We start from the raw sequence: 72089 nt of genomic DNA, 5'->3' as shown, positions 1-72089 counted from the left end.
AACAGTCATCACAACCTATCTGATTCTTCTTTTCTCCAGCTTAAACATCTTCAGTTTCTTTCATGGAATCTCCTATGTCACAGTCCTTAGCATATTTGTTGAAGTCAGCTCTCTTTTCCAGCCTCAGCTCATACTACACTTTAGCAGCTACTAAAAAGTCCCAGAATAGGGAAATGAAAAGTATGTATAAAAGAGGATTTTATATTAGAGTCCTGGAAGCAATAGGAAGCCAGAGGAGGGGAGTGACATGGTTAGACTTGTGCTTCAAGAAAATCATTGGAGTTAGGAATAAAAAGGCAGGAAGACTAAACAGAAGGCTCTTGTAATAGTCCAGGTTTGAAGGAATGAGCACACCAGGCTTAGAAGGAGGTACTTTGTGAATATGCACACTAGAGAGAGGAGGGTCTTAACCTGGGATTCCTGGACAGATGTCAAAAGGACCATGAACATTGACAGGAAAAAATAGACATCGTTATTTTTGCTTCTAACTGAAATTTGCATTTCTTCTAATTATTTCAAAATACCATTCTAAGGAGATGTTTATAAGCTTTACCATACTGTGAAAATAATTCATAACACACTCAAAAAAGGGAACAAGAGAGTAAAAAGTGTTCGGGGATAAAAGTGGGTATTGGAGTCAAGTGTCATGATTGATAATTGGTTGGACAGTGGGGTACAGCCCATTGATTATCATGTTCTCCTTAAAATCAAGCTACAATACCCCAAGGTTCTTTAACCTAAGCTCTGGAGACCACTGTTGTAATAGAGAAGGTTCATACTACTTAACTCAAAATTATAGAATTTTTTTTTTCTCCAGTGGTGAGGAAACTAGGTATTCCAGTGCAGAATTCTGTACTTTTAGGCCAGAAGACTTAAGTTCAAATTCTGCTTCAAATACTTACTAGTTGCATGATCTTAAGCATATCGCCCTCCCTTTGCCTCAATTTATTCATCTTCGAATAATAAGAGCACCTTTCTCTCAAAGTTGTTGTGAGAATCAAATGAGATACTATATGTAAAGCACTTTGCAAACCTATAAAACTGGTATTTAATGTTAGCTATTGTTATAGAACAGCTAATTAGTGAAGTGAGCAGAGTACAGGACCTGGAATCAGGAAGATAAGTTCAAATTTTACCTCAGACACTTACTAGTTGTATGATCTGAGCAAGTCACTTGATTTCTATTTTCCTCAATTTCCTCAATTGTGAAATGGGAATTATAACAACTCCTACCTCATAGGGTACATAATGTATATGTACACATAGTAGTCTGGTATATAATGGGACACTATATAATTGTTTTTTTCCTTCCCTTCCCCTTCTCTTCCCTTCCCCACTTCATAACAAATGTTAGGATTATCCTTCATTCCTTCAAATTCTTTTTCTTCTTTGTTATCTATCTAAATTACTTCTTTTCATCAGTGATTCTGAAACTTCTTGTTCTCAAGACCCCTTTTACACTCTTAAAACTTATTGTGCATCACAAAGAGCTTTGGTCCATGTGGATTATATCTGTTGATATTTATCATGTCAGAAATTAAAACTGATAATTTACTAAAATATTAATTCATTAAAAATAATGATAATGAACTTTTACATGTTAACAGAAATGACATTTATTTAGGAAAAAAAAAACCTGTGTTTTCAAAAAAAATAGTGAAAAGAGAGGCATTTTGTTTTACATGTTTTGTCTGGCCTAATAGAAGATTGCTACATTCTCAACTGCTTCTGTATTCAATGTGTTGTAATATGTGGAGATTTGGTTGAAGTAAATTTTAAAAAATCTAGCCTTCCAAAGATATGTAGTTAGAAAACGGAGGAAGGAAACAAGCACCTACTAAGTGCCAGGCACCGCGAAAAGTGCTTTACAATTATTATCTGTTTTGATCTTTACCCTGAGAGGTAAGTACTATTATTACTCCCATTTTCTCACTTGATCCTCACAACAACCCTGGTAGGTAGGTACCATTGTTATCCCCATTTTACAGAGAGGGAAATGGATAGAGTGTTGTGCCTGGAATAGAAAGACTCATCTCTGTGAGTTCAAATCTGGGCTCATACACTTATTAGCTGTGTGGCCCTGGGCAAGTCACTTAACCCTATTTACCTCAGTTCCTCATCTAGAAAATGAGCTAGGGAAAGAAATGGCAAACTCCAGTATCTTTGCTAAGAAAACCTCAAATGGAGTCACAGAGAGTTACACACAGCTGAAATGACTCAATAACAACAAAACAGATAGGGAATTTTCAGCAGACAGAAGTTAAGTGACTTTCCCAGGGTCATAGCTGCTAAGTGTCTGATCCAGATTTGAGCTTGTGAGCTCAAATCTCCTGATTCCAGGTCCAGCATCACCTAGCTGCCTCTATCTGTATTTTAATAGTCAAATAACATCTTAGCATTATTAAAATGGTTGACATCAAGAACACTGTGAAAAAGTCCAGGATAGCCAGGGATCCAAGGACTCTTTGATATCAGCTGCTTTTGAACAACATTATATTGTCCCTGATAACCTGGAGAGTAGAATAGCATTTGTCTTGTGGTTTTGCTTCATTGAGAAAGGCCTCCCTTGTGTTACTTGACCCTTACAGAGACAAATTGTTTCTATATTTATTTATTATTGATTAATTGATTTTTTTTGGTTTTTGATTAATTTGGCTAATTAAGTCATTGGTTAATTAAGTACTTCAGATTGACTGAACCCTATCTGAGGCAATAGGGTATAATTGACAAAGTAGTGGACCTGATGTAAGGAGAGTCCTGAGTTTGAATTCTGCTGCTTCTACTTACTAGCTAACACTCTGAGTCAGTTTTCTCATCTATAAAATAGGGAGAATAATAAGGGGGAAGCAAGCACCAGGGTTGTTGTGAAAACCAAATGAGATAATATCTATGCAGACTTTGCAAACCTTGAAGTATATGTAAGTGCTATCATTAATGAGTTTCCCTTTTATTCTTTATTTCCTTCCTTCTTTCTTCCCTTCCTTATTTCTCCCTACTTCCCTTTGTTTCTTCTTCCCTTTCTCCCTTCCTTTTTCTTCTTTCCTACCTTCTCTCTTTTTTATTTTAAAAATTTTTTTTGTATTAATTTATTTTTAGTTTTTAACATTCACTTCCATAAGCTTTTTTTCTTCAGTATTTTTTGGGTCCCCTTCAGCAAGCTGTTGACTTGTCTTTCATGATTTTCTGCATCACTCTCATTTCTCTTCCCAGTTTTTCCTCTTCTTCTCCTACTTGCATCTCAAAATCCTTTTAGAGCTCTTCCATGGCCTGGGACTGATTCATATTTTTCTTGGAGGCTTTGGATGTAGGAGTTTTGACTTCGTTCTTTTTTTCTGGTTGTATGTTTTGATCTTTTTCACCAAAGAAAGATTGTATGGTCTGACTTTTTTTGCAGTTTGCTCACGCTTCCAGCGAATTACTTGAGTTTTAAACTCTGTGTTAAGGTAGGGGTCTGCTTCCAGTGTGGAGAATGTACTGTCCCAAGCTTTGAGGGTTTTCTGCAGCTGTTTTCAGAGATACTTCTAGGCACCCTTACATTTTCAGTTTTTCCAAGGTGGTCTGATCAAGGGCAAGGTATTTACTCCTTTCCTGGACTGTGCTTTGGAATATGAGTGACTACAACACTATTTTCTGCCTCGGGACTGTGAGGACGATCCCTTCTCCACTGCCACTACAAGTTCCACCATGCCAGCACTCCTCCTCACCCCAGTATCGTCACCCAGAACTGTGACCCAGATTCAAGCACTGGCAAAGCAAGAGAATCTTGCCTCAGTGCAAGCAAAGAGATACCTGCAATCCCTCTCCGATAAGCCACTTGATTCCCCCTCAGTCTGTGGACTAGAAGCTCCAGAAGCAGCCACCACCCAGGGGTTATGCTGAGACTGGGGCTGGGATGGAGCTTCTCTCTCCCCATGGTCATAGACTTTTCCTATTGACCTTCCAAGGTGTCTTAGGCATTTGTAGGTTAAGAACTCTGGAAACCACTACAACTGCCCGTGATTCAGTGCCCTCAGGCCTGCTTCTGGTTTGCTGAGGCCTTGTTTTTACCTGTGTGTCCATACTGAACTGCATTTCTATCCCAGCCTGGCATGATAGACTTTTCTAATCAAACAACCTGGATGTTTTAGGCTGGAAATTTGCTTCACTCTGTCTTATTGTGGATTCTGCCGCTCTAGAATTTGTTTAGAACCATTTATTACAGGTATTTGGAGGGGTTTGGGGGAGAGCTCAAGCAAGTCACTGTTTTTACTCCATCATCTTGACTACACCACCCCTAAATTTTCTTAAAACAGTGAAAATGCTCTTCTCATAAAGATTCAATTCCATTAACATTTATTAAGCACCTGCTATGTTCCAGGCACTATACTAAGTGCTGAGGATACAAATAAGGAAAAGAAAGACAGGCTTGCCCTGAGGATGATCACCTTAGATGAGTACCAATCTCCAAATCAATCAATCATAATAGCTGTGCAGAACTCTATGCCAGGTAATGGAAATTCAAAGACAAAATTGCAAATCACTGTTTTTGAGATGCTAGTCTATTTTGTCCCTTGATCCTTAAAAATATGCTAACCCTCCTAAGATAAAAATACTTGCATTTTCATGAGGACCTTCTGAAGATTGGACTTGAACCTATAAAAATAATAATAATAACACAATGGTGGCTGGTGAGGAAAACAGCTCCCCTCCAAGACTGCAAGGTTTTTGATGGTAAGAATCACATTTATTCACCTTGGCATATACTCCAAGGCTTAGTACAGCAACTTGTATGTAATAGTCACTTAATATATTTGCTAAATGTTGAAGAAATTAAGGGCATGGGAGGATGTATTTTAGTGCCCTTCCCATCTACCTCTTAGGTAGGTTTCTAGTCTGCCAAAAATCTGATACATCCCAGATACCAGCATCTGAAATATTAAATATTACTAGTTAGCATACTCAATCCATTTGTATATGTACCAATAAATGTACCAATTTGTGATGTCAAATTCAGAAGCCAAGAATAACTGTTTACTGGGTTCCTTTCCTTAACTATCTCTCTGGAATTTGTTTGTCTGTTAATAAACATGTTCTGGTCAATTCACTTTGACTAAAACCCTAATGCATCAATAGTGGCATATCAATAAACTCTGGTTCAAATTTTGTACCGGAGAAAACATCCTTGAAATTATTTTCAATGCTACCCAATTGTTCCAGTGCCCCTATCCTTTGTGCATTTGATTTTTTTGTGTCTACATAAATGTCATCTATTTTTGAAAAGGATAAGTCTTCAGGGTAGGACCTAGACTCTAATTTGATATACTTCCTTATACATTTCTCCAAGTACCTATCAGAGTGGTCTGAATCTTGTATATATTCAAATGATCTCAATCTTTTTTTTAAAAAAAAAGACAGAAATTTAAATAAATATCATTTTATTCCTAGGTTTTTTCTTATTGTCTGAATTGGGTCAGTATGGTGTTTGCTTCTCTCAAAGGATTGTGATCATATTGATTGTCCTAATACCCATTGTTCTTAACACCCCAGATGATTTTTGTATTATGTCAACTGAAGCCAGAGAGATGGGATTTCCCCTTATCAGGAGAAAAAGTTTCATTTGATTCTGGGTTGTTGAGATATGCAAATGACTCAGGCTTGCAAAAGCCACACTTCACTTAGAATAATTCTATGAGTTATGTTTTCTTTTAATAAAGTCTTTTAATAAACTTTTAATAAAATATTCAGTTGAGAATCATTTCCACTAGGTTTGCCAAATGGTAAACTTTTTCTTATTCTCTTCATAAAGTTCTTTAGGTAAGGGTGATTGCACTAATTCATTCATTCATTCTATCTATCTATCTATCTATCTATCTATCTATCTGTCTGTCTGTCTGTCTGTCTGTCTATCTATCTATGTAATATGTAGCTGGCATGTCTATGTGTAATCCCACATATGTATTTTGAAGTGCCAGTTTTTACATAGATAAAAATTGTTAGCACAATGCCTGGCACATAGTAGGCCTGGTGATTGAGTGAATGAATGAAGAATTTTTGTATTGTGACATTAAGAGAGAAATCAATCCTGCAACCAATGCCAAGGCCTCAGAAAAATGGGACTGAATTATAATATTAGACTTGTTATTGCCATAGATTGACATAGCAACTTTTATTGTGGCCTCACTTGGAGTACATGTGGCTTTGAATATTTTAATTTTAATCATATTATGCTGCATGGAAAAAAAGCAATACTTGCTTTCCCACTGTGTGTGAGGGTCTAAACACATATTCTGACTTTGATCAGCATGTTTGATATAGTATTATTTTGGAAAGAAGGAAATAACCACTTTATTTATTTATTTTTAATTTAATAAAATACAAAATGTCACCTAGATAATGAAATTGTGTTAATATAGTTCTGACCAAATTTGCTAAATCTGGTAAGGATCGTGATGTGCTCTGGATTGAAATATTATACTATAAATGACAAAGGTATTATTACCTGGAACCTTGCCCTAGTAATCAAAATAAGTGATCATTATAGCAAATCCACAGATATAGGAATTGATTCTACCAAAGCATATTGGCACCTTCTATTAAACTTACAATCTTAGACAGTTCCCTAGAGAACATAGCTTAGTATGGGTTGGCGGCAAGGTCTTTTTTTTCTCTGTGTCTTTGTCTGTGTCTTTATTTCAGTCTCTCTTTGTCTCTGTCTGTCTCTCTGTCTCCGTATCTCTCTGTCTCTCTGTTTTTCTCCCTTTTTCTTCTTTTGCATTACTTTGTCTCTTCCTCTCTCATACTCTTCTCTTTTGTCTCTGTTTCTCCTTTTGCAACTCACAGCCTTTCTACCTGGGTTTGAACAATTGAACAATTCTTCCGACCTGTACTTCTTGTGTGACTACTTAGCCCTAGTTCCTTCACATTTAAAACAGAAATATATCTTCCACTGATAGGAGAATCAAATGAAATAAAGCTAGCTTTGCTAGCTTTAAAAGTACTATGTAAATGTCAGTTAAATTAAAAAATAAAAACAGAACCTCAGTCAATTTGCAAACATTTATTAAGTGCCTACAATTATTTATCACAGTACAAAGAAAGGCAAGACAATCACTGCTCTCAATATGCTCACAGTCTACCAGAGGAGGCAACAAGCAATCAACTATGCACACTTAAAATACGTACAGGATAAATTGAGATTAGTCTCAGAGAGAAAGGACTTGAAATAGAATGGGAATTCCAAAAAAATTCAATCTTAGGTCATTACCATTCTATGTTGGTAGGATAAAAAGAAGTAATAAATCAGAAAAAAAATTCTTTTTTTTTTAATAATGGGGCTGATAAAATGTCTCACATGAAAGAGGAAAAAGAGCCCCACCCAAAAAGCCATGATGACATATAATAGAAGTCCCCTGCTCCCCAGTTAGAAGCATGTTCACACATTCCTGTTCTGGCCTACTAACCACATGATCAGAAGACAGACAATTGATTGGCTGCTTAAGAGAAACTGGAATAGATTTGAAAGGCAATAGTTAGCCTTACATGTGGTATGGCTTTTTTCCTACCAAACTGCATTTGAGTGATGTGCTACAAGGGGAGAAGAACTTGGTGGGATAAAGGCTAAGTAGGAACTGAATTAAGTCTGAGCCCACTCTCCTCAGGGACCAAAGTGGTAAAGGGCAGATTGTGCCCCAAGGGGACATGCCTGTGAGTTTATTGGCAAACATATTCAAGTGTATTTTATAGAAAATGTATATGTGTATACACAGACAGACATAGATGCTCTGATGTTTATTGAAGGTAGGTATGTTTAATATATTATATATTCATGTATATGTATCTATGTAAACAAATACATATCTGCATATGTGTATATGATGGATGGACAGAATAAGCATTTATGAAGTACCTACTATGTTCCAGGCACTGTGGTAAACAATTTATAAATATAATCTTATTTGATCCTCACAGCAGCCCTATAAGGTAGGTGTTATTATTATCTTCATTTTACAGTTGAAGAAACTGAAGCAAACAAGATTAAGTGACTTATCCAGGGTCACATAGTTATAAAGTGTCTGAGGTCAGATTTGAACTCAGGAAGTATTTCTGACTCTAGGCCTTGTGCTGTATCTACTGTGCCACCTATCCTCCACATGTATATGTACATGCATGATATGCGTATGTGTGCATGTATAAGTGATTTTATGTCTGTGTGTATGTGGATACATTGTGTTGTTTGTATATTTGTGTATGTATACACACACACATTCTCTCTCTTTTTCACCTACCTGTCAATAATTTGGGGGCCAATAAACTCTCAGTTACGTCTCATACATTTTATACATTCTTCACCTTTTTTATCTACTCTTCAATTTGCCATTTGTGGTCCATATATATATGGATATGTACATAAACATACTTTCTTCCTTTCTTTTCACCAATTCTTCAATTAACTTGGCTATGATCTGTATATATACATACATATGTGTATGTGTATGTATATATATATGCATACACATATACACACATACTCTCTCACATTCTTCCCTTTTTTTCACCTTTTCTTGTTGTTGTTGCTCAGTCATTTCAGTCAGATCTGACTCTCTGTGACCCCATTTAGGGTTTTCTTGGCAAAGATACTGTAATAATTTGCTGTTTCCTTCTCCAGCTCATTTTATACATAAGGAACTGAGAAAAATGGGGTTAAGTGACTTGCCTGAGATCACACTGCTAGTAAGTGTCTAAGGCCAGATTTGAACTTACAAAAATAAGTCTTCCTGACTCCAGGCCCAGCACCCTAACCACAGCACCACCTACCTATCAAGAAATCAATTTGTGGACATAACTGCAAGTTTATTAGACAAAACATGCTCGTGCATTTTCTAAAAAAAAACATTTATTTGCTGACTCAGAAAGACTGAAATAAATTATAAAATACAAAATAGTTAAAACGGCTAATTTTAAAAGTAATGTTGAAAAATTAATAGAAGCCTGTCTGCTCTCTCAAAAAAAACCCCAATAAGCCATGAAAGGATTAAAAATGTATTTGGAAGAATGCAACAATATTTTTTCCCTCTGCAATGTTCAAAGATCAATATTTATGGCAGGTTTTCCTTTTCCTCAGAAGTAATATTCTTTATTTGTTCTTGATAACCTGAAGATATAGGAATATAATATTGAAAAAACATTGCCAAAGAATCCACAATAGCTGTATTGAAATTGAAGCATTTAATATTAAAGGTCTTCAAAAATTGATCAATGATTTAGGATCAGAATTTCTATTCACACATCTATACTCCTTTCTGTACAACCCATCTGAGACTTAGCATCAATTCCTAACATGTGACTACTTGCAATAGTAAATATCTTCCATTTTCCTTTCCTATCACCAGTGGTAGATCCTTTTACTGACTGAAATTCCTAACCAAAACTAGTCCCTACCTTTTCCCTCCCCTCATTGCAAGCCCAGGATCATATCTATGGCTATAAAATTGGAGAAAGAAAAGGATGAACCCATTCCTCTGCTGCTGCTATTCCCACTACTTCCTTTCCATAGGAAAATAGAAGTTAGAGTTAAAAGGCCCTTAGTGTTAATCTGGATTAAGTGTGAATTGTTAGCTATGTCATTCTCTCTAGATGGGCAACAACAACACTCTTTGACACTAACAATCCTGATGCCTAAAATCACTGGAAGTAAGAATGGGCCCTCCATCCCTTTGCCTCCCTCCTCCCCAACAACCCTCATCCAAGGCTTTTAGAATAAATGCAGAAAAATTCAATATTAGTTGAAATATGTGTTCTGCTCACAGTTGATCAATAATTGAATAGGATCAAACAAAAGCCATAGTATATTGAGTTGTAATAGCATTTGCATGGTTCTAAAGTTTATGAAACACTTTAATCAAAACAGTCCTTCAAAATAAGTAGTACAACATTATTATCACCATTCTTCTAGTGTGAAATTGTTTTTCAGAATAGTTAAGTGATCTGGCCAATGTCATGCAGCTAGAGGTGGGATTCAAACCCAGGTCTTACGATTCCAAAATTGATATACTTTTGTGTCACACCTTGCTGCCTCTCATGAGGTAATTAATGGAGCTCATGTGCTTGAATTTCTTTATATCTCCTAAAGTTGTGATAATCTTTTAAAAACAGAAACAGATTTGTGTCACTTCTTTGAAAGATATGATGATGGGGATGATGAGTTTCTCAAAACACTTAACAAAAATAACTTTAGAGCATGAAAATACTAATAATGGGCTTTTATTGCTAAAATATCTATTTTAATACTCATTCTGCTCAAAGACTAGCATCTGAGGAATTCTTGACTTGCTTTTCTAAAATCTTCTTCTCTCAGAGGAAAGTGGAAGAAGTAATAAGGAAATAACTACCCTGGATTTAATATTGAACAAGGAAGAATTGGTTGCTGAAATGAAGATGATGGGAATCCCTGGGGAAATGTGACTCAGATTATCTGATATCCAAGTCAGAGAATGTCAGATAGGTCCCCTTTGCTTTAGGCAAACTTAACTCTTACAGTTCAGAGAAAAAAATAAGTATAATTCCGTGGTGTGAGACACCAAAAGCAAATAATGGAACCAGAAGAATTGAAGGCTCTTAAAAATTAAATTCTGGGAAGAAATCACAAATAATCCCTATGAGAACAAAAAAGGATAGGTTCCAATGATTTCAGTCACATTTCAAAGGGAGATCTCTGGCAAACTCAAATTGGAAAAGAAATTTGCAAAAATGGTTTAAGAAGGATTTGAAGACCAATATAGGTAAGAAAAGAAAGCAAAGTAGTTTTAAATGAGTTCGAGTGTTCTGGGTCAAATAAATTAAGATTACAAATTGAGAAAGGTCTCTGGGGACAATCTATTCCAACCTTTTCATTTTACAGATGAGGAAACCAAAGCTAAAAGACATTACCAATTTGCCCATAATCACATAGGTAAGTTAAGCATCAGAGATGGGATTTAAAACCAGTCATTCTCACTTCAAAGGCATAATTCTTTTCACTCTACCATCCTGCCTCCATGGGTGTGCTAATCCCTACTCTTCAAATAGTGAGCTTTGTGGTTTCATAGAGAACAGGGAAGCTACTCTAAGACTGGTGATAGATTATTATTTTCCCTGATTTTTTTTTGAATAAGAAAAAATTGAATTCCACAAATTCACATTTCTTATCAATCTGACTTCAGCAATCTTTCCAGCCTTATTAAGTCTACACTTCATATACTCTATTGTCCACCCAAACTGACCTTATTGCTATTCTTCCTATATATTCCATCCCTTGCCTCTCTACAGGCTGTCCTCCCATACCTAAAATACTCTCCTTCCTCATTTCTGCCTCTTAGAAACCCCAGCTCCCATCAAAGTTCAACCGCAGTGCCACTTCCTACATGAGACTTTTCCTGAACCCTCCTCCAATCTACTAATATTCCTCTAAAGACCAAAACAGTTGTGTTTATCTTCTCCTAGAGACAACAGAGAGCTACTGACACTTTTTGAGCAGGTCAGTGACATAGCTGATATATTAATTAAAATAATGCTTTGATAATGTTGCCAGTGTTGACTAGAAAGATGAGAAACTCAAGTCAAGGAGTCCAATTGTAAAGCTGTTGCAGTGGTCTAGGCCATAAATTATGAAGATCTGAACTATCTGATGGATATTTTCTCTATCTCCCATGCCTGGAATGTTCTCCTTCCTCCTCTCTTTCTACTAATCTAATTGGCTTCTTTTAAGTCCTAAATAAAATCCCATTTTTACTTTAAGTCTTACCAAATCCTCTTAATTTTAATGTCTTCTCTCTGTTAATTATTTCCTATTTATACTGTATAAAGATTGCTTTGTACATATTTGTTTGCATGGTCATGGTCACACAGCTAATAAAAAGAGCTGTGTCCACTGTGTCTTGCTGCTTTCATTCTCATTAAAAATTATGAGAACTCTCTCTCTTTGAAAAAAACAATGTCTCCTCCATTAGATTATAAAGTCCTTGAGCTTACAAAAGAGAGTAGACACTGTCTTTTGACTCTTTTTCTATCCCAGTGTTTAGCACAGTGCCTAGCATAGAGTAGGTGCTCAATAAACATTTATTTATTGATTGATATAGTTATACGTGGAAAGAAAACTATGAGAAATGTTGTGCATGTAAAGTTGAATGTTCAAAACTTGGATATTGTTTGAAAAGGTGAAATGGCAGTTGAAACCCTTGGGAAATATCAAAAGGGTATTACATATAACTTTGTTTCATTGTGAAATGGGATAAGAAAAGAAAGAAACAGAGGTTGGATGTAAGCAGTGGCTGTAAAGAGTGAAGACAGCTAGCCAATTGGCTGGGTATGCAGAAGAAAAGAAATATGGAGTAGCCTTGACATATTAGTGTTGGTATGTGTCTACCTTGGCAGATAGCCTAATCTTATATGCCTTCTTACCTCTCTGACTCTCTATAGACAATATCCCTGCCCCTTAACACTGATAGTCTCTTCCTTGATGAAGTCCTACAATAGACTGAGCAGGAATACTGATTTGAGCTTCAACTATTTACTTAAAAATCAAGCTATTCTTCTTCCTACTGTCCCAAAGGTGGGGAAGGGAACAAGGAGTCCTTGATTGTCCAGTATTGTGGGGACATTCCAAGTTGGAAGTCTACACATATTTTCCCCACAAAACCAAAATTATTCATGGCAGTAGGATTTTATAATATTATCTGAGCTCATCTGTAAACAGGAAATAATATTTGCACTACTTACTTCATAGTTGTTATGAAGAGAATGCCTTCTAAACCCAAAGCATTAGGCAAGTGAATTGTTATTATATTTCAAGGTGTGATATGGATTAAATAGAATTCGGTTGTGTTGTCCACAAATCTGTCATTTCACCATAAAAAAAGGTTAGACAAGTCAAGAACATTTGACTTGCCAATAAATTTACAAATGGGTAAGATATCACCCATTTGTAAGTTGGGGATGGACTAAAAGACACAAATAGAGCACACGTTAAGGATTCTACAATAAAATGAAACTTCAGACTCCAAGTGAGAAACAGAAAGCTTACATTTGCTTTAAAAAAAGGTGTTAGACTATTTATAAATAGTAGCATTATTCATAAAATAATTAGACAGTATCTGTGAGCCAGAGGAGTACTCTTCACAGACAGGTATAATATGACAGAAATAGATAAGATTGTAATAGCTATCAAATGTCCTTCTACTTCTTTATGATTACAAATAGGAGGCAGCTGGATGGCAAAGTGGATAGAGCATTGTGCCTACAGTTAGGAAGACCTGAGTTCAAATCCAACTTCAGACACTGACTAGCTGTGTGATCCTAGGTAAGTCACTTCTATTTGTCTTAATTTCCTCAGCTTTAACATGAGGGTAATGATAGCACATACCTAACAAAACTGTTGTGAAAAGCAAATGAGATGATATTTGTAAAGCACTTATCACAGTGCCTAGCATATGGTAGGAACTATATGAATGTTTACTAGAAATAGTAGTACATAGTTGTTCAAAATTTTTCTCTCAAGATTTAATGTCAGAAAAATGTAGCCAAACCAATACAATTAGAAGTGTGCAATTTGCTTTCATGAGTAGTAGGTTTAAAAAATTAAATGAGCATAGGCTTAGAGACAATATGATGAGTCATTCTTACAAAAGAAAAAAATAGCACTCAAGACCCCTAGAAAAAAATTAGAAAAATCTCTTGAAATTAGAAAAATTAGAAAAACTCCTTGAAAAGAAATAGAAAAATTAGAGAAAAAAATGATTCCAGGGGGCACCTAAGTGGCGCAGAGGATAGAGCACTGGCCTTGGAGGCAGGAGGACCTGAGTTCAAATCCAGCTTCAGACACATGATATTCACTAGCTGTGTTACCCTGGGCAAGTCATTTAACCCTGATTATATTGCAAAAAAAAAAAGAGAAATAAAAAGAAAAAATGGCTCAAACACATGATATAGGCATAGTTTCCTCCTATTAATTCATGTAAACTTTTAATTCCTGTTTAGTATTTATTAAGAAAATAATTATCTTTTTCATTACATTGAGTAATATTTAGAAAAACCTATGTCTGATCAACTGGGAATGACTTAGCTATTCTCAGTAATACAGTGATCCAAGACAATTCTATGGGACTTATGATGAAAAATGCTATCTACCTCCACAGAAAGAACTGATAGAGTCTGAATGAAGTTTAAAGTATATTTTTCTTTGCTTTCTTTATTTTTCTTGGATTTTTTTTGCTGTTTTCTTTCACTTAACATGACTAACATGGAAATATGTTTTGTATGACTGCACATGTATAACCTATATCAAATTGCTTGCCTTCTCAATGTGGGGTAGGGGGGAAGGGAAAGGAAGGAAGAATGGAATTTATAACTCAAAGATTTTTAAATGAATGTTAAAATTGTTTTTACATGTAATTGGGGGAAAAATTTAAATTTTATAAAAGAAAAAAATGAAAGAAAAACCTGTGTCATATCATTCCTCATTCTGCCCAACACCATTTAAAATTTAGAAAGTAATATTTTAGAATGTTTTTCTACAATCACACACAAATCATCAAAATCATGAAATCATAGAACCTCAGAATTAAAAGGACCTAGGAGATAATAAGAGAAGCAATGTGGTATTAGAGAAGAATCGTGATATTGTTAGCTGTACAATGACCCTGGAGTCTTAGTACCCCAGTCTGCTCTCTAAAGCCACAAATTCCAGAACTGCAAATCTGTATCAGTAGAGAATTTCTTCAGGTGGAAACCTATAATCCATAAAATCCAGATCTCATTACCCCTTCCCTCCTCCTAAAAGATCTTTTTGAGGTTTGATATTTCATTTCCTTCCTGGAAATTTGCTTGAAAGAAAATGATAAGTAGGCTAAAGTAGAGATGAAATCCTAATATAATGGGGAGGGTGGTAATGTCTGGTTGAAATTAAAGTCTGTAGAGCATTGGATCTTAACATACTTTGAATCATATACCCTTTGTGGCAGCCTAGTAAAGCCTATGGTCTCCTGCTTGGAATAATTCTTTTAAATGCATAAAATAAGATACATAGAAGTACAAAGGAAATCAATTATATTAAAATACAATTATCAAACTATTTTTTTAAAAATTTAAGTTCTTGAACTCCAAGCTAAGAACCCTTGCCTTAGAAAATGTTCAGATTTGTACATATTTCCTATTTGAGTGCAATCCTATCCATGGAGCATTGGTGTCTTCTATCTGGATAAAGAACCCAAATGATTGATGATTCAGGAGGTACTGAGCTAGCACTGAGTTCAAATCCAACAGAGATAGATCGATAGGTAGATAAGTAGATTTAGTTTCCTTTGTTTCCTGCAGGGAAAATGAAAGGAAAATTGGAACCACAATAGTCTTGATTCTCAAGTTGTTTTCTGCTTTGACACACAGAAGTATTGGTACTATTTTGCAAACATTTCAGATTTTGTTCATGGTACATTTATGTTTTCTTTTTTTTTGCTAGGCAATGGGGTTAAGTGACTTGCCCAGGGTCACACAGCTAGTAAGTGTTATGTGTCTGAGGCCAGATTTGAACTCAGGTCCTCCTGAATCCAGGGCTGCCACCTAACTGCCCCCATTCATAGTACATTTAAGTAAAGATGTTAACTCTTCTCTTCCTCTAAGAATGATATAATTTACTAGGAGTGTCAAGACATACACACTTACAAAAGTGAAGGCACATTTACATTTTAGTTCTATGTCTTCAATATTACCTGTAATTTAGGTACCCTATTCTTGAAAATTGGTAGTATTGGGGGGAGGGGGGAGAGGCAAAGCTGTAGGTTAACTATCATGTAAAGGAAATGTTAGGAAATTATATTCTTGGCTATTCTTCACAATATCATAATTGCAACTAATATGCAGTTAACTTTCAAAGAAATGATTCTTAAGCTAGGGTCCATGATAATTATTTTTTTTTCTAAATTCTCCTCCTAACAACTTTAAAATAATGCCTCAAATCAAATTCTAGAGTAGCAGAGCAAACAAAAGGTCAGAGTGAGACATACATTCTCTCAGCCCAAGATAATTTAGGAGGTTGGGAACAGAGATCTTTGACATGGGCGTAGAGGCAGGCCTAAAAATCACATGTATGAAATTCCAGTTGTGAGACTAGGTATTAGTGACAGAAGCACCAGCTTCAAGATCTCTCAGTCTAGAGAGGAAACCTGGAAATTGGTCTGAAACAGATTACAGGGACCTTCTCTGTTAGCAATTGGGTACAGTCAGTCAATCAATAAATACCACCACCCCAAAGATATCAATCTGGGATGAGAGAACTTCAGAGTTTCTGGCTAGAACAGAAAAAAAAATGCTATTTACACTCATTCTAAGTCATCAAGACACAAACAATGAGCCATATAGTCTTAAGTTGGGGTTATTATTGTCATTCAATGAAAGCCAAAGTGATTTGTGTTTGAAGTCAAATAGCTCAATTAAAAATGCATGGGCTTTTCAAAAACCTATCTTTTTAGATCTGTATTTCAAGAAATGAAAACTGAAGATGAAAAAAGGAAATTTTCCCAGCTTTTTGAAGAAGAAGAAGAAGAAGAAGAAGAAGAAGAAGAAGAAGAAGAAGAAGAAACAGCAGCATTCCCCAATTTTGCTCGGATTAGTAGCTTGGGTCCCCAAAGAGCAGCTACTACTACTTTTAGATAACATGGTAAAGACATTTAATACAAAGTAATCAAATACAAAGAGAGTTAATACAAAGAACCTGGTTCACTCCTTTCCACAAATGCACACAGACTCCAAAGGAGGAGTAATAAAATATGTAAGTGACCCTATCTTAGAAAAAGAAAATGAAAAATCCATGCATGAACTCCCTAAAAAAAAAGTTCCCAGATGGATTTATAAGAGAATTCTACCAAAGATTTAAGGAACAATAAATGCTAATATTTTATAAATTATTTGAAAAGATAAGTAGTGAAGTTCTACCAAATTTCTTTTATAACCCTAATATGGTTTTGATACCTAAACCAAAGAAAGCAAAAACAGAGAAAAAAAACTATAAGCCAATTTCCTTAATGAATATTGATGCAAAAATTTTAAATAAAGTACTAGCAAGAGGAGCAAAGCAATATATCACACAGACCATGCACTATGTCCACATAGGATTTATACCAGGAATGCAGGGATGGCTTAATATTAGGAAATCTATTAGCATAATTGACCATATCAATAACAAAACCAACAGACATTATACAACATCTCAATAGACACAGCATTTTTTTTGACAAAATATAACACCCATTCTTATTAAAAACATTAGAAAGCTCCCATAAAATGGAAATGGATAGCAGAGTCAATTCAAACCATAATCCTATAATATGATGTTTACAAGAATCACATTTGAAGCAGATGGATACACACACAGTAAAAGTAAAAGGATAGAGTAAAATATATTATGCTTCAGATGAAATTTTTTTTAAAAAAGCAGGGGTAGCAATACTGACTGATCTCAGACAAAGCAAAAGCAAAAATAGATCTAATTAAAAGATATAAGGAAGGAAACTACATCCTGCTAAAAGGTAGCATAGACAATAAAATAATATCATTACTAAATATATGTGAACCAAGTGGTATAGCATCCAAATTCTTAGAGAAGAAGTTCAGAGAGTTACAGGAAGAAATAGGCAGTAAAGCTATACTAATGGGGGATATCAGCCTCTCTCTCTCAGAACAAAATAAAACTAACCACAAAATAAACAAAAAAGTGAATAGAATTTTAGAAAAGTTAGGTATGGTAGACCTTTGAAGAAAATTGAATGGGAAAAGAAAGGATTATACTTTTTTCTCAGTGGTACATGGCACATACACAAAAATTGACCATGTATTAGGGCATGAAAACCTCATAATTCAATGCAGAAAGGCAGAAATATGAATGCCTCCTTTTCAGGTAATGATTCAATAAAAATTACATTATAATAAAGGACCATAGGACGATAAACTAAAAGGTAATTGGACACTAAATAATCTAATCGTAAAGAATGAGTAGGTCAAACAACAAATCATAAAAGCAATCAATAACTTCATCCAAGATAATGACAATAATGAAACAATGTACCAGAACTTGTGGGATGCAGTCTTACTGGGGAGTAATATCTCTACATGCATGCATGAATGGAGTAGAGATGGAGAAGATCAATTAATTGGACATGCAACTGAAGGATCTGGAGGAGAACAAATTGGAAGTCCCCAATTGGATACTGAGTTGGAGATTCTGAAAACTAGGGGAGAAAATGGTAGGGTTAAAATTGAGAAAATTATTGAATTGTTGAACAGAACTAAGAGCTGGTTTTATGAAAAAAAACAATGAAATTGATTAACCTTTGGCTGATTTAATTGAAGGAGAGTAAGAGGAAGACCAAATTAACAGTGTCAGAGATGAGGGGGGTGAATACAATACTGGTAGGGAGGAAGTTAGACTGATAATTGAGAACTATTTTGCCCAACTATATGCCAATGAATTTCATAGTCTTGGTCTATTCAGGAAAATATAGAAAAAGAAATTCCACATAAAATAGCTACAGGAAATATAAAATATTTGGGAGCCTACCTGCCTAGCCAAACCCAGGAGCTCTATGAAAAAAATTACAAAACACTTTTCACACAAAGCAAGGTAGATTTAAACAACTGCAGAAATATCTGTTGCTCATGAGTAGGCCAAGCCAATATGATAAAAATGACAATTCTACTTTAGTTCAGTTACTTATTCAGTGCCATGTCAGTCAATCTACCAAAGAATTATTTTATATGGCTAGAAAACAATAGCAAAATTCATCTAGAATAATAAAAGGTACAAGGAAATCAATAATAAAAAAAATGGGAAGGAAAGTGGCCTAGCTATATCAGCTTTCGAACTCTATTACAAAGTGGTAATTATAAAAATAATTTGGCACTGGCTAAAAAATAGAGTGTTGGTTAAGTGGAATAGATTAGATACACAACACAGAGTAGTAAATGACCACAGTAATGTAATGTTTGATAAAGCCAACTATCCAAGCTTTTGGGTCAAGTGCTCACTATTTGACAAAAACTGCTGGAAAAACTAGAAAACAGTTTAGCAGAAACTAGGCATAAATGAATATCTCACATCATATATCAAGATAATGTCAAAATGGATACATGATTTTGACATAAATGAAGATATCATAAGTAAATTAGGGGAGCATGAAAAAATTACTTGTCAGATCTATGGAAAAGATTGGAGTTTGTGATCAAAGAAGAGGTAAAAGAAGATCACAGAAAATAAAATGGATAATTTTGATTTCATGCTATGAAAAGCTTTTGCACAAAGAAAACTAATGCAGACAAAATTAGAAGGAAAGCAGGAAACTGACAAAAAAAAACCCAACTTTACAGCAAGTTTCTATGATAAAGTTGTCATTTCTCAAATATATAGAGAACTGAGCCAAATTTAAAGAGCTACCCCTTAATTGACAAATAGTCAAAGGAAATGAATAGGCAGTTTTCAAAAGAAATCAAAAGACATCAATAATCACATGAAAAAATGCCCTAAATCACTATTGAGTAGAGAAATGCAAAGTAAGACAACTTGGATAATACCTCACACCTACCAGATTGGCTAATATGACAGAAAAGAAAAATGAGAAATGATGAAGGGAATGTGGAAAAATTGGGACACTAATATGCAGTTCATGAAGTTTTAAAGTAGTCCAACCCTTCTGGCAAATAATCTGGTACAATACTGAAAGGACTATAAAACTGTCATATCCTTTGAACCAGAAATACCACCAGTAGGTATGTATCCCAAAGAAATCAAAGAAAAGGGGAAAAGATCTATTTGGACAAAAATATGTATAGCAGTCCTTTTTGCAGTGGCAAAGAATTGAAAATTGAGAGGAAATGGATACACATTGTGGTATATGATTGTGATGAAATACTACTTGCTATAAGAAATGACAAATGGGATGGTGTCAGAAAAAACCTGGGAAGACTTACATGAATTCATGCAAAGTGAAGGGAGTAGAATCAGGAGGACATTTTACACAGTAACAACAATAAGATGATCAATGGTGAAAGACTTAACTATTTTGATCAAGACAATAATTGAAAACAATTAGAAAGGATTCATGATGAAAACTGCTATTCTCCTCCAGTAAGGGAACTGATGAGCTCTGCACACATTTATTTTTTACTTTTTCTTGTGTACATGTGTGTTTTATTTTACAACATAGCTAATATGGAAATATGTTTTGCATGACTTCACACATATAATCAATATCAAATTACCTTTTAGGAAGGGAGAATGTGTGGGAGGAAGAGAATTTAGTATTCAAAGTTTTTTTTTAATAAATATTAAATTGTTTTTATATGTAATTCAGAAATATTTAACAAAAGAAAAAAACATTGAAAAAATACTCTGGGAGCCAAGATGGCAGAGTAGAAAGGTAGTTGCTCTCACCCTCCCCTAACAAGGTCTGAAAAGCTAGAAAATATCACCCCCAAAAAAACCCTGAAACAGCTGAACAAGAAGAAAGACAGGGAGCAGAAGTGCAGTAGCCCAGGTAGTTTGATGGATTAACAGGAAAGGCCCCTCTCACCCTGGGGGAAGGGGAGCAGTACTGAATGGGAGGCATCCCAGGCAGCTGGTGGAAAGCCCCACTTTAGCACACCAGGAGGAGATCCTGGTGCCTCAGCATTCTATAGCAAACGGGTCTCCCGGTACCTCAGCAAAAATAAGGGAAACAGCACTGCAAAGGGCCACAGGCAGATAAACACCCTGCAGCATTCCTCTGAAAGGAGCTGAAGAAAGCAATCTAGGGTTGCCCTAAAGTTCCAGACTTGCTGATTCCATCCCAACACCAGGTAAGCTGTCAGAACCCTACAGTCTCCCACTGCCAACGAGGAGGAGACCCTGAAGTCCAGGTGGTAGAGCAGGCAAACACCAATACCTAGCCCTCCGAGTGCCTCAGTGAGGGTGGGAGAACTGGTGGAAACCAGCTTAGAAAACCACCAGGTGCCTTGGCATTCTACAGCAAAGGAGTCTCCTAGTGCCTCAGTAGAACCAAGGGAAGTAGCAATGCAAGGGGCCCCAGGCAGATAAATACGCTGCAGCACCAATCTAAAAGGAGCTGAAGAAAGCTAAAGGAAAGGAAAAGCAGGCAACCTAAAATTGCCTGAAAGTTCCAGCCTTCCTGATTGCAGCCCAACACCAGGTAAGCTACCAGAAACCTACGGCCTCCAATTGCCAACATAAGAGGCCCCAGCACACAAAGCCAGTGACCAAGACCTAGGCTCCCAACACAAGAAGCTTGGATCAGTGCCCTCTGTTCCCCAGCAGGAGAGCTCAGTGTCTTTAAAGACCAGGGAATAAAGAAATCACAACTAAAAAGAAATGTACCATGGATTCATATTATGAGAAGAGTGGATATCAAGACAGAAATTCTGAAGAGGACAACATCATCAACAAACCCACATCTGAAACATCAAAAGGAAATATGAACTGGTCTGAAGACCAAAAAGCTATCTCAGAAGAGCTCAAGAAGGAATTTAAAAGTCAAATGAGAGAGGTAGAAGAGTCCTTAAAAAACAATTGGCCAAGGAAAAAACACTGAAGAAAACAAGTCCCTAAAAACACAATTGGCCAATTAAGAAGGAAGACAAGGAAGTACAAAATAACAGAAGAAAACAATCTGTTAAAAATAGAATTGGACAAATGGAAACTAATGACTCTATGAAGAGCAAGAATCAGTCAAACAGAAACAAAAAATGAAAAAAGATAAAAAATAAAATACCTCATGTAAAACAACTGACCTGGAAAATCGATCAGGAGAGACAATTTAAAAATTATTGGACTACCTGAAAATCATGATGAAAAAAAGAGCCTGGACAGTATCTTTCAGGAAATCATAAAGGAAAACTGCCCTGAAGTCCTAGAACCAGAAGGTAAAATAACCATAGAAAGAATCCACACTACCACCTGAAAGATCCCAAATTGAAACACAAGGAATATAATAGCAAAATTCCAAAATTACCAGATGAAAGAGAAGGTGCTGCAAGCAGCCAGAAAGAAACAATTTAAATATCATGGAACCACAGTCAGGATTACACAGGACCTTGCAGCTTCTACATTAAAAGACTAGGGCATGGAACATGATATTCCATAAGGCAAAGGAGCTTGGAATGCAGCCAAGGATCAACTACCCAGCAAAAATGAGCATGATTTTCAAGGGGAGAGATGGATATTCAATGAAATAGGGACTTCCAAACCTTCCTGATAAAAAGACCAGAGCTCAACAAAAAATTTGATCTTCAAGTACAGATTCAAGAAGACATAAAAAGGTAAATGGGACAGAAAGATACAATGTTGTTAATAAGGGTGTTTACATCCCTACAAGGGAAGATGACACTTGCAACTTGAGAACTGTATTGTTATTAACCATGTTAAAGGAGTATACATAAAAGGGGTGGATATTAGTTGACTTTGATGTAATGATAAAAAAAATCTAATCAAGTGGGTTAAATGGATCCAAGTAAGTGGATTAGTCTGATCTAAGAAAATGTACTGAGAAAGGAGGAGGCAGACAAGGGTAAATTACATTACAGGAAAAGACACAAAACCTATTACAGCAGAGGGAAAGAAGGGGGTGAGCATTGTTTGAACCTTACTCTCATCAGATTTGGCTCAAGAAGGGAATAACATAATCAGTTAGGTATAGAAATCTAACTTGCCCTATAGGCAGTAGGAGGGAAAAGGGAAAGAAAAGGGAGGGGGAAGAAGGGAGGGAAGAAGCAGTAAGGGTAAAGGGGAAGAAAAGGGAAAGGGATAATAGAAGGGAGGAGGGACTGAAGGAGGCAGTGGTCAAAAGCAAAACACTAGTGAAGGGGGAAAGGAAAAGGAGAAAGAAAAGCATAAACAGGGGGAAAAATGGAGAAAAAGACACAGATAGTAATCATAACTGTGAATGTGAATGGGATGAACTCTCCCATAAAACAGAAATGGATAGCAGAATGGATTAAAAACCATAATCCTACAATATGTTGTTTACAGGAAACACATTTGAAAAAGAGTGACACATACAGGGTATAAAAGGCTGGAGCAGAATATATTATGCTTCAGCTGAAGTAAAAAAAGCAGGGGTAGCAATCCTGATCTCAGACAAAGCAAAAGCAAAAATAGATCTAATCAAAAGAGATAAGGAAGGAAACTACATCCTGCTAAAAGGCACCATAGACAATGAAGTAATATCATTACTAAACATATATGCACCAAATGGTATAGCATCCAAATTCTTAGAGGAGAAGTTCAGGGAGTTACAGGAAGAAATAGACAGCAAAACTATACTAGTGGGGGACCTCAACCTCCCCTCTCTGACTAGATAAATCTAACCACAAAATAAACAAGAAAGAAGTTAAGGAGGTGAATAGAACATTAGAAAAGTTAGGTATGATAGACCTCTGGAGAAAACTGAATGGGGATAGAAAGGAATATACTTTTTTCTCGGCATGGCACATACACAAAAATTGACCATGTACTAGGGCATAAAAACCTCACAATCCAATGCAGAAAGGCAGAAATATTAAATGCATCCTTTTCAGATCATGATGCAATAAAAATTATATGTAATAAAGGGCCATGGAAAGATAGACTAAAAAAAATTGGAAACTAAATAATCTAATCCTAAAAAATGATTGGGTCAAACAAATCATAGAAACAATCAATAATTTCATTCAAGAGAATGACAATAATGAGACAACATACCAAAACTTATGGGATGCAGAAAGCAGTTCTTAGGGGAAGTTTTATATCTCTAAATGCTTACATAAATAAAATAGAAAAAGAGGAGATCAATGAATTGGGCATACAACTAAAAAAACTAGAAAAAGAACAAATTAAAAATCCTCAACTAAACACCAAATTAGAAATATTGAAAACCAAAGGAAAAATTAATAAAATTGAAATTAAGAAAACTATTGAACTAATAAATAAAACTAAGAGCTGGTTTTATGAAAAAACCAATAAAATAGATAAACCTTTGGTTAATTTAATTTAAAAAAAAAAAAACCAAATTACTAGTATCAAGAATGAAAAGGGTGAAGCTACCACCAAGGAAGAGGAAATTAAAACAATAATTAGGAATTATTTTGCCCAACTATATGCCAACAAATTTGACAATCTTAGTGAAATGGATACATATTTACAAAAATATAAATTGCCCAGATTAACAGAAGAGGAAGTAAAATACTTAAATAACCCCATCTCAGAAAAAGAAATTGAACAAGCCATTGATGAACTCCCTAGGAAAAAATCTCCAGGGCCAGATGGATTTACATGAATTCTATCAAACATTTAAAGAACAATTAATTCCAATACTATATATATTTGGGAAAAGAAGAAGTCTTACCAAATTCTTTTTATGATACAAATATGGTGCTGATATCTAAACCAGGAAGAGTCAAAACAGAGAAAGAAAATTATAGACCAATTTCTCTAATGAATATAGATGCAAAAATTTTAAACAAAATATAGCAAAGATTACAGTAACTTATCACAAGAATAATACACTATGACCAGGTAGGATTTATACCAGGAATGCAGGGTTGGTTCAATATTAGGAAAACTATCAGCATAATTGAGCATATCAACACCAAAACCAACAGAAACCACATGATCATCTCAATAGATGCAGAAAAAGCTTTTGATAAAATACAACACCCATTCCTATTAAAAACACTAGAAAGCATAGGTATAAATGGAGTCTTCCTTAAAATAATAAATAGCATCTATCTAAAACCTTCAGCAAGCATTATATGTAATGGGGACAGGCTAGAAGCATTTCCAATAAGATCGGGGGAAACAAGGATGTCCATTATCACCACTGTTATTCAATATTGTACTGGAAAGTTAGCTTTAGCAATAAGAGAAGAAAAAGAAATTGAAGGCATTAGAATAGGCAAAGAAGAAACAAAGCTATCACTCTTTGCAGATGACATGATGATATACTTAGAGAATCCTAGAGAATCAAGTAAAAAACTACTTGAAATAATAAACAACTTTAGCAAAGTTGCAGGCTATAAAATAAACCCATCAGCATTTCTATATATTACCAACAAAGCCCAACAGCAAGAGATAGAAAGAGAAATCCATTTAAACTTACTGTAGACATTATAAAATATTTAGGAGTCTACCTCCTGAAACAAACCCAGGAACTCTATGAACACAATTACAAAACACTTTTCACACAAATAAAATCAGATCTAAATAATTGGAAAAACATCAGTTGCTCATGGGTAGGCTGAGCTAATATAATAAAAATGACAATCCTACCTAAGCTAATTTACTTATTCAGTGCCATACCAATCAAACTACCAAAAATTATTTTATAGAGTTAGAAAAAAAATAACAAGATTCATTTGGAAAACAAAAGGTCCAGAATATCAAAGGAACTAATGAAAAGAAATGCAGGGGAAGGTGGCCTAGCAATTCCAGATCTTAAATTGTATTATAAAGCAGCAATCATCAAAACTGCTTGGTACTGGCTAAGAAATAGAGTGGCAGATCAGTGGAATAGGTTAAATATGCAAGACACAGTAGTCAATGACTATAGTAATCTATTATTTGATAAACCCAAAGACCCCAGCTTCTGGGATAAGAACCCACTCTTTGAAAAAAACTGCTGGGAAAACTGGAAAAGAGTATGGCAGAAACTAGGCATAGACCAACATCTCACACCATATACCAAAATAAAGTCAAAATGGGTTCATGATTTAGATATAAAGGCTGATAATGTAAACAAACTGGGAGAACAAGGAATAGTTTACCTATCAGATTTGTGGAGAACAGAAGAATTCATGACCAAACAGGAGATAGAGAACATTACAAAAATCAAAATTGATAACTTTGATTACATTAACTTGAAAAGTTTTTGCACAAAGTCAATGCAACTAAGATTAGAAGAAAAGTAGAAAATTAGGTAAGAATTTTTACAACCAAACTTTCTGATAAGGGCCTCATTTCTAAATTATATAGAGAAATAAATCAAATTTATAAGAAAATCAGCCATTCCCCAATTGATAAGCGGTCAAAGGATATGAACAGATAGTTCTCAGATGAAGACATTAAAGACATCTAAAGTCATATTAAAAAATGCTGTAAATCATTACTGATTAGAGAAATGCAAATTTAAACAACTCTGAGGTGCCACATCACACCTATCAGATTGGTGAACATGACAAAACAGGAAAATGATAAATGTTGAAGAAGATTTGGGAAAATTGGAACACTAATGCATTACTGCTGGAGTTGTGAAATGATCCAACCATTTTGGAGAACAATTTGGAACTACATCCAAGTGGCTATAAAAATATGCATACCCCTTGACCCAGCAATAGCACTTCTAGGGCTATATCCCAGGGATATCATATAAATGAGAAAAGGATCCACATGTACAAAAATATCCATAGCAACTCTTTTTTTGGTGGTGTTGTGGTCTGAGAGGTTGTGACCCCTCAAAGAGTAAAGTATATGATGGGGTCATCTGCAATGAATCCACAGACTTAAACATTCTTTAAGTCAACTTGACAAAAAGTTTATTGTTATGCTTTTCAGCAGGCAAGGATTCTTAAGGAACCTGCAATCTTAGAGTGGTACAGTTAAAGTTTATGTAGGATAAAATATAATAGAACATGTGCCAAATATGCTAACTAGGTGATTCAGGGTGGGATCAGGGAGTGGTTAAGGAGCGGTCAATTCATAAAAGAACATGTACTTCTTGTATCTACTGCACAGGTGTTTTACCCAGAGTTCACTAGGAAAAGCCCACAAGAGGGGGGCACATGGAGGTGTCATTTTAGGCCTGCTAAGTTCAGGGGTAACTGAGAGTTGTCCAGTCTGCCACCAATCAATGTCTTGTTTGACAAGATAGATGTAGGGAGTATACATATATCTTAAGTCTAGAATAAAGTTAATGAGGAGCCCAGGATGTAGATAATGAGGTAGGGCAGTAGTATAGATAGCCCAGTGGGTAAGAATGTCTTTATGACCCAGTACAAAGCCAGTTCAAACTAATAATTCCTTCAGGTGATGTTTGTAACTGCACCAAGGAAAGAGATAAAGGTCTTGCTGGGGCCCACTCATGAGTAATTGCAAGGTACAGTGTCCTTGGGCTGGGGAGAAACTGTCAGGGATAGTGTTTCTGAGGCTAGGGAGAAATTGGGGTCCAAGCATAAGCACCCAAATACAAGCACCCAAGCACCCCATCATCCCCCCCTTAAACAGATGGGACCCAAAATCTTTTGGGGTAAGGGATGAAGATCTAAGCTTCTGAAACTGCTTCCTGCTGGTGTTGGGCATAGAGCTGTCCCTGCCTTGCAGGGTCCTTCCATTCAAAAGGCTGGTGCTTTAGTCAGTGTCCAGAACTTGGCCGATGCCAGGTCCAGGAAGTGATGGGCTGTGGTCACAGAGAGAGGTTGTTACCCTGCTTGAGTAGTCATCTGGAAGTGGAGGGCACTGAGCCTAGATGAAACAAATCTGGCAAGAAGATTAAGCAGACAAAGGTCAAAAAGAAGTAAAGGAATATAATCAGGAGTGGGAAAGAAGAGTAGTTAGCATGGTGAGTAGCCAGGATCCCCAAGAAGAGGATAACCCTGGTGTACTAAGGTTTTCATGGATGTCTCACATCCAGGTGGGTTTCTCTAGTCCTATTGAGCTCCACCTATTAAAAGCTGTTAATGTACATACAGCAGGAGGTGTTTGCCAGGGCACAGACACCTCCACTAAGCAAGTGGATAATCCAAAGCTATCTGATAATCCAGGACCACATTTGCCAGGGAATCCAGAGGTTGCTGAATGTCCTGGAGACTATAAGCTGTGTCATTTGCCAATTGGTGAACGGTCCTTGTCAGGTTTGAAAGAATGAACTCATGCTGTAAATGACCATACCAAGGCATGAGATACTTTTCTCCCTTTTTAAAGTACCAGAGAACATTGTCCCAGAACCCATGACTTACCCTTGTTAGGGTGGCAGTGCTGGGTTTAGTAATATTGAAAATGGTCAGAGGTGGTGCCAAAAATCCAAGGAAGCACACACCAAAATCCCTATAAGGTGTTTAACACCATGTGGCCAGAATGACAGTCCTGGGGTCCTGCCAAGTAGTAGCATTTTGCTTTACTTCTTCCCAAGAATCCTCACCACCTGTCCCACCCATACCACAAAGGAAGGAGTATCCCTTAGGGGTACAGATGGGGCCTGTTTGTAAAAGGTATTGAGCATGGATGCCCCATGGATCAGTATGATTACATGCCAATATTCCAGGCAGGAGAGAAAGTTTCAAAAGATCAGCAAGAGTGTAATAGCTAGAAGGGGGGCTGTAGCATTGTGTGTCAACTGGGAAGAGAAGGTTAAATAGGAAGTACCTACTAGGAGATTGACAGGAGGAATTCAGTCATCAGTAGAAGTAGGGAGTATTCCCTCAGAACAGTTGGTACAGCTGGCAGAGATAAAGTTCTGGGGACACTCATCACTGTAGGCATCCTTACAGGTGGTTCTAGTCAAGAGACTAGCAGAGACATTTGCAATCCCTCCCCTAACAGGGGTCTTTACCTGTACGGTGGCCATACAGCTTCTCTCCCAAGCAAGGGAATAATTCCACATTGAGAAACAGGGTGTTGAGATAGAAAAATTTTTTCCATAAAGGAGTGGCAAGTACAAAAAGGGTGGCAAAGACCTTTGAAGTGGTTACATTAGGGAGGATGGCTCTTGCAAAAACTGCTTTAAACAAAAGAGGTTCTTAACTTTAACCTCACAACTGAATAGATACACAATCTTGTTCCACACACTTGTTTATCCTACTCTAACTATACTTTCAGAAATTAAATCTTTTATGTATGATAAATTCAGACACTGATTTTACTCTTGCTTAGGCCACAGAATGACTACAAATTCAGATCAAAACAGGAAGATCTCACATACTTATATTGTGCTCATGTCTTTTACTGATCACTTGCTCTGATCACAGAAATCTACTATAAAAGGAAAAGGCAGGGACATGTGACATACCAAATATGACAGGATAGAATATCCTTAGCTCTGTTTGAATTCAGATAACAGTCACAGTTCTCCAATCATGCAGTATCAATTTCACAACATAAACAAACTCAGGAATAGTCAGGTGGGAAGCATTCCTTCTCAAAGGAACACAATGGGGAAACTGAGCCAGGAGGATCCCATCTTAGATTGAGGCTTATTGTCCTCACAGCTTTTCCCCAAATGAACCACATTCCCTCTGAGTAGACCTCCACCTGTTCTTGTGGCATTTCTTTCAGATACTGATTTAATGCAGACAGGTTTACCCAAATTCAAACTCAAAACAAAATTAGTTATAGTCCCAAGAGCCTTTTACCTCAAACAGCAAGTTTCACTAATCACAGCTTAAAGCCAGATACAGTTAGTTTTACTCTCATGGAGTTGCAATAAGCAATAAAGATAACCAGGACTTGCACACATAAGAGAATTCACTTAACACATTTTTTCCTCAAATTTAAACTTGTCCTGTGCAAAAGCCAGTCATTAGAAATCATTTCTATCTACTGTACATAGACTTGCAACTTCTCAGCAAGTCAAGTTCATTGTTTAGGAACTGTATAACCCAGACAAGTTCTTTTCTCAGGGCAGATGACCTTGCCCACACAGATGGTTTCCAGGGACCTTGGCAAATTTACAAAATAAGGGGAATTGACATATACCCCAGGGAGGAGCTCATCCTAGTGCCCCTGCCTGCTAACCCCCACATCCCAAGAAGGACTGTTTTGAATGGGTAGAACCAATCTGCATAGGGCTTTTACCCAATCCCCTCCTTTTCACACACAGTAATCAATGAACAATTCTAGGTTTTGACATTAAAACATAATTTCAAATAACTTAGTTAACAATCTTATAACTTTCATAAGTGGTCAAATTGTTTTAGCTATAAGCCCTTCTTTAAATTACAGGTAAAGGTGGAAATACCTAGTTTTCTAAATGGCAGTTATAAAACATTATAAGACAGGGTTAGCAGAGGTAACAAAGTAATATAACTGGTTTTACACAATTTTCCCACTGTCCTTTAGTTTCTTTCAGTTCACACTTTAATAACATCCAAATTATGGAAAACTGCTTGACATAACAATACAAAAGTTTACTAATTTGAAACAATACTAGATTTTAAAAATTTGAAACAAACACATTACCAATCAGGTGACTCCAATTCTGTTGAAGGCATTTCCAAATTTCCTTATATAGAAAATCAGGCACTGCTTCACCATTGACATTGTATCTGGTCACATCTAATAACTAACAATAACAAGTAGTTAACATTTATAGTGTCTGCCCTCTGCCAGGCATTGTGTTAGGCACCTTCCAATCATGTGAGATAAACTGAGGTAACTTGCTTAATGTCACCCAGTTAACAAATTTTAGATCCATACATTTTCCCAATTTACCTTAGTGCCAAACAGTATAATAAATTCTCACTTAAGAATGAAATTAAGAGCATTACATTCCATTTAAAATATTACCAGAATGAATTAAACTACCTTTTCGTTGTGTTCCAGTACACAAAACTTTTCTCTTTTATGTGAGGCAGAAAAGATTAAGTGCTACTCAGTCTGCCTTTCTTTGATCTGAGGGGAAACGTTTACCCTTCTTTCCTCCTTCTCCTTCTCACTTCCGCATTTAACAAGTTGACCAAAGTTGGATTGTAAAGAGAGAGAGGGAGAAAGATTTTTTTTCCTAACAATTCTCAAAAAGTTTCAAAACCTTTTACTCTCAAACCCTCTGTTAACACTGTTCATGCAAATACATTATGCTTTTCTTTTTCACCCATACTTCTTTCATTCCAACATGTTTTAACTTTCTGGCCTTCCCTTCTACCTACTTATCCCTCTGATGGACTTTGATTAAAGTCCCTTTAAAACTGCACATATGTTATTTCTTTCTAATTCTGACCTGACATTTTGAGGATCCTTTTTGACTTGCCTTTTACCAATCATACAACCTAAATAATAAAGTATTTTTCTCTCTCCCATCTACCCACTCCTCTGAAGCTGCTGTTATCAGGGAAAGGGGGAGAGAAAGAAGGTGGCATTCCAGAGTGCAGCTGCAGCCTTTGGAATGCTAGTCTTGCTACCTGGCTGCAAAGGGTATTAGATTACACATGGACACTCACTCATACCACATAGAAAAACACAGAACAGATAACATGATAATGACAGGGAGAATCCAAAAGTTCAGAGAGACTTGTCAGAAATCCCCTGCACAAATCAGATAATTTTTTCGTGCTTCTCTGGATCTTATGGAGACCAGGCAAAAATTTCCTTAAGGTCTTGGAGAATGAGCTTTCTCCAGTTCTGTAAAAGATAACCTAGGGGTGAATCTTGAGATGTAGAGAGAGACTGGCCCATCCTCTTTTCCTATAAGCCTAAAAAGAAATAAGGACTGGCTCCTGTAGTATACTCACCTCAACCAGCATCCTGGTGAGGGAGAAAAAAACCCACAGAAGTTCCCAACAAGGTGTATTAATATGATTTAGTGAGGTTCGGATTCGCTCCTATAAATGACACTCTCCAATGCACCATAAAATAATAAGAAATAGATAATTTATTTAGAAGAAGCAAAGCACAGATAGTTTGAATTTGCATAGAAAGCATAAATAATAAGAACAATCAATAATATAGCACCGATCAAGAGAGTCGGTAATGGAAGAGAATACATCACCAATTCAAGGGAACCTCCAAAATCAATCAACGGCTGGGAGCCCCGTTGCAGCCCGTACAAACTTGAATTGTGTAAAGATTTTCCCGGGCGAAGCGTCCTTCCCGCGGGTGAGGCTCAGCGGGCTTACAGGACGCAGTGTTTTTATATTGTTCTAAACAAAGAAGGCTTGGGGCCAAGAAGCCCTTTTTGATGCATGCACTATTCATGGTTTGTTCAATACACATCTGACCTTAGCCACGCTCCCATCCGCCTGAGGCTTGGTATTTTGTTTTTTAATAACATCACGTCTCACAAGGAGAGGAGCCAACCCTCCATGTCAACGTGACCTAGGAATGGCTAGTTACTGGAATGCTAGGCCAAGAACACTCAGGAGTTATGGAACGATCATGACCGAGATTTGAACTGAACCTATTTATTTGAGTGATCTTATTAATTTAAAGGGGAATTTCCAATTTCCATTTCACAAGGCATCCCTTGTCAAGAGGGAAATCTGCTAGTGCCTGTTACAGGCTCGATCTAGCCCCAGCAAGCTTTCCTAGGTACTTGAGGAGTGACCCAATTACAGGGTGAGAGGAAGGGGAGGCTTACCTTGACTTGGAGAAGGCCTGAGACTTCAGAAAAGCCCCAGTTTGCACGCCATAAATGTTGTAGTTTGAGAGGCTGTGACCCCTCAAAGACTAAAGTGCATGATGGGGTCATCTGGAATGAATTCACAGACTCAAACATTCTTTAAGTCAGGTTGCCAAAAAGTTTATCATTATGCTTTTTAACAGGCAAGGATTCTTAAGGAACCTGCAATTTTAGAGTGGTACAGTTAAAGTTTATATAGGATAAAATACAATAAAACATGTGCCAAATATGCTAACTAAGTGATTCAGGGTGGGATTAGGGAGTGGTTAAGGAGTGGTCAATTCATAAAAGAACATGCACTTCTTGTACCTACTGCACAGGCGTTTTACCCAGAGTTCACTAGGAAAAGCCCACATGGGGAGCACATGGAGGTGTGGTTTTAGGCCTGCTAAGTCACTAAGTTAACTAGAGTTCAGAGATAACTGAGAGTTGTCTAGTCTTCCACCAATCAATGTCTTGTTTGACAAGATAGATGTAGGGAGTATACATATGTCTTAAGTTTAGAATACAGTTAATGAGGAGCCCAGGATGTAGATAATGAGGTGGGAAAGTAGTATAGATAGCCCAGTGGGTAAGAACGTCTTTATGACCCAGTGCAAAGCCAGTTCAAACTAATAATTCCTTCAGGTGATGTTTGTAACTACACCAAGGAAAGAGATAAAGGTCTTGCTGGGGCCCACTCATTAGTAATTGCTAGGCACAGTGTCCTTGGGCTGGGGAGAAACTGTCAGGGATAGTGTTTCTGAGGCTAGGGAGAAATTGGGGTCCAAGCATAGGCACCCAAACACAAGCACCCAAGCACCCCATCAGTGGCAAAGAATTGGAAATTGACAGGATGACCATCAATTGGGAATGGCTGAGCAAGTTGTGGTATATGAATGTAATGGAATACTATTGTGCTATAAGAAATGATGAACAGGCTGATTTCACAAAAACTTGGAAAGACTTGTATGGTCTGATGCTGAGTGAAGTGAGCAGAGCCAAGAGAACATTGTACATGATAATAGCCACGTTGTGTGATGACTAATATTGATAAACTTAACCCTTCCCAGCAATACAAGGATGTAAGACATCTCCAGAGGCCTTGTGATGGAAAACGCTATACACATCCAAAGAAAGAACTATGGAAGTTGAATTGCTATTTTTTTCTCTTCTGTTGAGTTTTCTTTCCTCTTTCTGATGGTTCCCCCTATTGGTTTTAATTTTTACTTACAACATCACTAATGTGAAAATATGTTTAATAGGAATGTAAATGTGTAGCCTACATCAGATCGTGTGCCATTTTGGGGAGGGTGGTGGGGAGGAAGGGGGAGAAAAATTTTAAACACAGAAGTATATGGGAGTGATATTTGATAAATCAAAATAAATTAATAAAATAAATTTTAAAAAAGAAAAAAATACCCTGAAAAATTGTCCATGATACATTAAAAAAAAGTTTAAGAACACCTGTTTGAAATAAATGTGGGAGGTTGACAGAATATGGTATCTTATTTAAGTCAAATGAAGCCAGGATATGTCTCAGGAATGTGAATTCCTAAATAAATCCTATAACTGGATAGAGGAGGCAGCTTTCTGTTTCTTAATACAGCAGGACCATCTAGACAAAAACAAAAAACAAAACAAAACAAAACAAAACAACTGACTTGAAATATATTCGTTGACCTTCATTCAGGCCTAGCCCTTAAATCTCGTAATAGAGAAGTCTGGACATTTGTGTCAATATTCTTAATTCCTAACAAAAAGAAAATGAGACTTGATTAGAATGGAACCATTAAGATCAAAGGAAAATAGATTTTAAATTGTAAAGGACCCTAGAGGCCATTTAATTTAATGCCCTCATTTTGCATATGAAGAAATTGAGACTGAGAGAAATTAAATGACTTGTCCAAGGTAATAAAAATAATACTAAATAGCAGAGCTGGGATTTGAATCTAAATCCCTTAATTCCAAATCCAGTGTTGATTTCCACTGTATATCACTGTCTCCCTGAAGCTCAATGACACAGTTTGTCAGCTACCCTCTTTCTTCTTAAATTTTCTTCTCTACCTAATGGACAAGAGAGCAGGGGCTTTGGAGATTTGTCTTCTCTCCCTTGCCTTTCTTCTTTTCTGAAGAGAAAGAAGACAGCATTGTGTCTTCACTTCTGTGACCAGTGGCACATGAAACATCATCTTCTACAAGGCAGTGGAGCAACAAAAAGGTTTTCTGTCTCTGTCTCTGTCTCTTTCTCTCTTTGTCAGAGGCTCTGTCTCTCATTTTCTATCTTTCAGTCCCATTGTCTCTCTTTCCTTATCTCTGTCTTCATCTTTCTCTTTCTCTCTGCCTCTGTCCCTCTCTCTTTTTCTCTCTCTTCCCTGTCTTCTCCCATATGCTTATCTCTCCTCCCTCTTTTTCTAAACTGTGTTTAAGAGTTTCTTCCTTCCACCAGATTATTCTCTTTTTCACTGCTTTTGAAAATTCTATAAGTACTGTCCCTTAACAGATTTAAAGTTTAGCACAGTAATGGTATCAATTAGGAAATTTATTAATTGATATTTTATACATATGAAAATTCTATTTTAATCCAAGGCAAACCATTCAACATCATAGTACTACAAGTCTATATACTTCAAACCACTGATGCCAAAGAGGCCAAAGTTGATCAGTTCAATGAAGATCTACAACCTCTTCTAGAAATGACACCCAAAAAATGACATATTCATCATAAGGGATTGGAATGTTAAAGTAGGAAATCAAAAGATAATTGGCATAACAGGTAAGTTTAGCCTTGGCTTATGAAATGAAACAGGGCAGAAACTAATAGAGTTTTGTGAAGATAACTCACTAGTCATAACAAAAACTCTTTTCAATTTTTTTTTTATTTTTTAGGCAATTGAGATTAAGTGACTTGCCCAGCGTCACACAGCTAGCAAGTGTCAAGTGTTTGGTCTAAGGCCAGATTTGAATTCAGGTCCTCCTGACTTCAGGGCTGGTGTTCTAACCACTGCACCACCTAGCTGCCCCCCAAAAACTCTTTTTCAACAACCCAACTATGTATGGACACCACCAGGTGGTCAATATCAAAATCAGATTGATCATATACTTTGTAGCTAAATATGGTAAAGCTCTACAGAGTAAGTTAAAACAACACCTAGAGCTGACTATGGCTCTGATCATGAGTTTCTCATTGCAAAATCACACAAAAATTGAGGTGGGAAAAGCCATTAGACCATATAGGTATTATCTAAATAACATCTCTTATGAATATGAAGTGGAAGTGAAGAATAGATTTAAGGGATTAGATCTGGTAGATAGAGTACCTGAACAATGCTAGAAAGATGTTCACAACATTTTATAAGAGGAAGCCACAAATATCTGTATTTATGTCTATATCTATATCTATCTATCTATAGTCAAAACAAAAATAAGATCAAGAAAGCAAAACAGTTGTCTTATGAGGCTTTACAAATAAATAGCTGAGGGGAAAAAAGGGAAGCAAAAGGGAAAGGAGAAAGGGAAAAGATATACCTAACTGAATGAAGAATTCCAGAAAACAGAGAGATAAGAAAATTTTCGTAAATGAGCAATGCAAAGAAATAGAAGAAAACAAAAGAATAGGAAAGACAAGAGATCTCTTCAAGAAAATTAGCAATATCAAGGGAATATTTCATGCAAAAATGTACATTATCAAAGACAAAAATCATAGAAACTAAACAGAAGTAGAAGAGATTAAGAAGAGGTGGCAAGAATATACAGAAAAACTATGCTAGAAAGAACTTTATATCACCAATAATCGTGGTGATGTGGTTACTGATCTAGAGCCAGACAACCTGGAGAATGAAGTCAAGTGGGTTTTATGAAGCATTGCTAACAATAAGGCTAATGGAGGTGATGGAATTCCAGGTGAGCTTTTTAAACTTCTAAAAGATGATGCTATTAAAGTGTCGTGCTCAATATGCCAGCAAATTTGGAATACTCACTAATGGCCACTGGATTGGAAAAAGATCAGTTAATTTCCCAATCCTAAAAAAATGTCAATGCCAAAAAATGCTCAAATTATTAAACAATTGTTTTCATTACGCATACCATCAAGGTCATGCTTAGGATTCTCCAGACTAGGCTTCAGCAATATGTGAACTGAAGAGCAGGCCAGTTTTAAAAGAGGCAGAGAGAGGACTTCTGTTTCTGGGAGACAAGACAGCATAGTAAAATGCAAGTCACTCTCACCCTCTTGTATCAACCTCTGAAAGCCCAGAAAATATTGCCCCAGGAAAAACCCTGGAACAGCTGTACCAGAAGAAAGAGAGGGAGCAGCAGTCCATTGGCCCAGGTAACTTGAGGGATTAATGGTAATTAATGGTAAAGACCCCTCTTGCACTGGGGGGGAATGGAAGCAGTACAGAATGGGAGGCAACCTTGCAAGCTAGTAGAAAGCCCCACTTTAGCACACCAAGAGGAGATCCTGAAACTCAGGTGGTGGAGCAGGCAAACACCAACACCTGGACCCCTAAGTGTCTCAGTGAGGGCAGGGGAAGCTGTGGAAATCAGCTTAGAAAGCCACCATATGCCTGGGCATTCTACAACAACCAGGTGTCCCAGTGCCTCAGCAAAAATAAGGGAAGCAGACTACAAAGTTCCCCAGGCAGAAAAACACCCTGCAACATCCATTTGAAAGGAGCTGAAGGAGGTGAAATGAAAGGAAGAGCAGGCAACCTAGAGTTGCCCTAGAGTTCCAGCCTTGTTGATTCCAGCCTAACAACAGGTAAGCTGCCAGAACCCTACAGCCTCTGATTGCCAACATAAGAGGCCCCAGCACACAAAGACAGTGACTAAGACCTAGGCTCCCATCACAAGAAGCTTGGGTCAGTACCCTCTGCTCCCCAGCAGGATAGTACAATCTCTTTAAAGGACAGGGAATAATCAAAATAATCAAAATAATCATGAGAAAAAAAGAAGCATACCATAGATTCATATTACGAGAACACTGAAGATCAAAGCAGAAATTCAGAAGAGGACAACAAACCCACATCTGGAACCTCAAAAGGGAACATGAACTGGTCTGAAGCCCAAAAAGCCTTCTTAGAAGAGGTCAAGAAGGATTTTAAAAGTCAAATGAGAGAGGTAGAAGAGTCCTTAAAAAGTACAATTGACCAACTGGAAAAAAAGTGCACTGAAGAAAACAAGCCCCTACAAAATACAATTGGCCAACTGGGAAAAAAGTACACTGAAGAAAACAAGTCCCTAAAAACTATAATTGCCCAATTGAAAAAAAAAAAAAGCACACTGAAGAAAACAAATCCCTAAAAAGCACAATTGGCCAAATGGAAAAATGTACACTGAAGAAAACAAATCTATAAAAAATATAATTGGCCAAATGTGGAAGGAGGAACAAAATATAATAGAAGAAAACAATTTGTTAAAAATTAGAATTGGACAAATGGAAACTAATGACTCTATGAGAGAGCAAGAATCAGTCAAACAGAAACAAAAAAATCAAAAAATACATGAAAACATAAAATACCTGATTGGTAAAACCTGAGCTGGAAAATCGATCCAGGAGAGACAATTTAAAAATTATTGGACTACCTGAAAATCATGATAAAAAAAAGAGCCTGGACAGTATCTTTCAGGAAATCATAAAGTAAAACTGTCCTGATGTCCTAGAACCAGAGAGTAAAATAGCCATAGAAAGAATTCACTGATCACCCTGAAAGAGATCCCAAATTGAAACCAAGAAATATAATAGCAAAATTCCAAAATTACCAGATGAAAGAGAAGGTGCTGCAAGCAGCCAGAAAGAAACAATTTAAATATCATGGAACCACAGTCAGGATTACACAGGACCTTGCAGCTTCTACATTAAAAGACCAAGGGCATGGAACATGATATTCATAAGGCAAAGGAGCTTGGATGCAGCCAAGGATCAAACCCAGAAAATGAGCATCATTTTCAAGGGAGGAGATGGATATTCAAGAAATAGGGACTTCCAAACTTCCTGATAAAAAGACCAGAGCTCAACAAAATTTGATCTTCAAGTACAGACTCAAGAAGACATAAAAAGGTAAATGGGACAGAAAGATACAATATGTTGTTAAAGGGCACTTACCCCTACAAGGGAATATGACACTTGCAACCTTGAGAACTGTATTGTTATTACACCAGTTAAAGGAGTATACATAAAGGGGTGGATATTAGTTGACTTTGATGTAATGATAAAAAAAAATCTAATCAAGTGGGTTAAATGGATCCAAATAAGTGGATTAATGATCTTAGAAAATGTACTGAGAGAAAGGAGGAGGCAGACAAGGGTAAATTACATTACAGGAAAAGACAAAAATCCTATTACAGCAGAGGGAAAGAAGGGAGGGGGAGCATTGTTTGAACCTTACTCTCATCAGATTTGGCTCAAGAAGGGCATAACATAATCAGTTAGGTATAGAAATCTAACTTGCCCTATAGGCAGTAGGAGGGAAAAGGGGAAAGAAAAGGGGAGGAGAGAAGGGAGGGAAGAAGCAGTAAGGTAAAGGGAAGAAAAGGAAAGGGATAATAAAAGGGAGGAGGACTGAAGGAGGCAGTGGTCAAAAGCAAAACACTAGTGAAGGGGAAAGGAAAAAGGAGAAAGAAAAGCATAAATGGGGGGAAAGGATGGAGAAAAGACACAGATAGTAATCATAACTGTGAATGTGAATGGGATGAACTCTCCCATAAAACAGAAATGAGCAGAATGGATTAAAAACCATAATCCTACAATATGTTGTTTACAGGAAACACATTTGAAAAAGAGTGACACATACAGGGTAAAGGTAAAAGGCTGGAGCAGAATATATTATGCTTCAGCTGAAGTAAAAAAAGCAGGGGTAGCAATCCTGATCTCAGACAAAGCAAAAGCAAAAATAGATCTAATCAAAAGAGATAAGGAAGGAAACTACATCCTGCTAAAAGGCACCATAGACAATGAAGTAATATCATTACTAAACATATATGCACCAAATGGTATAGCATCCAAATTCTTAGAGGAGAAGTTCAGGGAGTTACAGGAAGAAATAGACAGCAAAACTATACTAGTGGGGGACCTGAACCTCCCTCTCTCTGTACTAGATCTAACCATAAAATAAACAAGAAAGAAGTTAAAGAGGTGAATAGAACATTAGAAAAGTTAGGTGTGATAGACCTCTGGAGAAAACTGAATGGGGATAGAAAGGAATATACTTTTTTCTAGCAGTACATGGCACATACACAAAAATTGACCATGTACTAGGGCAAAAACCTCACAATCCAATGCAGAAAGGCAGAAATATTAAATGCATCCTTTTCAGATCATGACAATAAAAATTATATGTAATAAAGGGCCATGGAAAGATAGACTAAAAAATAATTGGAAACAAAATAATCTAATCCTAAAAAAATGATTAGGTCAAACAACAAATCATAGAAACAATCAATAATTTCATTCAAGAGAATGACAATAATGAGACAACATACCAAAACTTATGGGATGCAGAAAGCAGTTCTTAGGGGAAGTTTTATATCTCTAAATGCTTACATAAATAAAATAGAAAAAGAGAGATTTAATTGGGCATACAACTAAAAAAAACTAGAAAAAGAACAAATTAAAAATCCTCAATTAAATACCAAATTAGAAATATTGAAAACCAAAGGAAAAATTAATAAAAGTGAAATTAAGAAAACTATTGAACTAATAAAACTTAAGAGCTGGTTTTATGAAAAAACAATAAAATAGATAAACCTTTGGTTAATTTAATTAAAAAAGAAAGAAGAAAACCAAATTACTAGTATCAAGAATGAAAAGGGTGAAGCACCACCAAGGAAAGGAAATTAAAACAATAATTAGGAATTATTTTGCCCAACTATTAACAAATTTGACAATCTTAGTGAAATGGATACATATTTACAAAAATATAAATTGCCCAGATTAACAGAAGAGAAGTAAAATACTTAAATAACCACCATCTCAAAAAGAAATTGAACAAGCCATTGATGAACTCCCTAGGAAAAAATCTCCAGGGCCAGATGGATTTACATGGAATTCTATCAAACATTTAAAGAACAATTAATTCCAATACTATAGACTATTTGGGAAAATAGGTGAAGAAGGAGTCTTACCAAATTCTTTTTATGATACAAATATGGTGTTGATACCTAAACCAGGAAGAGTAAAAGAGAAAGAAAATTATAGACCAATTTCTCTAATGAATATAGATGCAAAAATTTTAAACAAAATTTAGCAAAGTAGATTACAGCAACTTATCACAAGAATAATACACTATGACCAGGTTTTATACCAGGAATGCAGGGTTGGTTCAATATTAGGAAAACTATCAGCATCATTGAGCATATCAACACCAAAACCAACAGAAACCACATGATCATCTCAATAGATGCAGAAAAAGCTTTTGATAAAATACAACACCCATTCCTATTAAAAACACTAGAAAGCATAGGTATAAATGGAGTCTTCCTTAAAATAATAAATAGCATCTATCTAAAACCTTCAGCAAGCATTATATGTAATGGGGACAGCTAGAAGCATTTCCAATAAGATCAGGGGTGAAACAAGGATGTCCATTATCACCACTGTTATTCAATATTGTACTGGAAATTAGCTTTAGCAATAAGAGAAGAAAAAGAAATTGAAGGCATTAGAATAGGCAAAGAAGAAACAAAACTACCACTCTTTGCAGATGACATGATGATATACTTATAGAATCTTAAAGAATCAATTAAAAAACTACTTTGATGTAATAAACAACTTTAGCAAATTTGAAGGCTATAAAATAAACCCACATAAATCATCAGCATTTCTATATATTACCAACAAAGCCCAACAGGAAGAGATAGAAAGGGAAATTCCATTCAAACTTACCACAGACATTAAAATATATTTAGGAGTCTACCTCCTGAAACAAACTCAGGGATTCTATGAACACAATTACAAAACACTTTTCACACAAATAAAGTCAGATCTAAATAATTGGAAAAACATCAGTTGCTCATGGGTAGGCTGAGCTAATATAATAAAAATGACAATTCTACCTGAGCTAATTTACTTATTCAGTGCCATACCAATCAAACTAACAAAATTATTTTATAGAATTTGAATAAATAATAACAAGATTCATTTGGAAGAACAAAAGTTTCAGAATATCAAGGGAACCCAAAGACCCCAGCTTCTGGGATAAGAACCCACTTTTTGACAAAAACTGCTGGGAAAACTGGAAAAGAATATGGCAGAAAGTAGGCACAGATCAAAATCCCTCACCATATACCAAAATAAAGTTAAAATGGGTTCATGATTTAGATATAAAGATTGATACTGTAAGCAAACTGGGAGAGGAAGGAATTGTTTACCAATCAGATTTATGGAGAGCAGAAGAATTTATGACTAAACTGGTGATAGAAAACATTATAAAAAGCAAAATGGATAACTTCGATTACATTAACTTGAAAAGTTTTTGCAGAAACAAAGCCAACGCAACCAAGATTAGAAGGAAAGTAGAAAATTGTGAAAGAATTTTTACAACCAGTCTCTCTGATTAGGGTCTCATTTCTAAAATATATAGAGAATTAAGTCAAATTTATAAGAATACAAGTCAGCCCCCAATTGATCAATGGTCAAAGGATATGAACAGGCAGTTTTCAGATGAAGAAATTAAAGCCATCTAGAGTCATACAAAAAAATGCTCTAAATCACTACTGATTAGAGAAATGCAAATTCAAACAACTATGAGGTACCTATAAGTTTGACCAACATGACAAAATAGGAAAATGATAAATGTTGGAGAAGATGTGGGAAAATTGCAACACTAATGCATTGTTGATGGAGTTGTGAAATGATTCAATGATTTTGGAGAGCAATTTGGAACTATGCCCAAAGGGCTGTAAAAATGTGCATACCCTTTGACCCAGCAATAGCGCTTCTAGGGCTATATCCCAGGGAGATCATACAAATGGGAAAAGGAGCCACATATACAAAAATATTTATAACTGCTCTTTTTGTGGTGGCAAAGAATTAAAAATTGAGAGGATGCCCATCAATTGGGGAATGGCTGAACAAATTGTGGTATATGAATATAATGAAATATTATTGCACTAACAAGTAATGATGAACAGGCTGACTTGAGAAAAACCTGGAACAACTTGTATGGTCTGATGCTGAGTGAATTGAGGAGAACCAGGAGAATGTTATACACAATAATAGCCACATTGTGCAATGACTGATATTGATAAACTTAACCCTTCTCAGCAATACAAGGATCTAAGACCCCAAAGGCCCCGTGATGGAAAACGCTGTCCACATCCAAAGAAAGAACTATGGAATTTGAATGCAGATTGAAGCATACTATTTGCTATTTTTTTTCTTCTGTTGTGTTTTGTTTCCTCTTTCTGGTGGTTCCTTGTATTAGTTCTAATTTTTACTTACAACATGACATATGTGAAAATATGTTTAATAGGAATGTATATGTATAGCCTATATCAGATTGCATGCTGTCTAGGGGAAGGAAGTGGGTAGGGAGAGGGAGAAAAATTTCAAACTCAAAAACTTATGGAAGTGATTGTTGCTAATTCAAAATAAATTAATAAAAAAAATAAAAAGGGACTCATCAAAAGAAAAAGAGACAGTGAAACTAGAGGTAAATTCCCAACATTTGCTGAATTATGCAGAAAGCAAGGAAATTCCAGAAAAAAAAACATCCACTTCCTCTTTCTTCATTGAGTGCATTAAAGTTCTTTGATTATGTGGATCACAACAAACTATGGCAAGTCCTTAAAAAGATAAGAGTATCAAATCACCTTACTTGTTTCTGAGGAATCTGTATGTAATTCAAGAAGCAGCAATTAGAATTGAACATGGAATGACTGGTTGGTCTAATATTGGAAAAGGAGTACAACAAGGCTCTGTTGTCTCTTTATTTGTTTAATTTATATTCAGAGTATGATACGTGAAATGTCAGACTGGACAAATTAAAAGACTATTTGGAGAAATATTAAGAATATCATATATGCACATGATACCACTTTGATGGCAGAAAGTAAAGAGTTAAGAAGCCTCTTGATGATGGAGAAGGAGAAAAGTGTAAAAGCTAACTTCAAGCTTTACAACAAAAAACCTAAGATTATGGAAACTGGTCCCATCACTTCTTCTTCTTCTTCCTCTTCTTTTTAAGAGGCAAGCAGGGTTAAGAGGCTTACCCAGGGTCACACAGCTAGTAAGTATCTGATCCCAGATTTGAATTCAGGTCCTCCTGACTACTGAGCCAGTATTCCATCCACTGCACCATATAACTGCCCTTTACTTCCTGGCAAATAGAGGGAAAAAAAATGGAAGCAGTGTCAGATTTTATACTCTCAGGCTCAAAGATCACTGCAAATCAAGATTTCAGCCATGAAATTAAAAAACGCTTGTTCCTTGGAAGTAAAGCTATAGCAAACCTGGACAGCATACTCAAAAACAGAGGCATTACCTTGCCGACACAGATGCATGTAGTCAAAGCTATGTTGTTGGGTTTTTTTTTTTTCAGTATAATGTATGGCTGTGAGAGTTTGGCTGTAAGGAAAGGTGAGCACCATAGAACTGACACTTTTGAATTGTGTAGCTAGAGAAGTCTTTGGGATAACAAGGAAACCAAATCAGTCAATATTTAAAGAAATTAATTAAGACTGCTCATTAGAATTTCAAAACTAAAGATGAAGCTTAAACACTTTGGCCACATAATAAGAAGACAGGAATCATTTGAAAAGACCATGATATTTGGAAAAATTAAAGGTAAAAGGAGAAGGGAACCATAGAAGATGAAATAGGTAGTGTCACAGAAGCAATGAGCATGAGGTTGTACAGACTTTGGGAGACAGTGGAGGATTAAAAGGGCCTGGAATGCTATAGTCCCTGGTGACTTGAGAAGCTGGACAGAACTAAATTACTGAAAAACAGTAACATATGAAAATACAACATTTATAGCTAGGTAACACAGCGAACAGAATACTGGATGTAGTAGCAGGAGGACTTGAGTTTAAGTCATCCCTCAGACACTTTCTAGCTTTGTGACCCTGAATAAATCACTTAAACTCTGTCTACCTCAGTTTCCTTGTCTGTAATATGATAATACTAGGAGCACTTACCTCCCAAAATTGTGAAAATAGAATGAGATATAGTTTGTAAAACCCTTTGTAAAACAAAGAGCCATATAAAAGCCAGTTATTATTCATTCCATAAAAGGGCATGTTATTTGATTTTGTTTTAGGAAGGATTAGAATTCCATCTATTTTTTTCCCTGCACCAATAGATTTAGCACATCTCTCTGCAAAATGAGTCAGTTATGAAATACCAAACTTTCTGAGCATTCAAATAACTTTCCAATTTCGTTATGCCTCATCTACAGACTACTCTTCTTTGTATTTGAATGTGCTGATTATTCATGTATAACCACAGATGTGCCACATTTGCAGCATTTTATATAATGATGATCTTTCTTCCTGATTCCTAGGCTCATCTTTTCTTTCTCCTCCAGTTTATTTCTTGTAGACTACCAGGAAAAAAAAATGTGCTATTACCTAAGTCAGACATTCTCACTCTGCTTCCTTCATTCTGCTTGTATATTTGTTGCTGCACATAATCCTTGTCAGAATGAAGGAAATGATTCTTCTGGGCTTTGCAGAGTAGTTGTTCCTTCTCTTTTAGTGTCAGGTTGTCAGATTAGCATGGTTAGCTCCAAAGCAGCCTAATCTTACAAGTATACACGATAAGTTACAGAAAATTTAGAACTTCTGTTGCTCAAGGGTCCCATACCAACCTGAATTGACATGTCCCTTCACTGCCCTTTTCTCCTTGTCTCTGGACTGGCTCAAGGAAAAGGGACACATCTCTGTTATATTATTTACATTATATAAATGGTCACTGCTCTTTCCAAGGTAATGAATCATAGTTAATTACATTTTTAAATGATGGTAGCACCCCAAATTCCTAAAGCATCTTTTGATCTGGAGAGCTGACAGTGTATTTTATCTTGCCAGTTTTCTAATATTCTTGCTAGTTAGACACATAACAATTAGAACTCTGTTAATTTTAGAGATGCAGACTATGGACTAGTAGATAATCATCTCTTCTGTCTCCTAGTGGTAACAATTAGGCCTTGAAATACATCTCAGACCTCCATAGTGTTTATTGATTGATTGACTGATTGATTTACCTAGTAGAGGCAAGTCTCAATGAGGGTACTCCCAGTTCCAAAACAAATCAGCACCTGATCTGTCAAGACACAGAGAATAGCTTGAGACCCTGAAAGATTAAACTGACCTATGCAAAGTCACAGCCATTCTATGTCTGAGATGGGATTTGAACCCAGATCTTTCAGACTGCAAGGCTAGATTTCTAGCCATCATACCCAACTGCCTCTCCTTAAATAAAATAGAACAAATAGTTGCTGAGGGACATCTCTGGAGTAGAGTGTTGATAGTATAGCAGAGGAAAGCTGAAACCAAGATGGAAACAAACAAAAAGTACCAAATGTGATAGTTTGGGTTTCAATAACCCTTCCATCCCATATCCTCCCAAGGATTTGAGCAACTGAACTCTTCCTCTTTGGTTCCATAACATTCTGATCTAGATACCACACAAATGATAATCCAATGGACAGCTAGATAGATAGAACAAAAGATAGAGAGCTGGACTTGGATTCAGGAAGACCTAAATTCAATCCAACCTCGACACTTATTAGCTATGTGACCTTAGAAAAGTCACTTAAACTTTGTTTGCCTCAATATCCTCATCTGTAAAATGAGGTTAATAACAGCACATCACCTCACAAGGTTATCATAAGGATTAAATGGGATAATATTTGTAAAGTGCCTAGCACATAGCAGGCACTATATAAATGCATATTCCTTCCCCATTCAGATGTTTATTCAGGTTAAGTGCATTTATTTCCCTTGTCCAAAGGCTAATAAGGTGTCTGGCTTGCTCTATATTTGTATGTGCTGTTTCCTATACATTCAAGTTCATTTTGAAATTTTTATTAAATCATCAAAATTATCTAATTCAGGAATATGATTAATCACTATATTCTCAAATTTTGAGGGTAAATGTTATCAGTTAAAATGGAAAACAAAATCCATTGATATCCTAATTATTATAGTGTTTCATTTACTGCTGTATCAAATCGGCTGATTGCAAAGTCAGTGCATTCATTTTCTCTTCCAACCCCCCAAAAAACCCATAATTAAGAGACAGAAACAAGGATAATTTCACAAAATGAATATCATGAAATAATTGCAAAAATATTCACATTGATCATTAAGTTGATTATAGTTGTAGTAACAGAAGTTTAGAACAGGGTGCGGGGAGAGGAATTTAGCTTAAATGAAACCTTTAATTTTCCATCCCTCTCCTATTCATATTGATATTAAAGAAGTTACCTTAGAGATTATCTAGTCAAAATCTATCACCTGCTAGAGAAATCTGAGGCACAAAGAAGTCAGGCAACTTGACAAGGTCACACAGCGAATGTGTGGCAGGGTCGAGACTATTCAAGTGAACTAAATGTTTCTAGGTGCTAAGGACATGATGACAAAATTAAAGATAGATCTTTCTTTCAAAGAGCTTATGTAACAATGATTTCTATAATCCATATCTCCTAATTTCTAGTCACTCTGTTCTAGTACATAGCAGGCGGTATTTGGTATAAGTGTAATACTACGACATATTTAGCCATGACTTGATAATAATTATACTTATTCTAATACTGTAATTTAAAAAAAAAGAAAAAGAAATCATGCCACATTTAATGATTTTTGCACAAGTTACAGACCATGTGTTTCAAATTCTCCTCACTGTACATAATTCTTCACTTATTTGATTGTGGTGTTAGACTTCCATGAAATAAAAAGTCAAGACAAAATCCAGGCATAATTTTAATCTATTGGAGTTGAGTTTTCACAAAATGGGGAAAAAATGGAATGAGGTAAGGAGGTGAATTTTGGAACAAAAATAAATCATGGCTGTCAATTTTTGTTGTTGTTGAGTTGTTTTCAGTTATATCCAACTTTTCATGGCCCCATTTGGGGCTTTCTTGGGAAAGACTATGGAGTGTTTTTGTCATTTTCTTCTCCAGCTCATTTGACAAATGAAGAAACTAAGGTAAACAGGGCTAAATGATTTTCCCAGTGTCGCACAGCTAGTAAATGTCTGAGGCCAAATTTGATCTCACCAAGATGAATCTTCCTGACTGCAGGCCCAGCACTTTATCCATTGTGCCATGTAGCTACCCTTCAATCTTTGTCAAAATATGATCAATTTTATGTTTCCTGTATTAGGAAAGGAAAAACTAATCAAGCAAGATATAAATCCCATTCATTACAAATGTTTCCTTTGCTTAGGCCTAGTACATGGGGAAATTGACAAGCTATAAAATTTGTTTTCATTCACATCTCTCAGGCCAAATCTACACATGTTACTTAGCTATAATTACCATGCTTCACTTGAGGTGGCAAGGGTTTAGGGTGATGATACCAAATTATCTTCCAGGCATCACAAACCCCTAGAATACTGTATGAGAGGGACAACAGCAGCAAGAATAAGAAAACAAGAATGGTGATTTACAATGCTATATATTCAAGGGGCAGCTAGGTGGCACAGTAGATAGAGTTCAAGAATTGGAGTCAGGAGGACCTGAGTTCAAATTGGGCATCAGACACGTGACACTTACTGGTTGTATGACCCTGGGCAAGTCACTTAACCCCAATTGCCTCACTAAAAAAAAACCCCTATGTATTCCATCCTTAATAGATTACAATTAATATTTTCAATAAAAGTTATTTAGTCATATCACAATTCTTTACAGATGTTTTTGCTATTTAATCATGTTATTTGAAGAAAAGATATCAGACTTTATAGATTGTACAGACTGAAGCTACCCCTAAGATTATATAGGAAATTATCAGTGGCAGTACAGAATTCCCTTCTGATTGGCTGATTATCCTACCTCATGCCTATCCTATTAAAATTCTTGGGTTTCTCTGAGACCAAACCAGACAATTTTGGAGGCACACAGTGATTTCTTAAAGCCATTAATTTAGCAATCCATCCTCACTGCAAAACTTATACAGAGAGAGGATGATACAGTTGAAAGAATACTGCTCTGAAGGCAAAGCACATGAATTCAGATCTTACCAATGGAACCACATGATTTCTCAGCTCTAAATATTTGATCTCAGATCTCATTTTAGAGGACAGTGAGGAATAAGAAGTTTGATCAGTTTGAGGTAGAGGAGGGAGAATCTATGATTTCACATTTTGTAATAATAGCATATTCACTGGCTATAAACCCTGTAAGGCAGGTAATTTCAAGTATTATTGTCTCTATTTTACACATGAGGAAATTGAGACTCTAAGAGATTAAGTGACCATGTTCACATAGCAAATGCTTATCTCAGAAAGTATTTGACTCTGCCAAACTCCAAGACTAGTGTCTTACCCCATAACATGATGCTGCTTCTAATCTTTTTTTTTAGAATTATGTAATCAATCCTTATCTTAAGATACTTATGAAAATGTTTCTAATTGCAAGGTAGATTTGAGTCAGTTGCATTTTAATATTTTTTCCTTAAAAATAAAAATATATATTGTATGTAAATCCAATTCACTCATCAAATATTAATGGAACACTGACAAATATGAGTAGTGATATACAGAATGTGCCAGGATGATATACTGCATATAAGAAATCACTAACATTTGTACTCACCAGATTCCCTGTCATTTTTTTCTCTTTCTTTCTTTCTTTCTTTCTTTCTTTCTTTCTTTCTTTCTTTCTTTCTTTCCTTTCCTTTCCTTTCCTTTCCTTTCCTTTTCTTTCCTTTCCTTTTCTTTTCTTTTTGCTTTGGCAATCAGGGTTAAGTGACTTGTCCAGGGTCACACAGCTAGTAAGTGTCAAGTGTCTGAGGCCAGATTTGAGCTGAGGTCCTCCTGACTCCCAGGCCAGAGCACTATTTACTGTGCCTCCTAGCTTCCCCTTCCCTGTCATTTCTTATGACAGGGCTACTCATTACAGGTTCTTGATATCAGTGCTCTAGGAGGCTGGAGGAGATAAAGAGGAGAGTAGAAATCTCATCCTGAATGTGTCCAAAACAAGTTCAGCTACATAATAAATGAAAAAAAAATCCTTCCACAAGGAGTCAAAATAACAATAACTAGCATTTACATAGTATTTCAAGATCTTCACAACAACCCTGGAAGGTAGGCATTACCATTATTGCAGTTTTCAGGTGAGAAAAATGAGGCAGTCAGGCAGTTAGTATGAAGAGGTGGGATTCAAACTTGGTCTTTCTGGCTCCAAGTCACTTGTTCTATCCACTAAGCCCCCCTTAAATGAGCACAGCCTAATGTAAGAAATAGTCATTTAAAATCCTCTACAATGTGGTTCCAACATACTTTTCTGTCCATATCGCTTGCTGTGCAGCTTCAGAAGCTCTATATTTCTGATCAAATAGACTAGAAAGAATCCTTACTCACCTTTTCTTGATGAAATATTTCTATTACATCAAAGCAAAATTCAGGTACCACTTCCTCCATGAAGGTGTTGCTTATTCCCTCAGCTAAAAATGAGCTTGCATAAAGCATAACACCAGATCTGGAATCAGAATTCTGTCACCTATTCATTACATTATTTTATACAAGACACTTAACTTCCATAGGCCTCAGTTTCCTCATTTGTAAAATGACAGGATTGGTATAACTGACTCAACTGTCTCTTGTAGATCCAAACCTATATTATTATGATATAACTACTTTAAGGACAGAAGTTAATAGAATTAAAACTAGGAGAGAGAATTTAAAATTTCCAATCTGTTTTCCAAATTCAAATGTTGTATTTTTCTTTGAAAATGAAATTCATTATATTTGGGATGAGTTTGCAACCTTCCACTCAGTTTAATTATAGGAATTTATTATGAATAGAAAGAGTACTGCATATTTCCAGGTGTCACCTTAATTGCCATGACAAAAGACTTTTATTTGAATCTAATGGCTTTAATTAAGCTTGACAGGAAAGTTACATATAAGTTACACTTAGCTGTGTATTTTTTCTGATTGAAGAATGACTGACAAATTTTATTCTCCTAGTTTATGGATACCTTGAAAATTTCAAAAGATAGTTGATGATATTTAAATGATATCATGCTCATGGCCTCAGGAACCTAATTTATTCTATAACCTCTCTAGCAGTTGCAAAGATTGAGTAAAATCAGTTGTTAAACTTACTGTATTGTGTAGGTGCAAATATCTCTTTTCATCTCTAAATAAAAATCTTGAGCCCAAAGACAAGGGGGAAGGTGTGTTTGAGAATTAGGCATAGCATAGATAGAAATGTATTCCATAGAAAATGAGACAATTTTCCTTTATTGTATTGTAAATAAAATATGTATTCTAAAAATGTGCAATATGCAATTTCAAACAAGAAAAATTGATCTGCTTTTCCAAATAAATGCCATCCAAAGCCTACCTACACACATTATCCAACTCATCAAACATTTATTCTGCACCAACTATGACCATGTTTTCCAATACAAAAGACACACTTGGTAGTATTCTCAATGAATTTATAGCCAGTAGGAAAGGGTATATAATCTAATCTGACGTTTTAAAAAATACTTTAAAATATGCATATAGTCAGTCAATGAGCAATAAAATATGCATATCATCAATCAACAAGTATTAATTTAAAACCTACTCCTTTATGCCATGACAAAAACTGAAGTAGTACTTGCCCTTGAAGTACTTACATTCTACAACAAGAAACATAAAAGCTAAAATGAATAGATTTACTTCTGTCATATACTAACTCTTATCCTAATATTCTCTCCACTCCAGCCTCCTAGATTAGATGGATGTGAGAGGAAAAAGGCAAGTGATGTTTACATGAATATCTAACAGTCATGGAGAAAGGGAAGAAAATGGCAAACCTCTCCAGTATCTTTGCCAACAAAATTCCACATTAGGTGATGAAGAGTCAAACACAAATGAAAACAACTGAACAACAAAAAAAGAATGGTTGCAGGTCTCAAAAGACTGGTCTAATGTTCCTGTCCCCAAAGGAAGGTCATTTTTGCTGTGGAGTCACCCAGGTGGTCACTAGAACAGATTCAGTCCTGGAGGAAGCCAGCACCTAATGAGAGAGGGTCAGAATCTTGGAAATTGTCTTTTTATTTTTTCTGGGGGCTGCTAGGTGGTTTTATGGTAATCTAAATCAGGGCTTCTTAAATTTTTTCCATTCTTAGCCTTTTTTTTGCCTGAGAAATTTTTACACAATCCCAAGTACATAGGTATATAAAAAGTTATGCAAATCAAACATTTATTGATAGTAAATCATAAAGAAACTTATTTTAGAACAATTCTTTGGCATACATATAATTTTACTATTTATTAAAGATGAAAGCAAATTTGCATACTAATAAAATAGATGTGCTTGTTTATTTTTACATAAAGAATTAAATATTGGCAGAATATTTGATACTGAAGATGTAAAGTATCTTAAATATTCTATCTTACTTAATACTCCATCTTAAATGTTTTTCAGAATTAATTGACATTATTTTATAATCATCAATGCTGAGAATGCTGCTTCGCATAAATATATAGTACAAAATGGCAGGAGTATATTTAGGCCCATTTCAGAAATTGTTGGAAATTCTGTCCTAATCCCAAGCCAAAATTCATTTAACAATTTTATATGTACAGTAAAAACACTGCAATTCATAACATCTGATAGTCTCGAATCTGAGCTGAGGTATTTCTGGAAGCTTTCCTTGATGTTGTGTGGCCTGATGGCATGAGCAATGCAAAATTGTGTGTTCAGAACCAAAGCTGCAGTGAAGTTGAGTGATGCAACATGGGCAAGTGCTGCCATTAACACATCAGATTCATTACATGTTTGATTTTGAATTAATTTTTAGTTATTGCTTGTTCAGAAACCTTTAACTATTGCCAAGTTTTTCTGCAACCCCCACATTCAGTTAAGCAACCCCATATGGGGTTGGGACCCACAGTGTAAGAAGCACAGAAATCTTCAGTAATTTATCTAAAACTGTTCTCATCAGTGGAAATAAATTGCTCAATGTTTTGTGTCTGCTCTAAGGGTAGAGTTGGTGAGACTTGGGAGAAGAAAAATCTTGAGTTTTCTAGCTTCCAACTTCAAGAAAGAATATTCTATTCCAGATGTATTCAGAAAGAGATTTCAAAAGGGAGAGAGACTCTAGGAAGAAAGTCTCCATAAAGAGGACCCGGGTTTTGGCATGGAGTTGAAGTGTGATGGTGGCCAGAGGCAGCAGTCCTTGGTCCAGCATTGTGGAGGAAGACTCCTTGCAGTTCGTCTTCCCAAAAAAGTTTGAAACAGTAGACATTCTTCTAAATCCTAAAGTCCACATGCTTCTAGAGCATCAAAAGCAACACAATAAAGGTGCAGAGGATGAACAAGAACTTTGAGAGATTTTCATGAAAAGTTTAAATTGCACTACACATTTCAGTCATTTTAAAGATAGGGAAACCATTGTTAGAGTTCAGAGTCTGTTACTCCAGAAAGAGTTCCATAAGTTAGAGTGGACCTGTTTAGCAAACCTTTGTCCTGAGACAGCAGAAGAAGCTAAGGCTCTGATTCTAAGCTTAAGGGTTGATTTGAAGATGACGGATTGCAACAGATTCTTGATGATAGCCAGACAAAGAGGAGCTTTCAGTATTAGTACCAAGGACATTAACCTTCAGTGAAAACAGAAGAAGAAATTTTTCAAAATTCCTCTGCAACTGAGAACTCAGACTCCCTCCAGAGGCTGGATAGAAATTTAGTCACAAACGTTGATCAAGCCTTCTGTGGACAAGGCTTGGACAAAGTAGTCATGCATCAACAATTAATTCAAACTTGTGAATAATTGTGATTTTAATCGACTCTTTGAATATTTGAGATGTGGCAAAGGCCAGGAATGTCATTGAATTTTGAAGGAGCTTCGGGTTGATTTTCTTTATTGGAAGGTTTTTAAATCAGGTAAGGGACCATTCCTTCTCTTAAAGAGAAATGTTTAAGGGGAAAGAGTGAGGTGAGAGAATTTGTCCAGTAAATACATATGGCATGTTATTGACTACCTTATATCTTTGAATTTGGCACTTTATATTCCTATTTCTGGTTTGAATTTCAATTTATTGCGAAATATTATTGAACCAGATTAGAATATGTAAAAATAGCTGTAGTAAAAAGAAAGTTGTGTCTCATATAAATAATGGAAGGAAAAATCAAAATGAACCTATACCTGAATGTTTAAAGCTTTTAAGAAACAGAAAAACTGAGCACTTCATAATCTCGAAGGACCATATAGCCAATTTGGCCAAAACTCAGAGAGAAGAGGGTAGAGAAACTACTGGCAATCTTAGGGCATCATTGTAGATAAGTTCAAAAGAGTCTTGATTTAGGAGGCTCAGTTTGGCCTCTGGCATATCCTCAAGGCTTCAAGGTTTTGGAGCAGGAGAGAATTTGTGGGATTTACTCTTATCTGACAGCTGCCCTGGGAAAGAGTACTCTCTGAGTTTAGGCTAGATCCTGATTTTAAATGCAATTCAATTCAATTTAAGCTTGGAATATCACAGGAAGGTATTGTAGATGATCAAAGAGAATGAGATTTGATTCTGGCTGGGTCATCACAGTGAATTAAATTTGGGACATTTTTCTTTTCTAGCCCTAAATTTCAGTGTTGATTTCTGAAAGATCATGCAAGTATTTTTTGCAATTGCTTCTCCCACACCCTAAAATCTGTTACTGTAATTTGATATAATAATTGAAAGAGGGATAGGTGGATTCTGTATTGTATTGGACATCCAATTAATTGTGCAATTCCTAAGAAGTAGACTCACTCTAGGAAATAATTTTTTTTTTCATAAAGAGGACCCCACACTTTTATCATGTCCCTCTCACCAGAGTACCACAAAAGAGATTTCAGGTAGTTTCTCCTTGGGTAATATAATATTTCTCTCTCTTTCTTTTTCTTTCTTTCTTTCTTTCTTTCTTTCTTTCTTTCTTTCTTTCTTTCTTTCTTTCTTTCTTTCTTTCTCTCTTCTCTCTTCTCTCTCTCTCTCTCTCTCTCTCTCTCTCTCTCTCTGTCTCTCTCTCTCTCTTTCACTCACTCTCAATGGGAGAGTTCATTCACACTGGATATATTCTCATCTATTATTCACTATACGTGGTCCTTATGACATTTGGTGGGGCGTCAAACCTTGTATATATAGCTTGAGGCAATTCTTCCCTGTTAAAGGGATAAAAAATAAGCCCCTTGAAACTTAATTTTCCTTTCAAGACTAACAATATTTACAGGAGTGGACAGATATAACTCTAGCCTGCTGTCCTCTATCTAAGGAGAGCAAAGAAGCAGCCCCATCTGTCACCCAAATTTCCTTCCTAGACAAAGGTAGGCAGAGGAGATTCTAGAGATGACTATCCTTGCCTCCCTTTGAGCTACATCTAAACAGACACCTGTGGACACATATTAACTATGTAATTAAAGGGGTTATGTATCTGTATCCTGAGGCTCTCTGAGTAGTCCATTGAACTTGGACTGGAGCACTTGTCTTCTGGCAAGGGAAAATGTTCTCCTCCTGATAGTCATCTTCTTCTCCAAGGAAGTTAGAACCATTGTCCAGGATTCCTTCCACAATGCAGCCAGCTCTTACTGAGGAGCCAGGATCTTTGAACCTACTGAATTCATAAGGTTACCTCCAAGTCTAAACTCATCTATCTTGAAACTAGTGCTTACCTACTCAGAAAATGAAACACAAAGATAAAAGCACAGCCAGGGCCCCAACCTCAAGCTTACCTAGTTGAATTCACTTGTTCTAGCTTCTAAGTGGGAGAAGGTATAGGAAAAGAAGTACCATTCTCTCCCCACCAACCTTGGAAAATCTAATCACGTACAGTTACAGGAGAGAGTCAAAGAAAAGCAAGCTGGGGGAGAGCCAAGATGGCTGAGTAAAAGCAATGACTTGCTTGAGCTCTCCCTCAAACCCCTCCAAATACCTATAAAAAATGGCTCTAAACAAATTCTTAAGCAGCACAACCCACAAAAAGACAGAATGAAACAAATTTCCAGCCAAAGACAGCCTGGATAGTTGATCAGAAAGGAATATCATGCTGGGTGGGGGAGAGGAGTGCAGTTTGGCGTGGGTACACAGGCCACAGCAAACCTGAAGCAGGCCTCAGAGGAATGAATCACAGGCAGCTGTGGTGGTTTCCAGACTTCTTAACCCACGAACTCCAAAGACAATTTAGAAGGTCAGTGGGAAAAGTCTCTGTCTGAGGTGAGAGAGAGAAGCCAGGTGGTCTCAGCTCCAGTTCCCAAGCTTGGCCCCATGGTGGCAGCTGCTTCCCGAGCTTTAGGCCAACAGACTGAGGGGGAATCAAGTGGCTGATCAGAGGAGATTGCAAGGATCTCTCTGCTGATGTGGGATTCTCTTGCTTTGCTTATGCTACTATCTGGGTCAAAGTTCTGGGTGGCGGTCCTGGGGTAAGGAGGAGCACTAGTGTGGTGGAGCTTGTAGTGGTGGTACAGAAAAAATCCTTACAGGTCCAAGACAGAAAAGAGTGCTTGTGGTCACTCATAGACCAGAGCACAGGCCAGGAAAAGAGTAAACACCTTGCCCTTGATCATAGCACCTTGGAAGAACTGAAAATTTACAGGTCCCTAGAAGTATCTCTGAAAACAGCTGCACAAAACCCCCAAAGCTTGGAACAATACATTCTACACACTGGAAACAGACTTCTACCTTAACAAAGAGTTTATAACTCAAGTAATTGGCCATGATCATGAGCAAGCAGAACAAAAAGAGTCAGACTATATTATCTTACTTTGGTGACAAAGAAGATCAAAACACACAACCAGAAGGAAACAACGAAACCAAAGCTACTATATCCAAAGCCTCCAAGAAAAACATGAATTAGTCCCAGGCCATGGAAGAGCTCAAAAAGGATTTTGAGAAGCAAGTAAGAGAAGTAGAGGAAAAACAGAGAGTGATGCTAAAGGAGACCCCAAAAAATACTGAAGAAAATAACAACTTAAAAAATTGCTAACCCAAATGGCAAAAGAGGTCCAAAAAGCCAATGAGGAGAAGAAGAATGTCCTAAAAAGCAAAATTGGTCAAATGGAAAAGGAAGTCCAAAACCTTACTGAAGAAAATACTTCCTTAAAAATTAAAATTGAGCAATTGGAAGCCAGCAACTATATGACAAATAAAGGCAGTGTAACACTAATCCAAAAGAATGAAAAAAATAGAAGAGAATGTGAAATATCTCATTGGAAAAACAACTGACCTGGAAAATAGATCCGGGAGACAGAACTTAAAAATCATTGGATTATCTGAAAGCCATGGTCAAAAAAAGAACCTAAACATCATCTTTCAAGAAATTATCAAGGAAAACTGCCCTGATATTTTAGAACCAGAGGGCAAAATAGAAACTGAAAGAATCCACTGATCATCTCCAAAAGAGATCCCCAAAGGAAAAGTCCTAGGAATATTGTAGCCAAATTTCAGAGTTCCCAGGTCAAGGAGAAAGTATTGCAAACAGCCAGAAAAAAACAATTCAAGATTTAGCAGCTTCTACATTAAGGGTCCAGAAGGCATAGAGTATGATATTCTGGAGGGCAAAGGAGATAGGACTACAACCAAGGATCACTTGCCCAACAAAACTGAGTATAATACTTCAGGGTAGAAAATGGTCATTCAATGAAATAGGGGACTTTCAAGCATTCCTGAGGAAAATACCAGAGCTGAATAGAAAATTTGACTTTCAAATACAAGACTCAAGTGAAACATGGAAGAGGTAAACAGGAAAGAGAAATCATACGAGACTTATTATGGTTGAACTGTTTACATTCCTTCAGGGAAAGATGATACTTGTAACTCATGAGTCCTTTGTCAGTATTAGGGTAGAGGGAAGGGAAAAAATTATATGTATGTATACATAGATAGATAGAGGGCATAGGGTGAGTTGAAGATGAAGGGGTGATATCTGGAAAATAAAATTAAGCGGTGAGAGAAAATTATACTGGGATAATCAGAAAGAGAGAAGTAGAATGGGGTAAATTATCTTGCATGAAACAGAAAAGAAAAGGCTTTTACAGTGGAGGGGAAATTGGGAAAGGTGAGAAGGAATGAGTGAATCTTATTTTCATAGGATTTGACTTAAGGAGGGAATAACATACACAATGGGGGTATGGAAATTTATGTTACCCTACAGGAAGATAAGGGGGAAAGGGGACAAGATAGCAAGGGGTTGATAGAAGGGAGGGCAGATTTGGGGAGGGGATAATTAAAAGCAAACACTTTTGAGGAGGGACAGGGTGAAAAGAGAGAATAGAATAAATGGGGGTAGGATAGGATGAAGGGAAATATACTTAGTTTTTCACAACAGGACTACTATGAAGTGTTTTGCATGACTACACATATATAACCTATATCAAGATGCCTGTCTTTTCAATGAGGGTGTGTGTGGAGGGAGGAAGGGAGAAAATCTGTAACCCAAAGTTTTAAAAACATATGTTAAAAACAACAAAGAAAAGAGAGCTAGAAGTTGCCTTCTCTGTTTTCTTTGTTTGTTTGTTAAGTATAAAGTCCTTTTGGCACTTAGTCATCCCATGTCTGGAAACAGCCAGGGAGTTCATTATCCCCATACCACCCAAGCATTGAGCTGGCATGTATGGGTGGTCAGAACCAGGAAGGGCAGTTTTGTGCATGCCCTGTTCACAAATAGATGAATGTAGTTTTAAAATTTCATCAAAACCATATGTCAAATAGTATCTGATTGTGGAGTAGCTAAGGACAGAAGTAAATTAAATATTCTTTCTCATTTAGGATTGATTCCCTGAACATTTGATAATAATATCTGATATTTATACAGAGCCTAAAAGTATATAAAACACTTTAGATAGCATTTTCCAAACTGTTTTAGGGTTGACTCCTTGACAAAAAAAAAAAGTCCCCCCCCACACACTCCCACACACATACTCTTCATAAAACAGTCTATGCAAATAATTTTCTTAACCCATCTTATTCAAATTGGGTGGAGGGGTAGCAGAGTGGATAGAAATCTTTCTTGGGAGTCAGAAATTACCTGGGTTGAGTTCTACCTCTAACACATTTTAGGGGGATTCCTTTTGAATAGCTTTATCTCTCAGTGCTCCTTAACTCTTTATGACCAGAAATTTCCAAGCACTACCTAATCATCATTGGTAGAGGGAGTTTCCTCATTGGCTATTCTCTATACCAGGGGTAGGGAACCTGTCACCTCGAGGCCACATATGACTGCACTTGAGGACCCAGAAGGCTACTTGTGGTCTCGAGACAACAAGTTCCCTACCCCTGCCCTACACCGCAGGTCCAGACCAAAAATAAAAAACTTCAAACTGAATTTATTATAATTTTGGCACATCCCCCAAAACTTAAATATATAAAAATGAAAATAATATATTTAACACAATAAATGTTGAGTGCTAACATATTTAATAAATGATACATTTCATATGCAAATAATAACATTAAACAAATAATAACATCTTTAATTTAAAATATTTATTGATACAAATACTTTACAATAGTGGTATTTATGAAAGAAAATAATAACCATACTAATAATGTTATTAATTTACTTTTTTGATGAGTTTACTTTTTTAAGCAAAAACTTTTTCAAAACATTATTGATGATGTAATTATCAATAATTTTTATAATACTAATTGAGAGGAATATTTTTTGAAGCTGTAGTTATAGCCAGTGTTGCATAATGGAAAGGGAATTAATCCTAGTCATCATCAGGAAGGCCAGGATTGAAGTCCCATCTTTAAAACAGATTGACTGTATAATTCAACAAAACAACTATGGCAGAAAAATGCCTTTCTCACAAATATGTAACAAATAGCTGTAAAATTGATATTGCTTTGTTTGATAAGGCAGAACTCTTTATTCACCCATAGCCCAAATGTAATAAGATTTTTCAAGTTGAAACATTTCCTCCAGTGTGCTATGATAAGACAAGTCTATTATCCAGTTTTATTCAGATGGGACAAAAAATGTACCATAGCTGTCCTTGGCAAATTCCTTCTTCATATTTATTTAGAATATCAAGTTCTTTAACATAAAATGAAAATACTCCTGCAGACCTGACACATGATTAATGGCAGATCTTTACCTTTTTTTTAACTGCATTTTTAGAGTAGACACTTTCAGAATTGGAAGAGATCTCAAATATTATTTTTAAAATGCATTATCATTGGTTTGAAAGATGAGACCAAAAATCAATCCAAAGGCAGTAGCTTTAGAGTTATGCAGCATTTATTTGTAAGATTTAACTAATTTCCCTCTTTGGAATGATTACTTGAATATTTGGTTAAACCACTTGCAAATATGATCAGGTTGCTTGAGGAAGCAATCAAAAACAGCAAAAACAATGATAAAAAAATTGGAGAGCCAACTAGGAGACAATAGAGGAAGTAAACAAGCATTTACACTATGCTAAGTGCTTTATAAATATTATTTCATTTCATCCTCACAACAACCCTGGGAGGTAGGTATTGTTATTATTCACCATTTACATTTGATGAAACTGAGGCAGACAGAAGTTAAGTAACTTGCCCAGTTCATAGCTATTATGTGCCTCAAGGCTGGAGGAGAAAGTGGTTAAGTAGTAAATTGTTCACTTTTTACTATAGGCATGTTCTTCAGAAGTGTATAAACCAAAATCACTGTAAACTTAATAGTTTGTAATTGACATTATTTTTGAAGACTTTTTGTGTACGTTTCTAATTGATCATCAATGGACAGCATCTCCTAATATTTTAGCTTCCAACTTTTATTTAGAGATGTGAAGTAACCACACACACAGACACACACACACACACACACACACACACACACACACACACACACAGACATCTATGGGTTGGGGCAGGGGTGGGGAAACCTGTGGTCTTGTAGGTCCTTAAGTTTAGCCTTTTGACTGAATCCAAATTTTACAGAACAAATCCTTTTATTTTTATTAATATACTTTTGTTCATCTTTTATATTTTATTTTATTTTTAAAATGAACATATTCTAATATTCTAATTGGGCTGGTCAATCTGGAAGGATACCAACAAAATAATCCTCTTAGATTGAACAGCCCAATTAGAATATTAGTAAGCTATAAGGGCTAAATTGAGAGCTGCTGTGCTCATTATTTACTTCTAACTTCCCCCCTGACTAGTGGCACTACCTTACAAGGCTGGTTGCTGAGAGTTTATGGGGGTCAACTATACCACTCTGTTATCAGCTTTTGACAATGTTGCATTGTGTTTCTGTTGGAGGTGGAATGTGTGAATAGTTGCACAGCTTGACAGCATTTTTAATACTGTCTTAACAGTCCGTGATGTCAAAGAAGACAAGAGAACACAAAAGAAAGAACACAGATTTTTTTTAATGAGGATTGGGAATTGCAATATTATCTTGTTTATACTAATGATAAGATGATTTGCTTGCTTTGTGATACTACAATATCAACATTAAAGAAATTCAATGCTCATCAGCATTATAACACTCATAAGGACCACAAATATTTTAAATTAGAGAGGCATGAAAGGTTGTATTGCAGAAATTTAAAGATGAAAAGCAAAAGCAAAGACAATTCTTTTTTTTCCCTTTTTTAATTAAAATTTAAATACATGAGAAAAGAAAAACAAGCATTCTAAACTTAAATATAAAATAAGAAAAGAAAAGAAATGTGTTATGCACATAGCATAACATAAGAGAGGATTCAAAATATATAGCAGTAAATTTCCATTTCAAGAAAGCCTATATATTAAATACTATGTATTGTGTTGAAAATTGTCCATCTTTGCTTCCTTGTAGGTTTTCTTTTTTTCTCTGCTGTATGCTTTTCCTCCCTCCTTACCCACAGACTACAATTAAAAATGATTATATTTAAATATAGATATAGACATACATCTATACATATATGTACATATATGCATATATACATGCTTACATACATGTGTAAACATATGCTTTCCCTAACAGATGCTACTCCTAATCTTTGTTTTTATTTGGGCATATCTCTTATTTCCTATCCCTCCTGACTCCTCTACTTTATTTCTACTCACTACCTTGCCCTCCTAATATTTAACCTATCCCTCCTCCAAGGATCCCTCCCTTATTCTCCTATTCCCATAAATCTAAACACCCTTTTATATGCTTCTTTGATCTATTTTCTTACCTGCCCCTCTAATGATCCCTCTCTTATCCTCTTACCCTTCCTTATCCCCTTGGCATTTTATTTCTTTCTAAATTTATAACACTTTTATACTCTCCAAATTTTACATGTATTGTTGCCCTTTTAAACCTATTCCTGATGAAAGTTAGTTTCCACAACTAACAGCTCTTCTTCCCCATTTAATTCCTCTGTATTGGTTCTTCCTCTTGCACCTCATTTGTAAAACATAATTACTCTTTTTAGCTCTTCCTAAACAGTTTTACTGTTGAAGTCATATCATACTCAGGTCTACCCAATCTTTCTTGTGAACTACCCAATTACTAATAACAATCTAATATATATATATATATATATATATATATATATATATATGTATGTTTTACATTTTTCATACATAAAAGATAAACCATCTGTCCTTATTGAGTCTTTCATAATTGATCTTTAGTATGTACCTCATGTTTCTCTTGCCTCTTTTATGTCAAATATTCTATTAAGTTCAGGTTTGGTATTTTTTTTGCTTTTTAACAAAGTTCTGAAAGTCTGACAATTCATTAAATATCCATTTTTTTCATTCATAATTATGCTTAGCTTTGCTGAGTATGCTATTTTTGGCCAGAAGCACAGTTTCTTTTGCTCTTTGATATACAGTGTTCCAAGACTTGAGGTGTTTTAGTGTCACTGCTGCTAAGTTTTGAGTGATTCTAATTGTGACACCACCATATTTAAATTGTTTTTTTTTCTTTATTGCTCATAATATTTTATCCTTGAACTGGGAGTTTCAGGAATTTAACTACATTATTTCTGTGTCATTTTCTCCATCCTTTCCCCTCCCATTTATGCTTTTCTTTCTCCTCTCTCCCTTCCACCCCACACCAGTACTTTGCTTTTGACCACCGTCTCCTTCACTTTCTCCTCCCTTCTATTATCCCTCCCTCTTCCCCTTCCCTTACTGCTTCTTCCTCCCTTCTTCCCCCTTCCCTCCTACTGCCCACCTATAGGGCAAGTTAGATTTCATACCTAACTGATTATGTTATTCCCTTCTTGAGCCAAATCTGATGAGAGCAACGTTCAGACAATGCTCACCCCCTCCCTTCTTTCCCTCTGGTGTATAGGATTTTCTGTCTTTTCCTGTCATGTAATTTACCCTTGTCTGTCTCCTCCTTTCTCAGTACATTTTCTAAGATCAGACTAATCCACTTACTTGGATCCATTTAACCCACTTGATTAGATTTTTTTTTATCATTACATCAAAGTCAACTAATATCCACCCCCTTTATGTATACTCCTTTAACATGGTGTAATAACAATACAGTTCTCAAGATTGCAAGTGTCATTTCCCTTGTAGGGATGTAAACTCCCCCTTATTAACAACATTTGTATCTTTCTGTCCCATTTACCTTTTTATGTCTTTCTTGAATCTTGTACTTGAAGATCAAATTTTTTGTTGAGCTCTGGTCTTTTTATCAGGAAGGTTTGGAAGTCCCTACTTCATTGAATATCCATCTCCTCCCTTGAAAAATCATGCTAATTTTTTTGCAGGGTAGTTGATCCTTGGCTGCAATCCAAGCTCCTTTGCCTTATGGAATATCATGTTCCATGCCCTGCGGTCTTTTAATGTAGAAGCTGCAAGGTCCTGTGTAATCCTGACTGTGGTTCCATGATATTTAAATTGTTTCTTTCTGGCTGCTTGCAGCACCTTCTCTTTCATCTGGTAATTTTGGAATTTTGCTATTATATTCCTTGGTGTTGTCAATTTGGGATCTCTTTCAGGTGGTGAGCAGTGTATTCTTTCTATGGTTATTTTACCTTCTGGTTCTAGGACTTCAGGGCAGTTTTCCTTTATGATTTCCTGAAAGATACTGTCCAGGCTCTTTTTTTCATCATGATTTTCAGGTAGTCCAATGATTTTTAAATTGTCTCTCCTGGATGATTTTCCAGGTGGTTGTTTTACCAATGAGGTATTTTATTCATCTATTTTTTCATTTTTTTGTTTCTGTTTGACTGATTCTTGCTCTCTCATAGAGTCATTAGTTTCCATTTGTCCAATTCTAGTTTTTAACAGATTGTTTTCTTCTGTTAGTTTTTGTACTTCCTTCTTCAATTGGCCGATTGTGGTTTTTAGGGATTTGTTTTCTTCAGTGTACTTTTTTTCCAATTGGCCAATTGTATTTTTTAAGGACTCTTCTACCTCTCTCATTAGACTTTTAAAATCCTTCTTGAGCTCTTCTAAGAAGGCTTTTTGGGCTTCAGACCAGTTCATATTCCCTTTTGATGTTGCAGATGTGGGTTTGTTGACAATGTTGTCCTCTTCAGAATTTCTGTCTTGATCTTCACTCTTCTCATAATATGAATCTATGGTACGTTTCTTTTTACTCATGGTGTTTCTTTATTCCCTGGCCTTTAAAGAGATTGAGCTCTCCTGCTGGGGAACAGAGGGCACTGACCCAAGCTTCTTGTGTTGGGAGCCTAGGTCTTGGTCACTGGCTTTGTGTGCTGGGGCCTCTTATGTTGGCAATTGGAGGCTGTAGGTTTCTGGCAGCTTACCTCATGTTGGGCTGGAATCAGCAAGGCTGGAACTTTCAGGCAATTCTAGGTTGCCTGCTTTTCCTTTCCTTTAGCTTTCTTCAGCTCCTTTTAGATGGGTGCTGCAGGGTGTTTATCTGCCTGGGGCCCCTTGCAGTGCTGCCTCCCTCATTTCTGCTAATGCACTGGGAGATTCCTTTGTGGTAGAGTGCTGAGGCACCTGGTGGTTTTCTGAGCTGGTTTCCACCAGTCCCCTGCCCTCACGAGGCACTTGGAGGTCCAGGTGTTGGTGTTTGCCTGCTCTACCATCTGGGCTTCAGGATCTCCTCCTGGTTGACAGTTGGAGTTGTTAGGTTGGAATCAGCAAGGCTGGGACTTTAGGAAGACTCTAGGTTGTTTTCTTCAGCTCCTTTTAGATATATGCTGCAGGGTGCTTATCCCCCTGGGGCCCTTTGTAGTGCTGCTTCCCTTAATTTTGCTGAGGCACTGGGAGACCAGTTTGCTAGGCTGCTACACTGCTGTTCCCTGTCTTTCTTCTAGTTCAGCTGTTCCAGGTTTTTTTTTTTCCTTGGGTGATATTTTCTGGGTTTTCAGAGGTTGATAGGGTAGGATGAGAGGGACTACCTTTTCACTCCGCCATCTTGGCTCCCAGAACTGGAAGTCTAACAATTCTTTCAAACAGAAATAAGACCTGGAAAAAAATGGCACTGAAGCAACTTATAAAGTAGCTTATATACTGGGGGGAGGGGGAATAGAGGAAGAAAAGACATTCAATAATGCAGAAATTACAAAAGAACACATTGTCAAAGTTGTAGGATGCTTAGACACTGTTAACATTTCAAAGTACAAATAGCTACCTCTTTCAAGGATTACTGTAACTGATGGGTAGCATGAATTAGCCTTCAACTTAACATAATGACTTCAGGCAATACTTCGAAATGAAAATATATGTTGTTTTGGATGAATCAACTGATATTACTGACTTGGCACAGGTTTTATATTTCATTTGGGTCATAAAAGAAGATTTTCTTTGCTATGAAGAGTTACTCACTTTGGGCACTCTTGCAAATAGAAAACAGGGAATAGATATCTTCAACAACTTTCGAGATAAATTTGAAGTTGGACTGAATTTGCTAAATTTAGTGAGTATATGTAATATGGTGCACCTTCCATGACAGGGTTTATTGCACAGATTTTAAAAAAAAGAGTATTAACAGATCCAGATGCTCTTTTCATTGTATCTTGCTTCAGCAAACTCTCCATGCTAAAACTACTATTTTAAGTGTCACTTTGCAACAAGTTATGTACTGTTAACTATATTCATGCAAATACAACACAACATCATCAGTTTCATAACATGCTAAAGTTGAAGAGTGAGGTATTTAGTGTGGATTTGACATGTCATTCTAAAGTGCATTGGCTATTGCAGGGACAAGTGTTAGCCAAAATTTTGTCTCTGTGAAAACAGATAGTTAAATTTTATGAAGAACAGAATCAGCAGTGTGAATTATTGAAATATTTCTATAATAATGTTTCATTTCTGTATGATTTCATGTCAAATCAAAACAAATTGAATATTTCTTTGCAAGACAAAACTAAGTCTATATATGATATGTAGCAAAAAAAAAATCCAAGCATTTTGAAAAAAGCTGCCTCAGGGCAGGTAGGTGGCACAGTGGATAGAGCACTGGCCCTGAAGTCAGGAGGACCTGAGTTCAAATCTGGGCTCAGACCAAACACTTGACACTTACTAGCTGTGTGACCTTGCACAAGTCACTTAACCCTGATTGCCTTGCTAAAAAAAAAGAAAAAGAAAAGAGCTGCCTTTTTTCAAAACACTTCTTCAGTGGGAGATTTAGGATGAACATTTTCCCCAGTTAGCAAAGGTCATTGACGAACAGGATGATGTATGTGAATAATTTGAAGGATACACAGCTGTTATAGACCTATTAATTGGAGAATATAATGAAAGGTTTACTGACTGTGAGAATCATGACATTACACTCAAATTAGCACTGCAGCCTCACCTAGTTGATATCACCAAGGCACCTAAAGAGCTACAGATGTATCTGATTGAGCTCTCAGTAGATGACATTTTTAAAGGTCTGTTTGATACTAAGAAAGATCCAATTGAAATATGGGAAAATACAGCTGGATACCCATGCCTTTGGCAACATGCCCAAAAAATGCTTTCTTGCTTTCCAACCTCTTATTGCTGTGAATCTACAGTCTCCTATCTAACCCAAATCAAGGTACCCTTAAAGTCACAAATGACTGATACCCATCTAGAGGATTAACTGAAAGTGGGGACATCCATGCTGCAACCAAATATTCAAATGCTTTCCAACAAAAAGCAGACACAGCAAAGTCACTAAAAGGTTATTAATTAACTTTAAAATTAACAAATTGTTTTCATTTTTTGAAAGTAGTTAGATTTTTACAAAATAATGTACATTTTTAAGTATATCTAATTGAAGTTTCTTGAATGTGGCTTTATTTGATTACATCTAAATATTAATGTGGCCTTCCAATGTGAAAAGGTTCCCCACCCCTGGGTTAAAGGAACACATTGTAAAAACAAAACAAAACAAAATGTGGTTTTGCAGAAAGAAACTTGGAAGTACCTGAGTCCTGGTTCCTTGGGAAAGTCAACCTGCTTAAGTCCATGTTCTCAACTACAAAATTGAGAGAAGACCTGAGCACTCTACCTCATCAGTTTTTTTTTCAAGAGATGCAAAAAAAGCCTTTTTTTTTAAATGTACCTCATCAGTTTAATATAGGCGACAGGATTTTGTAACTGTACTGTGACTCATTAAGTTATTGCTTAATGGATTTTTTTTTATAAATTCAAGAAATTATTGTCATAGAAATAATAGCCCCCTCGTTGATCTGATTTCATTTTTACTATTTCCTCTGTGGAGAATTCCTGTATTCAATAATACAAACCCTATGGAGTCTTTAGAATATTAAATAGTTCAGTGGAATTTTCAAGCAAAACCCATTTTTCATCTTTAATTCTGGTAACTACAAAGAAATAGACTAACTCTTTAGCTTATCTCTAGGGAGCTGGTAGGCACACTTGATATCTCAGTACCTTAAAGAAGTATTTTGAATATAGCTGAAATGCTTTCCATAGAGCACACTGAGATTCCAACATAGAAATGGAAAGAAAGAGGTGAGAGGTGTCATAACAGATTTAGCCTTATTTGCTTGACAAATTCTCACCACGCTGATTCTTTTCTTTCCCTATTTAATGTAAAAGCTAAAACAGATGGTGATTTATGATAAGCTTATTGTGTATGTGGGGGGGACAGATGTAGGACCCTTCATTACCCACTGACGGTACTCCCTAAATCATAAAATGAGTAGGAAAAAGACACCCCACCAGGGATTCAAGATACCATCCTTAGTGTTGTACAGGAATCTTTGTATCTGCAACTACAACGTATTCTCCTCAAATTTATAGTGTTTCAGCAGATGGTTAAAGATTTGTTTCTCAAGGGCAGTAAGAATTGTTTAATTTTTTTGTCTTCTAAATAGTGCTATAGTGGGTTAAAATTAAATCTTTCTGTTCTTATTTTTTATCTTTAACACTATTTTATCCTGTAATGCAATATATTTGATGCATGAAATTCTCAAGGAATAAATAAAAAAGGAGTTCTTAGACATAACATAAAAAGGAATTTTAATCACACACACATACACACACACACACACACACACACACACACACACACACACACACTTGCCCTTGGAAGGAAATACAAGAAAAATCCTAAACTATTTACCTAGATATTATGGGCAAAGCAATAATTGAATTAAGCATCTAGGGTCTCTCTGGCAAAGTACTAAAGGTTTTCATCATGTGTAGTGCAGAATGAACCAAAAGTTTTAAAGGAATAAGTGATTGGAAGGGCTCCTTTCATTGCTACCTAATGGGATCAAGTGCTATCTTGTCTCCTTATAATTCCTCCCATGATATACCCTATCTCCCAACTCTCGGCATTTTCAGTAATGGTGTCCCAAGCCTGGAACTCTCTCCTTCCTCACCTCTACCTCCTGGTTTGCTTGACTTCCCTGAAGTCTTACCTTCTACAAGAAGCCTTTCCCAGTCCTCCTTAATCCTATAATATTCCCACTAAGATTATCTCCAGTTTATCCTGTTTCTAACTTGTTGGTACATAACTGTTTGTATGTTGTCTCCTGAATTATACCATATGATCCTAGAGGGTAGAGACAGGTTGTTGTGATGATTACATGAGACAATATTTGTAAAGCACTTAACATAGTGCTTGGTACATAGTAGGTACTTAATAAATGCTTTTCCCCTTCTCTATTTGGAAAGTCCATTTAATTTCTTTGCTGAGAAGAGTGGAACAGCTTCTTGTGCCTTTGACAATTTATGATTTTTTAAAGTCTTTTTTTAAAAAAAATTTTCAAATCTGTAAAATTAAAGTTTTGGATTTGATGGCATTTGAGGTACTTTTTAGCCCTAGATCTATAATCCTACAGTACCTTTTATTTTTATGTGATATTGATTTCTAGTTCTCCTTCCAAATTTGAACTCTCCCTTTCAATTAGAAAACAAAAACAAAAGTAAAAACATTCAGCAGAGCGACCACATCTGACAATATGTACTACATTCTACTTCCATAGTTCCCCACTTCTTTTGTAAGGTAAGGATGGGGTGGCATGTCACAGGATCTGTGCTCTAGAAAAATTATTGGTTTTCCAGCTAGAGTTTGGCTCCCCACACTTGGATTACATCAATAGTATTCTGGTTGGCCTCCCTTCTTCAAGTCTCTCATCACTCCAGCCCATCCTCTTCTTAGCTTTCAAACTAATCTTCCTAAAACACAAATATACAACCATGAAATTCTAGTGGCTCTCAATTATCTCCAGGAACAAATATAAAACCATCTCTTTAGCTTTCCAAGCTTTTCATAACCTGGGCCTTTCCTACCTTTCTAGTCTTGTATATCTTCTTCCCCTATGTGTATTCCATGTCCCAACCTTAGGAGAGTGGCAGGGTAGAATTGTTTAGAGTGGAAAGTAAGAGATCCAGTGTCTTCTAGCTTTTAACATCAAAAGAGATGGCTGCTGAAGCAAGACAAAGATTCTGGGAAGAAATCAGTATGAAAGACACTGGCAGTCACTATGATGTCTTTATTCTTAGCTTGTTGACTTGTCTGGACATGATTAACGTTCTCTGGGCCTCAGTTTCCTCCAAAACAGAAGCAGGGAGCCAGAAGATGTAGTTTCTCAACCCCCTTCTAGCTCTAAAATTACATGAAATAAATTATAATATATATGTAATGTATATATAATATATTGTATACATAATATATTATATATATATAAACATAATAAATAGTATTTCATCAAAACCTTCCCCTGGAGGGCAGACAATCTTTGGGACAAACATTAGAATGGAGTTTGCAGGTAATTAACAAAACACAAGCTTAATGTTTGTATAATTGCCATAATTGGAATTTCAACTTCAAGATATATATGTATGTATATGTGTATATGTGTATGTATATATGTATATGTATGTCTCTGTGTGTGTATGTATATCCTGAAGTGTATAGTTTTAGAATATTGTGCTTAAAATGGTTCTTTTAAATTAAAGGAGTATGGTATACATGAATGCACATGGTTTCTATCAGACTTAGATGACATTAATATTTGATTCTTATTTTTCTGTTTACTTCATGTATCTTTGTTGGCCCAGTTTTAGATATATAAGACCCAGGACCTATTTCAAGTCATGAGAGAGACCTATATTTTGCATATACACTGAGTTCAAGTAATGCTACTCCTCTTTTCTTATTGCCCAAACATTTTGTTACTTTCTCCAGATATGCTTAGTGCTATTAGTTTCAATTCTAGGACTTCAAGCACAACTTTTTACAAAGGAATCCTCCAAATACCCCCTTTCCATGTCCCCTGGAGACAGTCTTTGGGGGACCTAATGCACAGCATTGGTGACTTATTATTCAGCCAAATGATGTTTCTTGAATACGCCAAGACAAATCAGTATTAGATCCCTATAGGGAGGCTACCACAAAGGCATGAACAAATAAATGACTCATTTGGGAACACTCCAAGATAACACAGTATATTCTCCACTGACATTTTTGCTATTTTGTCTAGTAAAATCAGTGTCAGTCAATGTTGGTCAGTGAGAGATCACTGGGTGACAAAGCATTACTTCCAGTTAAAGTAGTTGTATGTAGACTGAGTTCTCAAATGGATCTGTGGCCTCTAAGGAGAAAGAGTAATAAGTCTTAGCCTCAATCTTCTCCAAAAGTCTATTATTCCAAAAAGCCAAACTCAGTATTCTCACCCAAATGGCATATCTACATAGGTCCACAGGGAAGGGCAACCAAGACCCATATAGGCTCTTAGCTACAGGGTCTTTCAATCTCCCAATGTACCACACACGCACATGTGCATGCATGCACGCGCACACACACACACACACACACACACACACACACACACACACACACACGGCCTCAGAGGTTCTAGTTGATAAAAGAGGAGCCAAGTCATCCCAAAAGTCAAAGGAGTAATGAGGCCTAGGACTGCCAGGAAATAGAAGGAGCTGCTTTCTCCTTAGCATGTGAAAAATAAACTCTTAGAGATGGAAGGGGATCAATAATGATCTATTCCAATCTTTTATTTTACAAATAAACAAATTAAAAGGAATTTATTAAGTGTTTATTATATAAAAGACAAGATGGACAAAGAACCTGAGTTCTACACAAGATATAACCAAGGTGACTGCTTCAAAGGTAGTATTTGAACTCAAGTCCTCAGAGAAAATGATGGGAAATACATTACATTTGAAATTCTAATGTGAAAAGGTAGTGACTCTACTTCTGTCTTTGTAATCCTATACCAAAAATGACATTTGTAGATATTGGTATACCATTGCAAAATGTAAGAATTATTCAGAGCTGAAGTAACTAGAAGTTAGAGGGACCATATTGAGAGATGCCCCAGGTTAAAACTGAGATTAACAAGCTAGAAGAGAGTGTTAGGACCTTAAAACTACTCTAGTCCAAGCTCCCCATTTAATAGATGAAGAAACTGAGTCCCAGACTTAAGGCAAATAACAAAGCTAACAAACATCAGAAGTTGAATTGTTGTAGCTTCTGGGAAAAACTGGTACTAAGGGAAATTAGGAAGTAAACTAAACATGTCTTAACTCTCCTGTTTCTTTATCCTGTTCCCTGTATCAGGTACCTTTTCCTCCACCAATATGCCAGACAGTGTTCTGCTTCCCTGGTGTCACTAGTTCCTATTTTCAAGTATAAAAGCCAATAAATAAACTCAGTTGTACTAAGATGTCGGGGGCTTAGTGTACAGCACTCTGTTGAATTATCTATATTTTAAAGATGACAAGAAGGAAAGGTCAACATTTGAATAGAAAAAATAATTAATTGGTAATGGTCACATTCAAGCATATGTAGGTCCTTCTTATAACCCCATATGCCCCAGAGCAGTTTCTGAATTATTGTAGATGTCTTACTACATAATGGGAATGGTTAGAGACCCAGAGTAGTCACAGAAGGTAGATAAAGAGATGAAAAAAAAATCTATGGTGAATCAATGAGATTTTCATCTGTGGAGAGGTGCCAAACAGGATAATGTCCTCCTTTCATGAGCTAATAGATCTCTTCCTTTGTGAAGACGCAAAAGTTCCAATGAGGCCTGGTTATACAACTTGTAAGCCTCTGGGATCCCTATTTATGGATGGGAATAATTTTTAGTGGATTCTTACCAATACCACATAACTGTTCGTTCATAATGCTATTTATACTTTCTTTTCCAGTGGCAACACCAAGAAGCTCAATCATATGGGACGCTATGAAATCTAGCTTTCCCCTAGATTCTTAACAGCCTTTCCATGTTTGTTGCCAAAATAAGTAACAGAACAACAGGTAAACAGTA

At 36.2% G+C, this 72089-nt stretch overlaps 1 pseudogene; it reads left to right on the top strand.

Annotated features, from left to right (window-relative positions):
• Nucleotides 1-52644: 52644 nt before the first annotated feature.
• LOC110196462 (DNA-directed RNA polymerase II subunit RPB4 pseudogene) lies at nt 52645-53072 on the top strand (annotated as a pseudogene).
• The last annotated feature ends 19017 nt before the right edge of the window (nt 53073-72089 follow it).

Source organism: Phascolarctos cinereus, unplaced genomic scaffold, assembly GCF_003287225.1.
Source record: "Phascolarctos cinereus isolate Bilbo 61053 unplaced genomic scaffold, phaCin_HiC Scaffold_9;HRSCAF=440, whole genome shotgun sequence".
Taxonomy (NCBI): Eukaryota; Metazoa; Chordata; class Mammalia; order Diprotodontia; family Phascolarctidae; genus Phascolarctos; species Phascolarctos cinereus.
This window is presented reverse-complemented; position numbering and strand designations above follow the sequence as displayed.